Raw genomic sequence first — 72,089 nt, 5'->3', positions numbered from 1 at the left:
TTAAAACATTAAAACCAATCAAGAAGAAATATTGTATATATCAGGAACCAAGAAATGTAAACAAACACATACATGGGAAGGTACACCCATGCAAGGTGAGGTGAACAATGGGGATGATAAAAACGGCCCACCCCATGAAGAAGATACAGTAGCTACTAACACTGAAATTCAGAAAACGGTTAGAGAAAAGAGATATAAATCTTAACCAGCCCACCTTAACGACTACATCATCGATCTCCCATCATCCATAGACCAAGCTTTACCCATCTCAAACCAAGATTCCTCCATGATACACTCGATTGCTAATTTTATTTCTTATAAAAAGTTCACGCCAATTCTCATAAAGCACTATTACCGGCCATCAGTTCAAATAATTAGCCCAAAAATTGAAACCAAGTTGTGGAGGATGCAAACAGGAGAGAAGCCATTAAGAAGGAGATTGGGCCCTTTAACAAAACAGCACATGGGCCCTTAAAGAATTGCTAGCATGGAAGCATACCATCGGATCGAAATGGGTATAGAAAATAAAATACAAAACAATCGGGGAAATCTATATATAGATTTAAGGCCCCACACCCGGGTGTCCTACGTTGGCGTTGGATTACTCATTAACCCAGTTCTGAAATCAGAGTTAATTAAAACTTTCGTTGAATACATATAACTTAATAATCCATTACATAATCTTAGTTAAGATAACCATTCATCTTTTAAATTCAAACATCTCAAAATATTAAAAATAACTTCTTTCTTCAGATGCCAGCTTCTTTATTCTTCTACCATGCTTGCTCTTTAAGCTAGCTACTTCAAGTTTTTTGCCTGTGTGCATATTAAAAGTCAGCTACGCTAAGTGAGTTCTAGTTTAACAAGCCACGGGTTATTCTTACACATTTAAACATACACGTTCGTACCCAAGGATACTATTCTTGCATGCAACCTATACTTACATTCTTGCTTCTTACTTATTCTTACATTTATTATTTCGTTCTTGTTCATGCATTAGAAGGGTCTATCTCCCTAACAATTTGTAAGGCCCCGAACCCGGTGACCTTACTTTAGCGTCGGATTTACTCATAAACACAGTTCTTCAAATCAGAGTTTATTAAAACTTTTCGCGGAATATAAAACATCAATCATTTGTTACAAAACATTAAATCTTTTCTTTGATACCATAACACAAAACTTTATATTTAAAACATCTTTACTTCTTTCTTCAGATGCCAGCCGTTCAATCCATGCCGTGTGTCAACCTCATGCTAACTCTATAATCAGCTCACCTGCGTGCATACTAAAAGTCAGCTATGCTGAGTGAGTTCTAGTTAATCAGGCAACATACAATACATACACGTATCTTACATACATATCTTATCCTTGTATAAATATCAATAAGAGGACGTCACATAATATCTATTAAAGAACTATTACTCTTACCCTACTGTTTATATTCTCCATAGGAGGACACTCTATATATATGTATTCTCCATAAAAGGAACACTATACCTTCCATAAAAGGAACACTATGCTTTCCATCAAAGGAACACTAAGCTTTCCATCAAAGGAACACTGGGCTTTCCATTAAAGGAACACTAGACCTTCCATAAAAGGAACACTATACTTTATTATTTAATATCCATGTAAGGAGCTAGTTACTTCCCTTGACGATACGTGCAATATCCGAAGATCGTTCGCGTACCGTCAAGCAATCATTCATATCGATCACATATACCATACACGGCATACACATAAAATTATATCCTTTCGTTCATACTTCCTTACTTTCTTTTGTATTATCTTACTTTCATATCTTACGTTATAAAGAGCATTACGCCCTACATTCCTCGAGTATTACTAGGGCTCGATACCCTCTTCGTAACCATACAACCATACGTATCATTTCTTGCTTCTACTATCTCTATCATATTCATACACATAAACCTACATAACATACTTACCTTATTCTTAACGCTGCAACCTGACCGTACGTGCAATATCCGAAGATCGTTCACGTACCATCAAGCAATCAATTATATATTTCACATTATCCATATAAGGCATACACTTATCTCTTAGGATAAGTGTATTAACAAACATATTGAGTATGCACACAGCCCCGAAAACGTAACACATAAATGGGGCTAGAACTCACCTGAACACGGTTACGTTCTCCGTTGATCGTAATCCCTTTCTTCAGTTGTGCACGGCTGACTGTATAACAAGTATACATATCAATTTAACTATCACTACTTATAACATCTTTCTAGTCTTAATTACTACCCACAACGAACGGGGGTCCGGGGGGCAGCGCCCCTGGCAGCGGGGTCTAGGGGCGGCAGCCCCTAGCGGGGTCCAAGGGGCATAGCCCCTGGCTGGGGTTAAGCTGCCAGGTCAGCTTGGAAAAATTTTATTTTCGATAACTGCCTTAACACATTTTCCATTAGGTTTTTAATTTATTTTCTAAACGAACTTCACTTCAGGCGAAGTTAAACCTCGGGCGAACTTGGCTTCAGGCGAAGTTAAACCTTAGGCGAACTTGGCTTCAGGCGAAGTTATCCTTAGGCGAACTTGGCTTCAGGCGAAGTTATCCTTAGGCGAACTTGGCTTCAGGCGAAGTTATCCTTAGGCGAACTTGGCCGTAGGCGAAGTTATCCTTAGGCGAAGTTACGCTTGAAGGCGAAGTTCATCAGGCGAACTTAATCTTGCAGGCGAAGTTATCGCGCTGCAGATCTGTTTGCCCATAAATCCTTCGTTTCTTAGCCAAATAACTCGATTTTGGTACCCACGGAATCGTATGATCGGCGCCTACAAATCCCAACCATCAAATCGGCCTAAAATCGACGTTTTAGTGGTCCGATTTGGGCAGTTTGGGTTTCGGGTCTGGTTAACCCATCCAATCCTAACCATTTTCAGTAATATTAGCTTTGTTGGATTTGTTCTTACCTTACCAACTCAGATCTATCAACAAAATCTCGGGTCTCGGCTTCGAATCTTGATCGGTTAGAATGTGTGTGTTTTGAGTGTGTGAAGAAATAGATGTAAATGAAGATATTTTGGGGTGTTAGGGTATTTATATCCCTGAGATCCCATGGACCTAAGGCCCATTCTCATTTAACCCATCCTAATTAATCCAAGTCCACAACCCACATCCATTACCCAACACTAGCCCGACCCATACCAACTCCTATTCTATTATTTATTTCCTGATAACCCGGGTAAACTTTCTCTCTATTATTAAGTAATATAATTAATATTACTTGGAAATTTCGGGATGTTACACAATTTCACAGATATTATAAGGGTCTACCACCCCAACTCTTGCACCGATATCATAGAGTCGGCCACTCTAACTCTTTCACAGATATTAGAAGGGTGTGCCGCCCTAACTCTTGCAAAGATATTATAAGGGCCTACCACCCTAACTCGCATGGATATTATAAGAGTTTGTCACACTATCTCTTACATACTACTCTTTATATAACTCTTATAATCATATATGTATAGGCACAATAAACACATATGATGAATTCTTACAATATACAATTATATTTAAATAACGTATATAACTTCTTTTCTTACAAGTATGCACACAGCCCCAAAACATTTCAATGATTGGGGCTAGAAACTCACCTGGATCCTTAAACGTTCTGAATTAACTGTAATCCCTTTCTTTAACTTAGCACGGCTAACTGTTTAACATATACATGAGTTAATTACCCATATAACTGACTAACTGAACTAACCAAGTTAGTGAACTAAACTAACTTGATTAACGGAATTAACAAGTTATGAAAACTAAACTTGTTAGTTTTAAGTCTAACGGTCCTAACGGGGTTATGGGTACTAACTTGGTTTGTTAGATTTAACAGAGTTTACATAGTTACTTTAACCCACTTAACGGACTTAACTAATTTCTCACTAACTGAGCTAACAGGGTTAGTTAGCTTTTCTTATTTGTGTGCTAAGCCCATTCTGCATCTCGCATCCCCATCTTACATTCCCAGGTACATCTTGCAAGTGACCGCAAGATACAACTTGCAAGTGTGAATGCAAGATACATCTTGCAAGTGTCAACGCAAGATACAATTTGCAAGTGTGAACGCAAGATACATCTTGCAAATGTCCTGTATATAGCTTGCAAATGGCCTTTATCTTGCAAATTTTCTTTATTTTTCAAATTGCCTCTATCTTGAAAATGGCCTTTATCTTGCAAATGGACTCTATCTTGCAAATGACATTTATCTTGCAAATGACTTTTATCTTGCGAATTGCTTCTATCTAGCAAATTCCATTTGTTTAAACGAACTTGTTTTATCTACCGGATCTTATCCAAATTTTCTTAAAGCTCGGGATTTTATTAAACATTTCATGTTTATCTATCGCCATACAAAATTCCATGTCAAATCCGAACCGAACGGACTAGCCCATTTATTATCAAGTTCATTACTTTATCATTACCCGTGACCCAATCTATCATCCTATCAATTCTCATGCAAATCCGTACACGAAAAGTAAACCTTTTTTAGCTAAAAAAAATACATTTCTGAGGTCGGTTCAGGTTAGATCTTGGCACACGTTTGATCTTGATCTTTCACATAAATACATAACACACGAACATTAAATGATTCTTGCTCGTTCCTCCTTAGTTCTAGATCCGACTAAGATGGAGAATGGAGAGAGAGAGAGAGAGAGAGAGAGTGTGTGTGTGTGTGTGTGTGTGTTTTCTTTAGGTGGAGGTGAAACGGTATGGAATGTGATCTAGGGTTTTAGTGAGGTTTAAGGTGCTTATAATATGCCAAGCCCATCACCACACTCAAGTCCATGTTTCTATTTCTAATCCCATCACTCAACTTATTATTATTTAAAATAAATAAATAATAACGCATAATAATAAAATCTTTTATTATTGTTTATCTAGGAAGACGGGTGTGACAAAAGAAGGCAAGATTGGTAGCAAATGGTTTCAAACAAATGGAAGGGATCTATTTTCATTGCTCATTTGCACCTGTGGCTAAACTCGTTACTGATCAAAACCTTCTAGCAGTGGTGACCAAATAAAGAAATTGGAGAATCAACAAATTAAACGTCAACAAAGCTTTCTTACACGAAGAGTTGGAGGAAGAATTTTACATGAGGATTCCACAAGGCTTTGAGAAAGGGAAAAAAAGGCGTGTCGACTTAAAACGTCTCTTTATGACCTATAACAGGCATTAAGAAATTGGTATAATGATCACCTCATCGTAGCAAGAAATCGATTTCAAGCGGGTCTCGAGCCGACCATCTCTACTCACATTTAAGACGAGAGCTCGTTTGTTGCATCTCTCATATACGTGCACAGCGACATTCTTGTGGATAATAATATGAAAAAAAAAGCCATTAAAGAGGCAGGGGCGTTCTTTGATGAGAAGTTTAGAATCAAAGATCTTCGCCCTCCGATATATTTGTGGGGCATAGCAGTCACACGTATCCGAGAAGGTATATTTCTAAATGAAATGAAAGTACATCATTGATATTCTGGAGGATAGCGGGACGATCATTTGTCATGTGAGTGTTTTCCTTATTGAACGGAACACAAGTTCGTACAAATGCAATTATATATCAAATACTCATGGGTAGACTCTTATACCTACATGCGACTAGACCAGACATCAACTACTCGATTAATGTTTTGAGTCAATTTGGGGGGGGGGGGCATTGGTGAACCACGTGGAAGAATATATGTGAGTGCTAAAATACCTATAAGCCACTATGGGCTAGGGCATACTTCTTCCAAAGGAACGTGGAACAAACTCGGTGGGTTATGCATACTTAGATTATCTCGGATGTCCCGATATGAATAGATCAAGAATTGGTATCTAGTGCACGTAGGAGGGGCACCGGTGTTATGGAAGCCGAAGATGCAGTCAGTTGTATCAAATTCCTTGACAGAGGTCGAATACCAGGAAATGGCATCCATGGTAATTAGTGAAACCCTTTGGTTACGATGGCTCCTGAAGAGTTAGATGTTGAACAAAATAATCCAACATAACTATTTTGTGATAACTTGGTTGTTAAACACATTGCCAACAATCCGGAATTCCATAAAAGACCAAAGCATGTATGATGGATTGATACTTTTTAAGAGAACAAGTTGAGTCAAAAGACATGGAGCCCTTACTTGTTGATTCCAAGTCTCAAATCGCACGTCGATTCATAAAGCCTTTGGGAGCTCGACAACTACAATATTTGGTAGACAAGTTGGATATTTGTAACTTTCACGCTCCAACTTGAAAGGAAATGCTTTTCAAGAATACCTTGGTCCAAGGTTTTTTTTAGGCTTGATTAAATTTCATTTTGTTTAGGCTTAACTTTAGGCTAGCCTTTCTCTTAATGTAGAAAACCCTGTATATTTGTAAATGGAATATAGAAAAATTATCATACCCTAAAATTTATATAATTAATAAGTAGGATAATGCATTTTCTAGGCCAAACGAACCGAACAGTCACTTTTATATGATTCGGCTCTGTATGGAAGTTTAGTGTCTTTCATTCAAAAAAGGACCAAGGAAACCGTGACGGTCCGGCCCAATCAACGAGCTTACAAACGACTCGAGTCATTTACATTCTAAACCAAATAAAATCACACCTCACTTTTTTATGGGTTGCACCAATATATTAAGTTAGTTATAACGTAGCTAGAAGTGACATAAATGGACAAAACACATATGTTGGTCCTAAAACGTAAAACACAAAAACGGATTTCCTAAAAGCTAAAGTTGGGCCCTTCACCTTCTAGGCAATAGAGTCTAATCACAATCCATTTCCAACATTATAAAACTCAAAGCTAATGAGTAATGATATAAAGTTTAAGTGTCACATTAACTCATATATAAAGTTACTTTAACCCGCTTAACGGATTTCTCACTAACTGAGCTAACGGGGTCAGTTATTTTTCTTATTTGCATGCTAAGCCCAATCTGCATCTTGCATCTGCATCTTGCATTCTCAGGTACATCTTGGAAGTGTGAACGCAGGGTACAACTTGCAAGTGTGAACGCAGGGTACATCTTGCAAGGATGAACGCAAGATACAACTTGCAAATGTGACCGCAACATACGTCTTGCAAATGTCCTTTATCTTGCAAATGAACTCTCTCTTGCAAATGGCATTTATCTGGCAAATTGTTTTTATCATGCAAATGACATTTATCTTGCAAATGGCCTTTATCTTGCAAATTGTCTTTATCTTGAAAATGACCTTTATCTTGCAAATAACCTTTATCTTGAAAATTGCCTCTATCTTGCAAATTCCATTTGTTTAAATGAACTTATTTTATCTACCGAATCTTATCCAAATTTTCATAAAGGTCGGGATTTTATTAAACATTTCATTTTTATCCATCGCCATACAAAATTCTATGTCAAATCCGACTTCGTTTACCTGTCCTTTTTACGAACCGAATACTACTCGTTTTACCCTAACCGAACCGTCTAACCCATTTATTATCAAGTTCATTACTTTATCATTATCCGTGACCCGATCTATCATCCTATCAATTTTCATGTAAATCTGTACACGAAAAGTAAACCATTTTAGCTAAAACATACATTCCTAAGGTCGGTTCAGATTTGATTCGAGGTCGGTTCAAATTTGGATCTTGGCACACGTTTGATCTTGATCTTTCATATAAATACACGACACACGAACATTAAATGATTCTTGCGCGGGTCGGTTCTAGATTCGACTTAGATGGAGAATGGTGAGTGTGTTTTGAGTGTGTTTTCTTTATGAGGAGGTGAAATGGATGGAATGAGATCTAGGGTTTTAATGAGATATAAAGTGATTATATATGTCAAGCCCATTGACCTCAAACCCATTACCACCCTTAAGCCCATGTTTTTATTTCTAAGCCCATCACTTAACTTACTATTATTTAAAACAAACAAATAAATAATACATAATAATAATAATAATATAATCTTTTATTATTTATCTTGGAAGATGGATGCTACAATAGAAGACAAGATTGGTAGCAAAGTGGTTCAAACAAATGGAATGGATCGATTTTCATGACTCATTTGCACCTGTGGCTAAACTTGATTTTCATGACTCATTTGCACCTGTGGCTAAACTTGTTGCTGATCGAACCCTTATAACAGTGGCGAACAAATAAAGAAATTGGAGAGTCAACCAATTAGACGTCAACAACGCTTTCTTACACGAAGAGTTGGACGAAGAAGACTACATGAGGATTCCACAAGGCTTTGAGAAAGGGAAAAAAAGTGTGTCGACTTAAAACGTTTCTTTACGACCTATAACAGGCATTAAGAAATTGGTATAATAAAATCACCTCATCGTAGAAACAAATCAATTTCAAGCGGGTCTCGAGTTGACCACTCTCTGCTTATATTTAAGATGAGAGCTCGTTTGTTGCATCTCTCATATACGTGCACAATGTCATTCTTATGGGTAATGATATAGGGAAAAAAAAGAGATTAAAGAGACAAGGGCGTTCCTTGATGAGAAGTTCAGCATCAAAGATCTTCGCCCTCTGATATATTTGTGGGGCATAGCAGTTACACGTATCGAGAAGGTATATTTCTAAATCAATGAAAATGCTTGTTGATATTCTGGAGGATAGCAGGACGATGGGTTGTCACGTGAGTGTTTTCCTTATGAAACTGAACACAAAACTTGGAAAGGATGACGAGGAAGTTCGTACAAATGCAATTATATATTGGAGACTCACCGGTATACTCTTATACCTACATGCGACTAGACTAGACATCAACTACTCGATTAATGTTTTGAGTCAATTTGTGGGGGACCCACTGGTGAACCACGTGGAAGAATCGATGAGAGTGCTAAGATACCTATAAGCCACTATGGGCTAGGGCATACTTCTTCCAAAGGAACGTGGAACAAACTTGATGGGTTATGCATACTTTAATTTGCTTGGATGTCCCGATATGAATAGAACAAAAATTGGTATCTAGTGCTCCTAGGAGGGGCACCGGTGTTATGGAAGCCAAAGAAGTAGTCAGCTGTATCAAATTCCTTGGCAGAGGCCAAATACCAGGAAATTGCATCCATGGTAATTAGTGAAACCCTTTGGTTACGATGGTTCTTGAATGAGTTAGATGTTGAACAAAATAATCCATCACAACTATTTTGTGATAACTTGGTTGCTAAAACACATGGCCAACAATCTGGTATTCCATGAAATAACAAAGCACGTATGATGGATTGATACTTTGTAAGAGAACGATTTTTTAAGCCAAGTCTCAAATCGCACGCCTATTCATAAAGCATTTGGGAGCTCGACAACCACAATATTTGGTAGACAAGTTGGGCATTTTTAACTTTCACTCTCCAACTTGAAAGGAAATGTTTTAGAAGAATTCCTTGGTCCAAGGTTTTTTTAGGCTTGATTGAATTGACTTTCGTTTAGGCTTAACTTTAGGCTAGCCCTTCTCTTAATGTATAAAACCATGTATATTTGTAAATGGAATATAGAAAAATTACCATACCCTAAAATTTATATAATTAATAAGTAGGATAATGCATTTTCTAGGCCAAACGAACCGAACAGTCACTTTTATACCATCTGAATTCCAAAAGGACCAAGGGAACCGTGTCTGGCCCACCCATTCAACAAGCTTACGAACGACTCGAGTTATTTACGTTCTAAACCATATACAAAATAACACTTCACTTCTTTCTAGGTTGCACCAATATATTTAGTTAGTCATGAGGCTGAGGGGTGTGGAGCGCTAGAAAGGGCGCAAGAGGCCAGCCGCTCGCGTCCCGGGGCGCGAGCACCACACCACCGAGGCGCGAGAGGGGCGCGAGAGGGGCGCGAGCGCGGAAAAAGAGGCGGGCGCAAGGGGGTTCGCGGGACCTGTGTGGCGTTTAGGGCATGGGGAATGGTGAAAAGAGCCGTTGGAGACCTTAAATGAGCCGTTGGCTCTTTATTTTTTAAAAAAAAAAATTTTTTTTTTTTTACTCCTATATATTACCCATTTTATACAACACTTAACACAACTTCAAAAAAAAACCAAACTTACCCATTTCTTAACACAACATTTTAAAAATAATGTCGTCGTACTCGTCTGATTCCGACTCCTCCGAAGAGGATGATTTGCTTCTTCATGTAGGGGGAGTTTTGACCGCAACCGTGGTCAATCTCTTGCAAAATCAAGCCCATCAACCCCGACTCCCGAGGGTTAGAGCACCACCTCGTGATCGTGATCGATCGGGTGCTAACGATACTTTGATGAGGCATTATTTTAGCCCTCAACCGGTATACGCGGAGTCGGATTTTCGAACTCGTTTTCGAATGAGCAGGCAATTGTTCACACGTATAGCGAGTGAATTAGAGGCACGGAATCCCTTTTTCCAACAAAGGGAGGATGCTAGGGGTCTTCCCGGTTTTACCCCTCTTCAAAAATGCACGGCTGCTATCCGTCAATTAGCGTACGGCATCTCGTCGGACGCTTTGGATGAGTATTTACAGATGTCGAAAAGGGTTGCACGTGAATCCCTTCATTTTTTCTGCCAAGGTAAAAAACATTCATTTTACTTTTTATTAAATATTTATTACATTTTGTAATATATATTGTACGTAGGAGTCATATCGACTTACGCTCGGAGATATCTGCGTAAACCTACAACGTATGACATCCAACGCATATATGAGGTGCACGCAGAAAACCATGGTTTTCCTGGGATGCTAGGTAGCATCGATTGTACGCATGTTGGATGGGCTATGTGTCCAACGGCCTGGCGAGGTCAGTTCCACCGTGGTGATCATGAAGGGCCGACCCTCATACTTGAGGCGGCGGTGTCACAGGATCTTTGGTTTTGGCATGCTTTTTTTGGTGTTGCTGGGTCAAATAACGACCTTAATGTTATCGATCAGTCACATTTGATCAACGACCTTATCGACGGGGTTGAACCACCTCAATCTTTTATTGCAAATGAAGAACTCTTCAAGTACGGGTACTATCTGGTCGATGGTATTTACAACGAATGGGCTGTGTTAGTTCAAGCTTTTACAGATCCAGTCGCCGACAAACGGAAGTATTTTACGAAGAAGCAAGAGTCTGCTAGAAAAGATATTGAAAGAGCTTTTGGAGCTATAAAAAAACAATATTATGTTCTGGCGAACCCGATACGTTATTGGACTCGGGAGAGGATAATGGACGTCGTCTACACGTGTCTTATCCTACACAACATGACGTTAGAAGACGATGGCAAAGCTATATGCCAAAACTACCAAGGTGACATTCCGCCACAACCGTCCACAATCAGTGATCAACAAAAACTTCATAACATAGCAAATATCAAGAGCCGTGAGATACACGGGGATCTTCGACATGAGTTGGTTGAACATTTGTGGGCGAGGCGACCAGATGATCTTGTATTAGATTAGTTTTATTATTAAATATTATTGTTTGTTTAATTTTTAGTATGTTTTTTTTTATTATGAATTTTCAAAAAAATGTGTGTTTTTTTAAATAATTTTTGAGTTTTTTTAATAATACGTTTTTTTAATACATTTATAAAAAAATAAAAAAAAAAAACCGCTCGCGCCCCCTCTCGCGCCCCTCCACACCATGTCCCGGGGCGCGAGCACCACTACCAACACCCATCTTATCAAGTTTATCTCTCTGCCACACATCACAATATTATTGGCTGGCGCCCCCACTCGCGCCCCCTCTCGCGCCCCCCACACCCCTCAGCCTGATGTAGCTATAAGTGACACAAATGGACAAAACATATAAGTTGGTCCTAGGTAATAGAGTCTAATCACACGAAAACAGATTTCCTAAAAGCTAAAGCTAGGCCCTTCACCTTCTAGGCAATAGAGTCTAATCACAATCCATTTTCAACTTTATAAAACTCAAAGCTAATGATATAAAGTTAAGGGAAAACTTTCAAAATAGCCCCTTTTAGTGAGAGAAGTCTCAAAATAGTCATTTTTTTCTCAAAATCTTTTATAATTTGGACTGTTAAGACACATTGGGAAAAGATAAAAATAAAGACGAGATTTCGAAATAAAGTCAGGTAAAAGACGAGATTTGGAGAAATAATGTCGGTAAAGTTCAAATTATTTGTAATCTTGGAGAAAAAGTTCAAAGTTTTCAAAAACTTTTTGACTCAAAAAAATCGTCTTAGGGAACTGTTTTTTTATGTTTCCTACCTTTCACGTCCAAAATTTAAAATTCTTGGAAAATTATATTTGTTATAATTATACCCCTCAACCACCATCACCACTTGAACCACCACCACCATCACCGACGCTGTCGGCCCCACCCCATCACCACCACCGTCACTACCACCATAGCCGCCTCCACCACCGCTGCACCATAGCCGCTGCACCAAATTTTTCCAAATCTATTAAGCACTAGCACTGCTTAATGTGTGACCAATCTGCTTCACGTCCAGTGATAAAGTCTCCACTTAGAACACGGAGCTGTTTAAGATCCCGGACCTGGTCCGCTTGAACCTCAAGCTATAAGAGTCTTAGCAACTTGTCATTGGCGTCTTTGAGCTTCATTGAGTGGAAGAACCGCTTCATTAGATTCCACTTGATTTTCGAACACTTTCTGTCGAAGCATGAAATGAATCTGACTTGATCCATGACGATGTTTCCACGGATTTTCGAGATGAACGAACCACGTCTTGATCTTCTTCTCCGGTTGCTTGAGACCTGCAATGGTTTTTCGGGGGTGTGGAGGTGACTGCTAAGAAATCTCAAAGATCTCTTGTTTACAGACACAAAAAAGTGGTGGTGGCTCTTATTGAGCATGACCCTTTAATAAGGAGGTGGAGATCTCCTTATATAGAGAGCCTCATGGCCACCATCATGGTACCCTAATGGGCCTAGCCCAGTTAGGGTTACCTCCACAAAACCCCCTCAGCCCAATAACATTGTATTAGTCCATATAATAAAATAAGCCAAACATAATAAATTTAGGGTCGTAAAACCGGGTTTAGTACCATAACCCTACAAGCCCCCCAAGTCCAGCGTTGCTCCTGGGCACGCAAGCGTCTAGGTGGAGCGCTGGACTTTATGAGGTGTGTTAGGCCATGAGGCGGTTTTTTCCCTTTTCTTCGGCCTTGTCTTTATTGTCTTTGAGTTTTGGGAGGTTTTCTTCATGATGGTGACATGTTGTGGTCTTTATGATAATGATGGTGCCCTGGCATGAATAAGATATAGCACGCATCATAACAATAGTGGCGCGAGGCCTGATAAAAGGTAGAGCGCGCATCTCGATAATAATGTAACATAACTTGCGCGCGAGGCAGCTTACGAGTTATGAGAATAATAAAGCCTGCGCGCGAGGCGACTTACGGATCTATGAGAATAATAAAGCCTGCGCGCGAGGCGACTTACGAGTTATAAGAATAATAAAGCTTGCGCGTGAGGCGACTTACGAGCTATAAGAATAATGAAGCTTGCGCGAGTTGCGGCTTACGATCTATAATAATAATAAAGCTTGCGCGCGAGGCGACTTATGAGCTATAAGAATAATAAAGCTTGCGCGAGTTGCGGCTTACGAGCTATAATAATAATAAAGCTTGCGCGCGAGGCGACTTATGAGCTATAAGAATAATAAAGCTTGCGCGTGAGGCGACTTACGAGCTATAAGAATAATGAAGCTTGTGCGCGAGGCGACTTAAGAGCTATAAGAATAATAAAGCTTGCGCGTGAGGCGACTTACGAGCTATAAGAATAATGAAGCTTGCGCGAGTTGCGGCTTACGAGCTATAATAATAATAAAGCCTGCGCGTGAGGCGACTTACGAGCTATAAGAATAATAAAGCTTGCGCGCGAGGCGACTTACGAGCTATAAGAATAATAAAGCTTGCGCGTGAGGCGACTTACGAGCTATAAGAATAATAAAGCTTGCGCGTGAGGCGACTTACGAGCTATAAGAATAATAAAGCTTGCGCGTGAGGCGACTTACGAGCTATAAGAATAATGAAGCTTGCGCGTGAGGCGGCTTACGAGCTATAATAATAATAAAGCCTGCGCGTGAGGCGACTTACGAGCTATAAGAATAATAAAGCTTGCGCGCGAGGCGACTTATGAGCTATAAGAATAATAAAGCTTGCGCGTGAGGCGACTTACGAGCTATAAGAATAATGAAGCTTGCGCGCGAGGCGACTTATGAGCTATAAGAGTAATGAAGCTTGCGCGAGTTGCGGCTTACGAGCTATAATAATAATGATAATGACTGGCCCACAAGGGCCTCTTCTACGCAGGATGACTATCCCAGCTTGTCTTCAAAATAATAATGGAGGCACAAACGGCCATAGTAATAATGTTATGGGTGCTTGTGCGACTCGTAGCTGAACATTGGCGCGTGGCCGTTTGGGATATTGTTAGGCTCCCTCCCTAAGATTCGGATGTCTTCCATCGCGATAATGCAGTGGTGGTATACCACGATAGTCCCCTAGTTCATTGCTGCTAAATGAGGTTGTCCTTATCCTAATTTGGGATTAGACTATTCTCATTTGCTGTGTCGCTTGCGCATAGGCTTTGGCTTTGTGTTATGCGCCACGCGCAGATGTTGCATGCGCGTGCGCGTAGACTTTATGTCCCGCGCCACGCGCAGATGTTGCATGCGCGTGCGCGTAGACTTTGTGTCAAGCGCCATGCGCAGATGTTGCGTGCGCGTGCGCGTAGACTGTGTGTCATGCGTAGATGTTTCATGCGCTTGCGCATAGGCTTTGGTTTTGTCATGCGCCACGCGCAGATGTTGCATGCGCATGCGCGTAGACTTTATGTCCCGCGCCACGCGCAGATGTTGCATGCGCGTGCTCGTAGACTTTGTGTCAGGCGCCATGCGCAGATGTTGCGTGCACTGATGTGATGTGTGAGCATGTGATGCGTAAGCACATGTAATATGCGTGAGCATATGTGGTGCGTGAGCATATGTGGTGCATGAGCATGTGATATGCGACTGCGCTCAAGCATCATGGTGGTGCGCATGTTGAACGGAGCGGAGCCGCGTTAGGTCTTGTATTCGGCGCGAAGCCGTATGGGTTTATGAGGATTCCCAACCTTTAAGTTTGGCGCTTGGCCTGATGGGTTTATGAGGATTCCCAACCTTTAAGTTTGGCGCGTGGCCTGATGGGTTTATGAGGATTCCCAACCTTTAAGTATGGCGCGTAGCCATATGGGATATTATGAGGATTCCCAACCTTTAAGTATGGCGTGTAGCCATATGGGATATTATGAGGATTCCCAACCTTTAAGTATGGCGTGTAGCCATATGGGATATTATGAGGATTCCCAACCTTTAAGTATGGCGTGTAGCCACATGGGATATTATGAGGATTCCCAACCTTTAAGTTTGGCGCGTGGCCTGATGCGCGCATGCACGGCGATGGAGTGGTGACTCGCGAGCGCGCGTGCGTGGCGGAGGTCTCTTGCGCAAAACCCACATGGTGGTTTTCGCGGTGGTTTCCACGGGCGCTCACGCATGTCGGCGGAATGGTAACCCGCTGGCGAGCATGCGTGGTGGCAGTCTTCTGCGCAAAACCCACATGGTGGAGGTCTTTTGCGCGAAATCCACATGGTGGTTCCCGCGGCGGCACATGCATGGCTGCGGAGTGAGAATCCGCGGGAGCGCGTACATGGCAGCGGAAGTCTGGTAATTTTTGGATCTGCAATTTAAGAGTTAGATCTGCAATTTTAAACCTAAAATCCAGGTCTGTAATCTAGATCTAGATCTGTAAATCAGATCTAGATAGATCTGAAGCTCGGAGCGGATTTAAAACCATCACAGATCCGGAGACTTGATCATTCGAATCAGGCAGTTTCTTTTTGCACAGATCTGGAAGCCTCCTTTGGATCTATGGATCTTTTTGAGCTTTAATAGAACAAGCCTTGAAGCCTTTTTCTGTAAACTTCCAGATCTGGGTTCTTCCTGGAAGAGATCTGACAGCCGAGAGGAAGATCGAAGGGTAGTTCGTTGCCGTCCCATGGATGGCCACAATGTCGAAGCATGAAATGAATCTGACCTGATCCATGACGATGTTTCCACGGATTTTCGAGATGAACGAACCACGTCTTGATCTTCTTCTCCGGTTGCTTGAGACCTGCAATGGTTTTTCGGGGGTGTGGAGGTGACTGCTAAGAAATCTCAAAGATCTCTTGTTTACAGACACAAAAAGTGGTGGTGGCTCTTATTGAGCATGACCCTTTAATAAGGAGGTGGAGATCTCCTTATATAGAGAGCCTCATGGCCACCATCATGGTACCCTAATGGGCCTAGCCCAGTTAGGGTTACCTCCACAAAACCCCCTCAGCCCAATAACATTGTATTAGTCCATATAATAAAATAAGCCAAACATAATAAATTTAGGGTCGTAAAACCGGGTTTAGTACCATACCCCTACACTTTCGAACAAGTTTGTCGGCGTTTTTAATTGGTTCGGTGAACATGTCGGATGGTTGATCCAGTATCTGATTCAGCTTCTCAACGTCGTGGATGACATGGGTTATTTTGTGTAAGGTGCAGCGGTGGTGGCGGCGGCTATGGTGGTAGTGACGGTGGTGGTGATGGTGGTTGAGGGGTATAATTGTAACAAATATAATTTTCCAAGAATTTAAAATTTTGGACGAGAAAGGTAGGAAACATAAAAAAAACAGTCTCTTAAGACGGTTTTTTTGAGTAAAAATTTTTTTGAAAAGTTTGAACTTTTCCTCCAAAATTACAAATAATTTGGACTTTACCGATATTATTTCCCCAAATCTCGTTTTTTACCTGACTTTCTTTCGAAATCTCATCTTTAGTTTTATCTCGTCTTTAAAACTGGTTTGGTAGATCTTAAGGGGAACCAGTCCTGAAACTGGCGGTTTGGGTCAGGTTGGGAACCGGTTTGGGTGAAACCGGTTTTAAACCCAAACCGGTTCGATTTGGTTTGCCTAAAACCGGTCGCAAACCGGTTTTTTTGTACACCTCTACAATATACTGTTTTGGTTAGATTGGCCCAGTTTTACATATAATAGATGCCAATGGATCATATCTTTTGGCCCAATATAATATATGCATACAACATAGTTGCATAAACGAAATTTTACCATTTTTTTCTGTCTAAACAAATCCAATTAACCAACAGAAACTTGTCCAATTATTGAATAAAAGAAAAAAAAATGTAGATTGTTCTTGAACATTATTTTTTTTTTTCACATGAATCAATAGTTAGTGTTAAATATCTTAAACAGTAATACAAAGGCATCTTGTCATTCTTTAGTTAAAATAAATATAATTTTTATTCTTATTCATGTGGTTTGTTTGTTTGGTTGGTTCTATCTATAATTCAATGTTTTTTCTTGATAACCTGTTACCAGTAAATTCCCGGGACTGCCAACACCCTATTAACCAATAGGATAAGGTAAAACGAGGCTTGTGCTAGGAACCTAGCCTTTGGGGAGGTTAAAGGCATAAAACCAACGAACGAGATAAAGTGTAACTTGTGCTTGGATGTAGCATTCAAAGAGGTTAAAGATAGAAGCTAGTGAAAGAAGGATTTAAATCTGAACCTACATTTTTTGTTTCCTATTATATATTCACATTTACTTTGACAATATTACAACAATTCGTTATTAGTACAAACGAGGTTCACCCGCAAGCATTTTCTTTGGAAAGAATATAAATACATGTCAGTGTGTATGCATTTAAAACAGACTTAGATGAATTCCAACTCTTTGCGAGTGAGCTACATACGCTCAGTAACAAACTGGATGTGGCAAAATGAATGGTTGAACACTTTAGATAACATATATTACATAGTGTTTTGAGTTAAAACAACTTGATTTTTGTCATGTCAAGATGAACTGAATTAGCTTGCATGACCCACATATCTCTTTTATAACTATGACTTTCTTTTAATCGTTCTTTCTAATGAAAGAGATTCCAAAAAGAATAGGCATGAAAGCTATATTATTGCTAATTGTCATATTTTAACAACTATCCTCATAAGCATTGATTTAAGGTAGGTTATCCTTTTAATAATTTATTATAAACACTTTTTGGATAATAAAAATTACTTAAAGCATTGATTTAAGGTAGGTTATCCTTTTAATAATTAATTCGAGTCTCCTGATGAATAAATATGTAGATTTAGAAGTAAGATTAGCCGGTATGTGAATTAGCCTTTCAATTCTTTGGTCGAACTACAAGGAAATGGAAAGCGAATTTGTATTTCTTTTTGGATTTTGATTAAAAGAAAATTCAAACTAGACTTAAAAATAAGTTAACATTTACTATTGGGTTTAATAACCATCATTTTACCTCATTTTAACTTATTTTTATCACTATGACAATCATCAATATCATATTATCATGCTACACACCATGTCGATTGTCACATACGCGAAAATTAAAAAAGAAAATTTTGAACAACTAATTTTTCCATCTATTATACCCATATTTCTCAAGTGAGACTAGAATATGTTCATTTCCATGTATGTATAACCACTAGCTTCATCTATATTTTAGAAAAAAAACAACAAAAAATTGATTTTTTATGTAGTTCTAGCTCTATTATTAAATGACTCAATTATGAATGAGTTTCAATTTAGGCTGACTACTTTTTAAGTTCAATTCAATTTTTTTAAAAGGGTGGTCATAAGTAGTTTAAAAGCTACTCTACTAGTTTACTCGTGACAAAATAAAACTACTTTTCTTTAGTTTTTTGGGTTCAGTATATGCGTAGCGCAAAAGAGAGGTGGTCATTCAAGGTATCCTAAAATCTATTAATTCCGTAATATCATGTCATTCACACCATATACTATCTTAAACCACTTGAAAAATAGGCAGCACTCCTCTCAACAACTCAATACTAATAGAGCAAGAAAAAAAATAAGGAAATCAACAATCATAGCATAGAAAAGATAACCAAAATGATATAGAAATGACTGTTTTATCCTTAGTTTTTATTTTCTTTACTTAATGAATTTCGTTTGATTAGAGCAAGATTCCTTAAAAGCATCTATCTTTTTTAAAATATCATGAACAGTTCCTGTAGGCCGACAACTCTCTCTCTCTCTCTCCCCTTAAACAATAGAGGGTGGTGTACCCCAATGGGGGTACTCTACCCGATTCATGGTAGCCGAGTGCACCCCTCTCCCCCTTGTACTAAGTTTCTGACATGGCATGAAATAAATTCTTCTTTTTATTTTTATTTTTTTTGGTTTTTGAACGGCAATTTTTTTAATTAGATGATTTAAACCCGTTAACCGTTTCATAAGACCGCCCCAAGGCTCCAACACGAGATGTCTTTTGCAACTGATCGATGTGGCATGCAAGGTGGCACCACCCTTATCACATGCAGCGCCAGATTGCATATCCAGCGTGCGGTAGTTCTTGATCACAAACACCTACATGCGGGCTTTTTTTTTGTTTTCATGAATAATATAAATAAATATAAAAAAAAGGTTTGAATGTGAGAAGGATTATGATAATGTTATGGGGAAAGACGTGTTTGAATAAAAAACTGATGTGACATGTTGATTAAGACTCTATACAATAAGAATGAGTTGTAGCATTATACAATCATAATTCATGTGTGAAGGATTATGATACTGTTATTGGTAAAGACGTGTTTGTATAAATAGCTGATATGGCATATTGATTAAGACTGCATACAATAAGAATGAGTTGTAGCATTATACAATCATCAATCATGTGTGAAGGATTATGATAATGTTATTAGTAAAGACGTGTTTGTATAAAAAAACTGATATAATACGCTAATTAACAGTGCATATGATAAGAATGAGTTGTAACGTTATACAAGCATCATTCCTATGTGGCATACATCATGTATACAAAACACATAAGTAGGATCTAAAACGTAAAACACGAACACAGCTTTCTTAAAAGCTAAGGTTAGCCTCTCACATTCTAGCCAATAGAATATATAAATAAGATAGTTTTCCAACTCAGAATCCATCTCCAATGTTATAAAACAACTTTAATGTAGGACCCCTCTTGACTCAAATATTATAGAGTTTAAATTATTATCTTTCTATATTTCGGGTTTGGATTAAATACAAATTAAACTAGCGTGTTAATTGTACGAAATATATATAAAATAATGTAATTATAGTTTAGTGTAATTACAATATGATATAATTACACTATTTGATTCGCACAGTTAACAAACTTTTTTTATTTTGTACGTTAACTTTCACCATTTCGCAACATATCATTTTGTTATATCTTTTGTCGTCTAATGAAATTCCCATTTTGTTAGAGTGGTAAAGTGGTTTTGGTGTAGAGCAGGAGGTCAAGGGTTCAATCCTTCTAGAGTATAACATTTAGTCATTAACAAAAAGTCGTTGAATGAAAATTTAACTAATATGGAAACATTTATAACGCTGTAAAGATGAAATTTATTATGGATGGGAAAAAGAGCCTCGACTTGATGGAAAACCAAAACATTCAATAAAGGTATGGGAACGAAAATGAGATTGATTTTAAATAGTGTTTTGTATTATTGAATGGGAGATGGAATGAAATGAATCATTACAAGGGAATGAATAAAACATAATTGGTTGTCATGTGTTAATAGAATTGATTATTCCTTAAGGAATGAAACTCGTTCCATTTATAAGATTTTCATTCCTTTAAGGAGGGGATGCTTTTTTTTCATTCCTTCAAGGAATGAAATAATAATATTAATAATAATAATAATCATTATTATTGTTATTATATCAATGTCATATTATAATTATTTATATTATAATTATTGTTATATTATCATTATTATACTATATTATTATATTATTATTGTTCATAATTTGTTGAATGAGTATTTCACAAAGTGCATGCGTGATTCAACGTTTTTACAATTATTTTTATTTGATTAAGTAATCTCGCTGTAATGTGCGGGTCTTAAAAACTAGTTATTATGTATATTTATATTATTATTTATATTATTTATTACTTATTATTATTTAATAATGATATTATTAATTAGGAAATAATTATAATAATAATATTATTAGTAGTAAATAATAATAATATAATAATAATATTAGTAGTAAATAATAATAAGTAAATAATAATAATATTATTATTTACTATTTATTACTACTACTAATAATAATAATAATAATAATAATAATAATAATAAAGTGAAGAATCATTTCATTCCTATATGTAACCAAACATGACAATGAAATGGTAATGATCAATTTCATTCATTTGTCCATTCCACTACCACATCCATTCCATTCATTCTTTCATTCCAGTACCACAAATCAAACAGACCCTTAAAGTTATCACGGGTTTGAGACGAGTGGGTATTAGGTGAGTAATATGTAACAGGTGCATGATAAGTATGAGACTAGGTGTGAAACATGATTTTATAATCAGGTATAAGACTGAAATTATCTAAAAACATGTCTCAAATACCATGAACTAAGAATATATATTTAACCCGGGCCATTCTAATTAGTGGGCCAACTCGCTTTGTATCATTGTAACTGTTTTTCGGTCCCAGAAATACCTCTTGTATTCATTTTATTTTTACAAACTTGCTTAATCGGATTATTTATAAGTCAAATAACTTGTTTTGTATACAGTAGTTGTTTCCGTAATTTTCAAAACCAGACGGGATATCAAACCAACCGGTCCAATTCGGTCGTGAAAGCGTTGGTTATTTTAAAAACAATGAGCAAATAACCTATTTTGGTAAAACAATAAACATTTTCACATTTTTTCATGTACCATTTATGTGTCATTTTCCTGCCCGGTAAATTGGTTTAGTTGGGCTGGGCCAATATCAATTATGCATGCCCATATATCATTACTTTTAGCCCAATACTTTAGTTTGCCTACCTTGACCTAGAGGTGTACAAAACCGGTTATTTTTTGTCAAACCGAATTAGTTTGGTCAAATCATGGAAAAAAAGCGGTTCGGTTTGAAAACCAGTTTAGGAGCATGAAAGGTCGAACTGGTCCAAATCGATTTGGTTTGGTTTAGAAAGAGATTAATCGGTTTGAAACCGTCGGTTTTTTCTCAAACCGGTCCGGTTTTAAAACCGATTTGGTAATTCGAAAGGGGAACCGGTGACAGAACCGGTGGGCTGGATCGGTTTGGGACCCGGTTTAGTTGTAATCAGTTTTTTTGTCAAAACGGTTCGAGTAGGTTTGCAGTGAACCGGTTTCAAAATCGTAACTTTTTCTATATATAACCAACACAAACGTTTCAAATTATTGAAAAAAGTAATTAAAAAAAGGAATGAAGAAGAAAACATATGGTGCCAACTAGGGTGGCAGTTCCTGACACGATCCTAATCCGACACGAAAAAATACAGGTTTTTGGTTGGCTGACACGATCCGTTTTCTTAAGCAGGTCAACCCCAACCTGACCCGTTTAAAGAGCAGGTCAACCCGAACCCGACCCGTTAAAAAACGGATTGACCTGTTAACCTGCTTAATAGTTCTAAAGAAGTAAATATTTTAATTTTAGAGATAAGAGTTGCAAATTTTTAAAGTTAAATACTTTGATTTCTAATTTTTCATATATCTATTCACCTCTTAAAGTAAAACTAATTTCTTTTCAAACTACTTTTATCTACTCCTCACTTCCAACATTTTTACTTTATTAGTACTAAATGTTGATTTTATAATTATTATCATTCGTTTGTTCTTGTCTTGAGTTAATTAAATATGTAAACCAAGTTCATAAATACAATTAAACATATCAAAAATTACTAACATCTTTTATATGAATAAGAATAATTAATTGTTTAAATTGTTACTAAGTCCCTATGCATTATTCATATTCATAAATAAACGTAAAGTGGGTTTACCCGAAACACAACCCGAACACTACACGGATTTAAATGGGTTGGCACGACCCGACACGAATATATATATGGGCTCGGTTAGGGTTGAAGAATCTCAATATGCCAACCTGTCAACCTGAAATCTATCAACCCGACACGATTGACACCTGATGGGCGACCCGTAGGAAAGCAACTAAGTGATATAAAAGATATAATTACTCTTACGGGATTAAGTTAATTCCATGGAATTAGTTGACTACGGTTGCTCGTGTGTTTCCAGGTTTAAGGAGCTAGAGAGCGGTGTTACGAGAACACGGGCGAAAACGTTGAAGGAAACAGAGCTGGAACGCAAGAGATACGAAGAAATCAAGTCGCGGAAATGAGCTCCACCGTGGCCCACGGTCTGAACCGTGGGCCACGGTCCACCTGGTGCAAAAACTCCAGAGTCCACCGTACCGTGGAGAAGAAGGAAACCGTGGAGGCGACCGTGGCCCACGGTCTACACCGTGGCCCACGGTCGTGCTGGTAGACCTGTTGACTTTTGGTCAACCGTGGACCACGGTTAACACCATGGCCCATGGTCCTGGGCGGAGACAAAGTTGCATGTATTTTAATAGGCCGTTTGGGAGTGTCTTTTGGACTACTTTTTCACCTTGGCCGGCCTAGAGGCGATTTTGGAGAACAAAAACATTATTTTGGGTCTTGTATTGATTTGTTTAATCTCTTGGATTGTGAGAAACAAGTTACTTGATGCAAAGATGATCTCCCGAACCATGAGTGGCTAGTTACTTCGGTATTTCTCTCGGGATGTAAGGTTATTTGCAAAACACTTTTGTTTCTTGTTCTTGAACTTGGATTGATTATCTAAATGCTATGTTAGTATGATCTTGTGCTTGTGTGATTGTTTGTAGCTTGTCCATATTGTTTCCATCTAGCTTTTAGCCATATGTTCTTGGCGTCGTTGGCAATCGAGATTGAGTGAAAAGAACTAGGGAGAATAGTATTGATTGATTGATTAAGTAGCAACCTCGCATTCTAGAAATCCGAGTACTTAGTGCTTGATTAATCACAACAATTGCATACACACAAAACCGAGATGTTATGGTTTATCCATTGAGCGTTAACAAAAGTGTTGAATAATAACCCGAACCCCGAGAGGAATACTTGTTTAATTATTCGTTTACAACTTTCATTTAGTTTAATTTAGTATTAAAAATCAGATCAAAACCAACTTGGAAATTACTTTGTGTCATTTACATTAATCTTAGTTTAATCGTTAAGCTACTTGGTTAACACATTTTCCACAAACTCTTCGTGTTCGATACCCACTTACTGCTATCTAATTTAGTTGTATTTGGTTTAAGTTTGCGTGAGCCTTCGACCTCACGTCAACACCCCTCGTGCCAACTAGAGGTGCAAGATGAGCGTGCAATGTAGATCGAATTATGTATTAATATTGCTCGAGCTTAAGATGGGTCGTTCATTTTTAGTAGATCACTTAACCTGCAAGCAAGTTAATGATAATTAACCTAAATCAAATTATGTAAGAGGTTGTATGCATTGAAAATAGACTTTTGACAGAGTAATCAGTTTGATCCATTTGAGATAAAACACTAACATATATTTGACCCATTAATTGGTAAACATGTTAGGATAATAATTGCTTAGGTAACATTATCAATATCTCATGCAAAAGGTATGACGTTTTATTAACTAGACTAGCATTAAGTAGCGAATCCAAAAATTTTGGTCATAATGGACCGGGTTGGGTCCGGTCAAGTAAAGACAACTCTATTAAATAGTAAATATTGATTTTTTGAGGGGCTTTAAAACAAAATTACATGAGCTTGCAAGTGTAACGTCTTACACGAATCACAAGTGATACGATCATACAATGGGTTCATATGGAATACCCGATCTCAAATAGCAATGCGTGTTTAAGTAATAATTTCAAGATGGTTAATCTCTTGTGAAGTCTTCAATCATTAGCATATATAGGCGGATTCAAAGTGATGGATGGTGGGCCAGACCCACTATCCAACCTTAATTCATAGTGTCCAGTCCTAATTTGTAGTGTAATAAATGGTCCAATATTCTTGTTTTAGTCTGAACTAGGATAGAGTTCGTGTGATTCACGGGTGGTTAAATAAATACAACAAAAATATTAAATTTAATAATATGTATTATAACATACCTTATGGATTCATAGATAAACAAAATTTTGCAATTTATAAATCTCTAAAACTTCTTTGAATACAACATTGGATAGTAACATGTGTTACACACCGATAGGAAATATTTAAAACGCCATATATATGTATATATAATAAATTTAATGAAATGCAAATGTCATATTTATAATAAAAACAATAATTTTACATGAATTATAAGACATTACATTGTTATTTAATTCAAATTCAAAAACATACAAAGATTAACAGAGATAAATGAAAAATTAAAATATCTTTATAACTAAAAATAACATTGGCATAAATGTTTAATAATTTACTAGTATTAATTATAAGTGAATTAACAAAATATCATTTATAAGTCAAGAAACCTAACACAATTACCACTTCAGTGGAGTTGGTAAGTATCTTTTGTTTGAAACATGAGGTCTTGGGTCCCAGACTTGTATAACATAATAATTTATTTTTCAAAATTTTACAAGGCCTCGCTATCATATGAAGTATTTGAGGAGAAATTGGGTCATTGTTCTAACATGAAAACCGGATAATTGGTTATAACATAACTAAATGGGTCCGTGTCCCATATTGTGTTTAGAAGAGGAGATGATTAAACAGGAAACTACCTACATGGTATCTACGTAACATCCTATGTGAATGCCCTAGAATGATATCGTGGGGAAAACATATTGCTTTAATAGTATAGTTAGATTAGATGTCCACCCTTCAAAACTTATCAAAACGGCATGATTTATTAGTTAAGTTGTATAATTAAACATATTGACTATAACTATGGATAACTTTATTTCGTTCATGTTATATCTTAACTATGCTTAATGAGTCATGTTAACAATCCTGTAAACTTATTAAACTGCATACATTTAATAATGTTAAATGTGCTGTGTTGTGCAAGCCGCTTAGTAAACAAGCATGTGTTAATGTTTAAGAAGAAGACATTTTTAGTTTAGCGTGTCATACGCAGATTCAACAGTCACATTATCATTTAACACTACACGACATGTTTTACCAGCGGTCTCTAACGAAATAAGAACTTTGAATAATATTTTAACTAACTGCATCAAGAGAAGCTAGAAGGACTTCCCCTGGAACCATGCTAAAAAAGGCCTTTCCGACTTGTGACCGAACCATTGGACCCATGACCAAGCTAGCCAATTCCTATACCGACACCATTCAGCGTCACTTTACTCATGCTTTCGGTCATCTTTGAGAGTTTTCTAACTCTAGATATACACACGCATGTTAAAATGACCAAATAACATGCCAATTATAGAAGAACAAACATTGTAGCATGTTGATGTTAAATTCATGAGACCCACCAATACCTTGTAGCATGCAAAATGGGAATTGCACACAGACGGAATCTACCTAATCAGATGCCGGAACATCGGCAATAATTAAAAGTAGATTGTAAATTGCTTCAAAAATTGATAGTTAAGTTAACTTCGTTTCAGTTTTTATGTGTCTAACTCCATAGTTTCTATTGCAAATCAAGGTTCATGGTAGTTTGGATCAAGGGCGTCTCTGAGAATTGCTAAAATTTTTTGGACCAAAGGCAAAAAAAAAAAATTTGGGCCTTAAACAACTAAATTTTTAAATGGGCTTACTCAGTTACGATTTGAAGTGTGTAAAAAAAGTTGTGTCTAAAAATAGGCCTAAAAGAGTTGAGTAATTAGATTTAAACATTTAAAATAGATATCTTTTACATAAAAAGATATAACGAACATATCAAGGAGTTGAGTCCCTCATTCTAGTCTTCTTTTCTCGTTGTGGTTTTCATTTGTTGGTTTAGGCTTCCATTCATTCGTTTGATAAGTGTCGCTTTGTTTACACTAAACTGAGCTAGCACGACTGGTGGGTGTTTGTTTTCACTGAACGTGGATATTAGTGACTCGTGAAATGATTAAGGGGATGAGTCCTTCATTCTAGTCTGGTTTTACTCGTTGTGGTTTCCATTTGTTCGTTTGGGCTTCCATTTGTTCATTTTAATACTGTCGCTTTTGTTTTCAGTGAATTGGGCTAGCAACGACTATTGGACTTTTGTTTTCACTGAATGGGGCTATCAAGGGTTCATGAAATGATTAAGGAGACGAATCCTATATTCAAGTCTTCTTTTACTAGTCGTGGTTTTCATTTGTTCGTTTGAGCTGCCATTTGTTCGTTTGAAAAGTGTAGCTTCTTTTTTCACTAAGCGGGGCTAGAAGCGACTTATGGACTTTTGTTTTCACTGAGCAGGACTATCAGGGAGTCGTGGGATAATCAAGGGGGAGTCACTCATTCTAGTCTTCTTTTGCTCGTTGTGGTTTCCATCTGTTCTTTTAGGCTTCCATTTGTTTGTTTGAAAAATGTCACTCCTGTTTTCACTAAACTGGCTAGCAGCAACTGGTGGACTTTTGTTTTAACTGAACGGCGCTATCAGGGACTCGGGACTCTTGGTATAATCAACGAGGTGAGTCCCTCATTTTAGCCTTCTTATACTCATTGTGGTTTTTATTTATGCATCCGAGCTTCCATTTGTTCCTTTGAAAAGTGTCACTATTGTTTTCACGTAACAGGGCTAGCAGTGGCTCATGAGTTTTTGTTTTCACCGAATGCTATCAGGTTTTTGTTTTCACTGAATGCTATCAGGGACTCATGGGATGATTAAAGAGGTGAGTCCCCCATTCTAGTCTTATTTTACTCATTATGGTTTCCATGTTTTTTCTTCGGGTTTCCATTTGTTCGTTTGATAAGTGTCATTTCTGTTTTCACTGAATCAGGTTAGCAACCGCTGATGGGCTTTTGTTTACACTGAACAGGGCTATCTAGGACTCGTGGGATGATTAAGGAGGTGAGTCTCTCATTCTAGCCATCTTTTTTACTCGTTGTGGTTTCCATTTGTTCGTTTGGGCTTCCATTTGTTCATTTGAAAAGTCTCATTTCGCTTTCACTGAGTCGGGTTAGCCGCGACTAGTGGACTTTTGTTTACACTAAACAGGGCTATCAGGGATTCATGGGATGATTAAGGAGGTGAGTCCCACATTATACTCTTTTTTACTGGCTTTGGTTTCCATATGTTCATTTAGACTTCCATTTGTTCGTTTGAAAAAATTTGCTTATGTTTTCACTGAAAGGGGCTAGCAACGACTTGTGGGCTTTTGTTTTCACTGAGCGGGGCTGTCAGGGACTCATGGAATGATTAAGGAGCCGAGTCTCGCATTCTAGTCTTTTTTTACTCATCGTGGTTTCCGTTTGTTCTTTTGGGTTTTTATTTGTTCGTTTGAAAAGTGTCACTTCTGTTTTCACTAAACTGGGCTAACAACAACTAGCGGACTTTTGTTTTCACTCAACGGGGCTATCAAAGATTCATGGTAGGTGAGTCCCGCGTTCTAGTCTCTTTTTGTTCATTGTGGTTTCCATTTATTCATTTGAGCTTCAATTTGTTCCTTTGGAAAGTGTCACTTCTATTTTCACTTAACCGGATTAGCAATGACTTATGAGCTTTTGTTTTCACTGAATGAGACTATCAGGGACACTTGAGATAATTAAGGATGTAAGTCCCTCATTTTAGTCTTGTTTTATTCGTCGTGGTTTTCATTTGTTCGTTTGGGTTATCATTTGTTCGTTTGAAAAGTGTCGCTTTTATTTTCACTGAATGGGGCTAATAGCGACTGATGGGCTTTTCTTTTCACTGAATGGGGCAATGTAAGACTCGTGTGATAATTAAGGAGATGAATCCCTCATTCTAGTCTTCTTTTACTCGTTTTGGTTTCCATCTGGTCATTTTGGGTTTCATTTGTTCGTTTAAAAAGTGTCGCTTCTGTTTTCATTGAACTGGCTAGCTGGGACTGGTGGGCTTTTGTTTTCACTAAACGGGGCTATCAGGACTCATGGGATGATTAAGAAGGTGAGTCCCTCATTCTAGTCTTCTTTTACTCATTGTGGTTTCCATTTGTTCGTTTGGGCTTCCATTTGTTCGTTTGGAAAGTTTTGCTTCTTTTTTCATTGAACGGGGCTAGCACTGACTAGTGGACTTTGTTTTCACTAAACGGAGATATCAGGGACCGGTGAGATAATCAAGGATTGCTGTCTCTAAGAATCATTAAAAAATTTTAGGCTAAAGGCGAAAAAAAATAGGCCTTAAGTAAAAGGGTTTGTTTGTTAGGCTTAAACAATTAAATTTTTAAATAAGCTTACTTGGTTATGATTTCGTTAACGAACCGTATGGTAACCTGGCAATCTCATAATATGTTTAGTAGCCTGAATCTACATCAACTATTATCCCATAATCTGTTTACATTGTAATCTCCTAATAATAAAGCACAAGCCAAATCTTTATAAGTTTCTTTTGTTGCACATTTTGTTTAAGGATTATTGGCAACACATGCAACTAAACAAAATAAATACGAAATATGGGCATCCAAAAAGCTTGAGCCGGCCCTGCCTTTAGGGATGTTAAAGGCATTAAACAAATCGAGGTAAAATGCAGCTTGTGCCGGGACACTAGGAGATGGGCATTTAAAAAAGTTAAAGAAAAAGAACTAGTGAAAGTTGGATTCGAACCTAAAAACATGTCTTGATTATTTATATATGAGCCGTTTTAACCATAATTTTTAGGTTAAGTTAAAACATTTACATTAAATCATACCAATACCGGGTTTTTTTAGAGTCCCGCTAATAAAGTTACTCGTGTTTAGCAATATATAAACTATAATAACAAGAATAACATTTAACGAATTTTAGCGACATTCCTTCTAACTCCATTGGAGGTGGCGGATGCAGGAGTCATTGCCTTTCTAATCTTGACGACATTCCAAGCAGTGCCGGCAACATGCCCTGCAGTTGCAAGCACGTCGCCTGTTGCTTCCCCGGCACTCTCACCAAACCTGTTTTACACACAGTAAATACCCGACAATGATGTAAACTATCGTGGCAAATTGTATTTTTAAATGTTTTTAATAAAATAAATACAAAAGGTATTAAGTGGGTGTAAACATGTCGAGACGAGCTTGTGAGTTGTGAGTATTTTTTCAATCTCGAGTTTGGCTTGTTCGTTATTTCTCAAGTATTTAGTTATTTTGTTTACAAACATTTATAATTATTTTTTAATATATTTATAGTTATGATTTTTTATATAACATACCATGTAGTACTTTTTATTTTCACAAGAAGTTTAGATATAGTAATAATTATTAATTAATCATATAAGTTTGATAAATTAAAAACTATATATATATATATATATATATATATATATATATATATACATATATATGGGCTCGAGTTCATTAAACTTCGTTGATTCAACCATTAGTGAGTCCCGTTAGAGAGCCTCGTTGCCCCACTCTGGTCAGACTATGTTGTCTTAACCGGGCCCACGCTGGCTTCAAAGTCTGACTTGGGCGTTCCCCCGGGAAACCATATACCGGCTACCACTTGACAGTCGTTATGCCGTCACAAGAGCAGAACTCTCTGGCATAACACACGGTGAGACGAAACCCTAGTGGGCTCGTAATTATATAAATTTTGTAAATTAAAAAGCATATGTGTAAATAAAGTTGAGCTGGCCCAAGCTTGCTAAATCTCAGGTCTATTCAACCGTTAGTGAGTTGATCTAAAGTAGCTCACGAACGGCCCTACGCTGCCCGTTTACGACCTTAGTTTTAATATTTACCTTTCAGAGACCATCCTAGTTGCAGCACCAGAAGTGGCAGTTAAGGCTTGTTTTTGAGCAGCCTCAGCTGCATCCATCACTTTATCTGGATATTAACAAGTACATAACTAGTTAATATGAAAGCGAATCTATTAGCTCGCGTCTCATTTTATCGATACATAGTCAAACTAAAACACCGAGCTAGAAATAATAATAATAAAATAAATAACTAATGAGTTAAACACCATTAACGTATTGGTATAGGTGTTAGGGTCTGTTTCGTAGCCTCTTAATGATTCCATTAAAAGACAATATTTGAATCAGTCAGAGGTAGAGTGTGTTTGGTTACACCTCTTAATGGCTCAAGAAGCCTCGATTGAGTTTCGAAAACATGCTGAATGATTCAGAGGCTACCTCAGACTTGATTGCCAAACAGCCCCTTAGACAACATATTTAAGTGTTCACAAATATTAAAAACAAATGGACAAGGCAAAGAATGAAGGGTTGGCCCAAGCCGGCCCAGTGTATTGGGCATGTCTCAAAAGTTTATTCAGCTTGACCCAAACTCGTTTTAACAAGGTTACCCAACCGGCCAACCCTCAAGCTCTTACTTTGCCATCTATACGAGTTTCTTGATACACTATAAAAGTGTATAAATAGGTCGAATGACACGATTTAAAAATGCCTAAACGTGTTCAACCCAGTTAACTCATTTAACAAGTCAACACGTTACGTTTATAACTCATTTATCAAAACCACGTAGTTTTTGGTTGTTTAAGTTAAACAGTTAAATATATGGACCGTAATTTATGGGTAACATTTTTTTTTATTTCGTGTTAATTAATTATGCCTTTTTATTTCTTAACCATGTTTAGTAAATCGTATCAATAAAGTTAAACGTATTATTCAACCACTTATATCTAATATTGTTAAACGTGATGTGTAGTGTCATTTATACATGTTATTAAACTGGTTAGATTTGATCATGTTATATGCGTCAGGTCATGGAACCAGCTTATTAAACATGTATGTGTTAGTATTTAAAAAAACTAATAGTCATATGACCCGTTTAACACAATACGACACGTTTTACTTGTTATACTTAAAAGTTCGAAAATAATAATAATACTTACTAACTGCATCAAGAGAAGCTAGAAGCACCTCCCCTGGAACCATGCTAAAAAAGGCCTTTCCGGCTTGTGACCGAACCATTGGACCCATGACTGAAGAAACACTAATCGACCCCGGGCAGATTACGGATAATCTGGGGGTTAAATAGATGTTTCCCACGAGGGTCAGATCCAGTAAAGAAGGATGTTCTTCAGATGACCTGCAAAACAAACACCGTGAGCTCGTCACTGAGAAGGGGGGGTTCCTCCTTGTGACCACCCTCCGGCGTGAGAATCAGACTAGATTGCTCTGAATATAAGTGTATATTGAGAGAAATAGCTAGTGAAGGTAAAATACCAGATGATGATACCGTTCCAAGGTGTTGGAGTATTTATAGCCGAAGGTAGGTTTCCAAGCAGGTACAGCCAGCTGTATAATATTCCTGTTCTACCAACTATGGGCTACGCACGTGCCATGCTGGTTGGTGGGTAGGCAGCGGCTGATAGTGACAAGGCCGGCTGTGTACTGTTCCCTTTCCACCAACTGCAGGCCATGTGCGTGCCACGACAAGGGTTGGTGAGTAGGCAGCGGTTAATAGTGACAAACAGTACTAGAGCATGCTCCTCCTCGTACTGTTGTCGGTGAGCTGTCACCCTGTGATTGGTTCATGGGCTGCTTTGGTCAGATCTTGTCTATTTTGTCCATACCTTGGCAGGTATAGTACAAAAGATCTTCCAGAAGCATACGGACTGGCTCATTTGGGCGGGAGTATTCCCGCCTTGCTCATTCCTTCAGGTGACACTGAATTATTGAGTGCCTTGTGCGTGTAGCCTTGCTATTAGTGCAGGTAGCCTTCCCTGATGGCTTGTATCCGCAGCTGCGGGGACAGGCGGGGTACTTCACCATTGGGAAGCTTTCCCTGCGGGGACAGCTGGCGTACTGCGCATAAGGTCTTCATCTCTGAGCATGGTGGGTCCTACGGAACCAATTGGTCCTTGCGCAGACGTCCCTCTTCAAGGTGAGTCTTGCGGGTCCAACTGGGCTCTGCTGGGACCTACCTCTTCAAGTCCCCCCAGTCCAATGTTCTTCTCATGAATTGTTAATAAGTGAGGTGAACTTTGGACTTAAGCAAGGGGTTTTGAAAAGGATTTAGTTTTAAGGTTGTCCGTGGGGATTCTTCCCGCGGTTTCCCTAATGCCACGTGCAGAAATTCCCGACTTTTCTGCTTGATCTTTGGGCATGATGCGGGTAGGTGTGTAACCTCCTCGCAAGTCAGGAGCGTTGAGTTTCACTTGTAGATTCTTCACGAGGTTTTGGTAGTTTTAAACATAGTGATCAATTATGTTAAAGAACCAATTCCTTCCTGGAGCTTTAAACAATCTGGTTCTCAACGTTCCCACTATGCGTGGATGTTATTTCCCTTTCCGCAAGCATGGCCCAGAAGATCCTTCTTGGTTTCGATTCCCTGCGAGTGCTAAGTATGTGAAGGGTTTCACCTTGACACTGTACCCACACTCGTCTTATAGTTAACTTACTTCCAAGGTATTCTTGGCGTCCATTCCCTGCGGGTGCTAAGTATGTGAAGGGTTTTGCCTTGACACTGTACTTGCACCTGTCTTATAGTTACTTGGTTGCCAAGGTAAGGGGTATTTTCCCGCTTATTTTTGAATCTTTTTGAAATTCGAAGAGTTGGTGAAAGGATAAGAACAGTCCAAACTGTTGAAACGTCGTCCGACGGTTTCTCCTGACAGTGTCAGGACGTGCAGGAAGTTATGGCGACGTGACAGTATACGGTCATTCCAGGCGCTTTTTCAGGCGCGTGGGCGCGATTTTTCGGGCGCGTGGCCGCGAAATTAATGGCACGCGTCCTTTCAACAGCTGTTGCCAGCTTGCTCTTTGCCACGTGTCATAGTTACATTGCACCTGCGATTTCTCTCTCTTCCGCATTAAATTCATCGCATTAATTGCGATGAGTATATAAAGGGCGAGAGGGTGCACCTTAGTCCTCACTTTCACTTCTCTCTTCATCTTCTTAAAACGATTTCCGGCGAATACTCACTATTCCGTCGAGCATTCTTCTGAAATCGTTGTTCTGTACATCCAAAACATGTCTTCTTCCCGTGATTTTGAGGCCACTGCCGAGGAGGCTGAGTTGTTCGTCGAGAATCTGACGTCGACGTCCGAAAAGGACGACAAGAGCACTGCCGGCGAGTGCCAGTGCGCTCTTCCTACTGACCTCTACCAGTACATCGTCCGAAAGTTCATGCTCGAGCCTTTCGAGCCTGAGTTTCCGGAGCCTCATCAGACGGTGTACGATGCCCCCAAGGGCAAGATAGGGGTGTACGCTGCATTCTTCGTCTATGGGAATCTGAGGTTCCCATTGACGAAGTTTGTGTACCATGTTCTGGAGAGACATGGTGTACACTTGACGAAGGTACACCCAATGGCGATCGCAAAGATCCGCCATTTCGAGTGGGTGTGCCTCATTATGGGTGTAGAGCCCCATGTCGACCGCCTGATGACCTTCTACTCCTGGAGGTGCATCCAAGGGTGGTACACCCTGGTCAACCGGATCAAGGGTCTGAAGATTTGCGCCACCGAGCGCAGTCTTCGGTCGTGGAAGCGGGAGTTTTTCTTTATCTCCGCTCGCGTCGTCCCCCTTGCGATGACGTTTAAGAATGGGAGAGCACTCCCCTCCCTTCATGCCCTCAACCACCAGGAGGCGGAGTGGTTCGCCAAGATCTCCCGGATCCAGACTCCGGTGTACCGCTTTGCGGAGTCCGGGATGGTGATGCTTGGGATGAGCCGGGTGTGGAAGAAGGCGTCCCAGATTCCCATCGTCCTCGAATACGGTTTGAACTCTGTCCCTTATGGTATGCTCTGTCTTCTTTGTTGATATAGGTTTTTCTTCTAACTGTTTCTCTTTTTGTTTCAGAGGGAAACGACTTGCAGTCTCTCCTGCAGCCGCGGGAGAGTGATGGTCCAGCTCGGATGGGTACTCGTGCTCTGGATGAGAACGAGTTGCTTATCCTTGAGCAGACGGCGGATCGGTTCGTGGAGGTCTACCCGCCATGCCACGAGATCCTGAGCGCCAGGCGGCCAGGTAAAGAACTTTTTAACCCTCGCCCTGTCAATGCTGAAACCTCTACGGGAATTCCTCTAATTTTATCGTCTTCTGATGAGGAATCCGCATATGGTTCTTTATTGGCGAGGAAGAAGAAGGCTGCCGGCGGGAAGGGGAAGGCGAAGGTTGCCTCCGCTGCCAATCCGGTGAATCGGTCCGAGTCGAAGACCGAGAGTGAAGAGGTGGCGGGGAACCCCGGTGGTGTTAAGACCACTGCTCCGGAGGTTGAAACGGCTGTCACCTCCGAGCAGCCCAGGACGACGATGGTAACCGGTACGAAGAGGCCGGCTCCATCGGGTTCGTCCCCGCCTGTTCGCTCCTTCAGGCTCAAAAAGACCCGTAAGTGTTCATAATTTTAACTTCTTATCTTTCCGCTATTATACTTATTTATCTTGTCTTCGTGCAGGCGTGGATGCTAAGGCATTCCAAAGTGGAGCGGGAGGGAGCAGCTCTGGACCCATGAAGGTAGGTTTGGTCAACCTACCCGAGGCGATGACCCAGGCGGCTACGCCTGCTTGCAGTACCGGTTCGGTTGCTCATCCCGTTGAGCCAACTGTTCCAGCTGTAACCTTATCCCCGCCGGCTGTCAGTGCCATTTTCACCGAATCCATCACTGAGCCGGCGGTGATATCTCTTGCGGGTTCTTCCGCAGCCGCGGCCACGGTTGTGAGTTCACCTCCGTTGGTTTCGGCCGCGGCAGCCTCCACCACGTCTCCTCCGGCGCCTGCGACTACGGCCGGTTCTTCAGGTATGTTTGGGGTTGGGGCGTCTAGCCAATCCTTGCCTCCTTCCCGTCTCCTTGACCTTTTGGATGGTATCTCTTAGGTTCAGGTGATGGGTTTGGTGGCTATCGGCCTGTTGTCGACCCTACAGGTGCGTAGGGTTATTTTGGCCTATATCCCTTTCATCATTTCTTTTCCTTAACTGTTTTTTGTTTTATTGCAGTTCGTGATTCCAACGAGGTGTACGCTCCTCGGTGGAGGATCCGCCGGGGAACGACTCTCCGGACTGCTGAAGACTGCGTTGAATGGGCGCGTCACGCCGCCCGAAGCGGTGCGCTGGGGGAGGCCATGGCCAGCTACTAGGAGGGTAGGCTGTCCAACGAGCTTCGAATCCTTCTCGCCCGGATGCAGCCGCGCGTCGAGCTACTTTGTCGTGAAAACGACAAGTTGAAGACGGCGCGTAGCCTTGAAGTGGCTCAGGCGCGGGCCATCCGGGAAGAGAATGCGAAGCTTGCCGCCGTTGCCGCGGAAAAGGAGAAGGCCTTCAAGGCCCTTGAGGTTGACGTTCAGGCTCGTCTGGAGACCCGTTCCAAGGCTGCCCAAGCTGTTAACGAACAGCTTCGGTTGGCTAAGGAAACTGCAAGGAACACAACCGAGAGGGCCACCAAGGCTGAAGCTGCTGCTGAGCCTCTACGCATCGAGAATGAGGAACTTAAAGCCAAATTAGAGAGGCTCCAGCAGGCTCATGATGCCTTGGCCATGGAAGATGCCAAGAAGCTCCAAGAGATCTTGGACCAGAGGGGGGTGCTTGACCATACTGAGCGTAAGCTAAAGGGCGTCGAAGAGGCTGCAGCCAAAGATGTGTTGCTTGCCAACCTCACAAATAACGAAGCCGAACGAGCCCGTAATGAAGCTCAAGCTGCCCTCCAGGAGGCTCTGGTTGCCAAGGAATGGCTTCTTCGAGAAGCGTTGTCGCAGGTATGCGCAGCTTCCTAACTTCTAACTTTACGTTTTTCCTTACTCTTGAGTTTGACAAACTTCTGTTTTGTAGGTTGTGCATCGGGTGTTCACGAACACGTCATATGACGATGCGATGAGCGCAGCCCTCAACGCTTCTCATGAGGATGGGGAAAAGGCTGGCTTCCTGCTTGGTCTATGGTTTGTTGAACAAGGCATCCCGCCTTCCAACTTCCCTCTTTACAATGTGGATACTAAAGCTGCGTATGACCAAGCAGTGAATCAGTATGCTGCCTTCCCGCATCCGGTGGTGGAGAAGGTGAACGAGATTGCTGCTGCTGATGATGGGCTAGCTATCCTTAAAGCTTTCCTTGAACCGCCACACTCTACTGATGGTGCGGGTCCAAGTGGAAGTGGTCCTGAAGCTTGATCCTTAAGATCCCTTTCCACCATTAGAGTAGATTTTTATTTTTGTATAGCTTCTTTTGTATGCGGGTATGTACCCAGCAATCTTTGTAATATTTGAATTTCGATGGAATAAAGATTATTTGCTAATGCCTTGCCTTGTTTATTTCACGCATATTTTGATTTAACTTAGCAATTTCTTTAGTACTTAGATAAGTTAAATTTTCAACGTGGCATGTAATAAGTTAAAAGTTTTGCTTCCTTTTTCGTGATTGTGCAGATAAGACCGTCACTTGCACTTAGGATGGCCAAACTTTACCTATATCTGACCTGCGTTGAAGTTTTCCTCATCTTTTTCCTTTGAAATTTTCTAAGTGTTTTGAATAAGTTAACCTTTTGTTGCGCGGTTGCCAATAGGTCAATGTTCAGTTTCCTTTATCATGATTGTGCGGGTAGGACCGTCACTTTCATTTATTGGGATGACTAAACTTTACCTATAGCTGACCTGCGTGAAGGTTTTCCTTAGAAATTTTTACCGTTTTGTGTTTATGCGGATTTTGCCGCCTTCCACACGCAACGACTTACTTCTTCCCATATTTATGCGGTGAACACCGGCACATCAGCGTGGGAAGTTCATACGTATAAAGGTAAGGCTATCAACACAATGTGAAAGGAGAATCATTTCCATTAGAAGTGGCTCTAGGCCTTTTCTTTACAAGTTTGGAATTGGTCTACATGTAACATTTGCGTAATTGAGCTCCGTTCCATGTTCTTGGGATAGGAGTGCCATCGAGCCTTTCGAGCCGGTATGCGCCTTTTCCCAAAACTTCTTTGATAATGTATGGTCATTCCCAGACCGGTGCCAGTTTTCCTGGGCGCTCCTGGTTTGAAGCCTCGTTGTTACGCAATATGTAGTCTCCTACATTGAAGTTGCAGAGTTTTACCCGCGTGTTGTAGTACTTTTGCATTTGTCGCTTGTAGTTTTCTTCACGCGCTGCGGCTAAGTCTCTGCGTTCCTCGGTTAGCATAAGGTCTAACCGTCTTTCTGCATCATTGTCTTCTGGCTGAATCAAGACCCTTGGTGAGGGTAAACCAATTTCGACTGGGACCATGGCTTCAGTGCCATAAGTGAGGCTGAACGGGGTTTCTCCTGTACAGGCCTTTTTCAGCGTTCTGTTTGCCCAAATGACGTGTGGAACTTCGTCTACCCAGCCGGATCTGTGTTCCAGGAGTCTTTTCTTTATGCCTTCGACGATGCTTTTATTTGCTCTTTCCACCTCACCATTACCTTGCGGGTGTGCCACTGAGGTAAAGGTGTGGGTGATTTGAAGTTCTTCTAGCCATTTTTATAGCTTCTTGTCAGCAAAGTTGGTGCCGTTATCACTCACCAAAGTCTGTGGAAGTCCAAAACGACAAATAATAAATTCCCAAATAAATTTTTTAATATGTTTTGCGGTTGTTTGGGCTAAGGGTTTTGCTTCTATCCACTTGGTGAAGTAGTCGATGGCTACTACTAGGAACTGGACGTTTCCTGCTGCTGTAGGAAATGGGCCTGTCACATCGATGGCCCACTTCTGAAATGGCCATGAAGAGGTGACTGGAACAAGTTCATTCTTCGGGCGATGCGTGTTGGGTGCGTAGAGCTGGCAAGACCTACACTTTCTGATGTATGCCAGCGCATCCATATGCATCCCCAGCCAAAAGTATCCCGCATTGTTTAGTTTAGCTACAACAGCGCGTGGACCTGCGTGTACTCCACAGATGCCTTCGTGTACTTCCCTTAGGAGGTAGTCAGCATCCTGGTTGTCCATGCATCTTAAGAGTGGGCCAAGAAAGTTACGTCTGTAAAGGATGTCATCAATGAGCTGATAGTTTAATGCTTTACAACGTATTTTTCTTGCCTGTGTTTTTGACTCTGGTAGTATACCCGCTGCAAGGTATTTTATTATTGGTGTCATCCACGTTTCTGTGCTGGTTTGGATGACACAAATTTCCTTGTGCGGGACTGATGGTGCTTCGAGGAGTTCAATGCGGATGTCCTTTCCCAAATGGGTGAAGGCTAATGATGCAAGCTTGCTTAACGCATCCGCGGATTTTTTTTCGCTACGCTTGACGTGTATGACTTTACAATCATTAAAATCGCGCATAAGGGTTTTTGCTTGTGCGAGGTACAGGGCCATTGTGTCGTTCACGGCCGTGTACGTTCCATTTATCTAATTGGCTACTAACATGGAATCTACATGGGCTTCCAAGTTTTTCACTCCCATTTTACGCGCAATTCTCAGCCCTGCCAAGAATGCTTCGTACTCGGCTTCGTTATTCGTACTTGGAAAGTCCAGTCGAATAGCGTAAGAGTATTCTTGGCCTGCTGGGTTGGTTAATTTCAACCATGCGCCTGAACCCTCGTTGCTGGCTGCTCCATCAGTGTAGAGTCGCCAGACATCATTGATCTCCTGTGCAGGGGAGGGTTGAGCCTCCTCCTGGCACTCTTTCTCCCGCGAAGCGGGGACTTCAGCAATAAAGTCGACCAGGACCTGGCCTTTCATAGCTGGTCTTGGCTTGTACTTTATCGCATATTCCCCCAACTCAATTGCCCATTTGGCTAGACGTCCCGATAATTCGGGTTTGCCTAAAACGTTTGCTAGTTTGAAGTTGGTGAGAATGGTGATTGGGTGACCCTGGAAATATCGTCTCAGTCTGCGTGAAGCTTGTACAAGTGCTAAGACTAATTTTTCCAGGGTGGAGTACCGGGTTTCTACGTCTGTTAGGACACGGCTAACATAGTAGATTGGCATCTGGATGCCTTTCCGCTCTGCTAGCAGGACCGCTCCGGTTGCTCTATCTGTGGCGGAAAGGTATAGGATTAATTCCTCCCCCGCTTCTGGTGCTGTGAGCGTTGGGAGTTCAATCAAGCGTGACCGAATCTCCTGAAAAGCTGCTTCCGCTTCTGGTGTCCAGCGGAATTGCGTTTTCTTTAAACAGTTCCTCAATGTTGACACGAAAGGAAATGACTTATCCGCATGGTTTGCCAAAAAGCGGTTAAGTGCAACTAGTCGTCCATTCAGTGTCTGAGCTTGCTTGATGGTAGTAGGTGATTCCATTTTGATAATGGCTTCGACCTTTTCAGGGTTCGCTCTGAAGCCATCTTTAGTGACGATGACCCCTAAGAACTTCCCTTCTTCCATCCCAAAGGAACACTTGCTCGGGTTGAGCTTCATGTTTATCTTCCTGAGCGTGTTGAAAGTTTCTTCGATGTCTTTCAACATTGCTTCTGCGTCAGGGCTTTTGATGACCAAGTCATCCATGTAGACTTCCAAGTTCCTCCCAATTTGGGTAATGAACTCTTGTCCATCAGGCGTTGATATGTGGACCCGGCATTCTTAAGTCCGAATGGCATCATTTGATAACAAAATGTGCCATCGGGCGTCCGAAATGCGGTTTTGTCCTGATTATCTACAGCCATGTGGATTTGATGATACCCCTTATACGCATCCAGGAAGCATTTAAGGCGAAACGGTACTAACGAATCTACCTTAGTATCAATTTCGGGTAACGGATAACAATCTTTGGGGCATGCTTTGTTTAAGTCTTTGAAATCTATGTACATGCGCCATTGTTTGTTATTCTTCGGTTCCATAACGGGATTTGCAACCCATGTTTGATATCTGCTAACGCGTACGATGCCCGCGTCAAGGAGTTCCTTGACTTGGGTTCTACACGCGTTAGCTTGTTCCGCCCCCATTACTCTGCGCTTTTGTATGACTGGCGTAAAAGCCGGGTCACCCTTCAGCTTATGCTCTGCCTTACTTCGAGGTACACCAGTCATGTCAGCTGGTGTCCATGCGAAGATATCAGCGTTTTTCAGTAGTAAGCGTTTGAGTAAGGTGCGCGTGGGATCAATGACTGTTGGGCCAATGGTAACGGCCTGGTCCGGGTATTTGCCATTGAAGGCCGTTCTTCCGGTTCGGTGATGGTTGGTTTAGCCATCTTTGTTTTATGTTTAGATGAGACAGATGCGATGCATACCTGGGGAATGCCGGTGATCATCGCTACACCCTCAGTTGTTGGCCATCCCATCATGCCGTGGACTGAAGATACCACGGCGTTGAATCTTGCCATCCCGTCTCTCCCAAAGAGAATGTCGTATGTGTGGTGTGGCTTCCTCATTACGACAAAGTCCACATCTTCTGTGCGGGAGTGTTTCCCGTCCGAGAGAGTGACGGGGAAAGATAGGATACCCAGGGGGGTGTTTGTACTGCCGTCGAACCCTTCCATCGAGGCGCAGACCGTTTCCAGGCGTTCCTTGTCTTCGTCATCTAGCTTGTCAAAGAACTGCCTGTACATCACCGTTGACGAGGCGCCGTTGTCAGCAAGAGTGGGTGAAGTGATGTAGTGCCCCAGCTGGCTTTTGATGACGATAGGGCCTTCTTTGCTGGGTCCTCCTGGCACTCGCGGGAAGCGCACTTCAGCTTCCTTCCACGCGCATGGTTCTGTCGCTCGTCTTTTTCTTCCTGTGATGTTAGTATGAACCATGTGGATGCTGATGTCAACGGGCTTTCGTCCATTGCCTTTGTACCGTTTCTCATTCCTCCCTCCATTCTTGATTGATGCCACAAGGTGTGCAAGTCTTCCATCCTTGACGAATGTTTCAACTATATCCTTCAAGGATGTACACTCCTCTGTACTGTGACCCTTTGTCCCGTGGAAGTCACAGAATTTGCTCTGATCCGCATTAGGTCGTTGCCAGATCATTGGAGCTTTTGGCCATGGGAGTTTTTCGGTGGCAAATATCTCCGTGACGCTTTTGGTGAGTGGCGTCCACTGGTGCTTTCGGCTTGAATGGTGCGTGTTATCCCTTCCGCCAACAAGAGGGCGAGAGCTGGATGAGGTGTCAAAGTTTACCCTTTGCCAAATACCTAGCTTCCTCTTTTTGTTCTGCCGAGCGATCCGAACATTGTTTTCTCTGGTCCTCTGCGTGTAGAGATGTGTACTTTGGGGAAGGTCCCTACCCAGTTGATTCTCTGTCTCGGCAAAGCGCTTGGCCGCCGTCATGATGGCATCCCATGTGGATGGCATGTCGTCCTTACCCGTCAACGTGCGGATAAGCTCTGGGTATTCGGCACCCTGGATGAAAGCGGCGCGAACAAGATCTTCACTTATGTCGCCCAGACTCAGCTTTTTGGAGTTGAAGCGAGTGATGAAGTCTAGTAAAGATTCATCCTCCTCTCTGACGCAGTTGAGGATCGTCCACTGTTCTTCAGTATATTTCCTCTGTTGACTGAAGTGTTGGCTGAACTTGTGCTGAAAGTCCGCCCAATCATAGATGTGGTGGACTGGTAAACGATCTAACCACGCCCTGGCCGCTCCAACCAGCGTCATCTGGAACATATAACACACGTGGGTTCCGTCCAGCTGCTGACGGTTGCCCCGCTATGAATCTGTTCAAGTGATCATCAGGGTCGGACATACCATCATAGGTGCCGATGTTGGACATCTGTTTGGCACTTTTCGGGGCGATTGCTTCCGCAATGTCCCTTGCAAACTTGGACTTTCCCGCATTTGCAGCAGTTGGTCTAAAGGTTTTGGAGAAGTCACGTGGATTTCCTCCCGCGTTCCTTGGTTTGAAGGTTTCTCCAAAATTCCTTTTTGGTTGGAAGTCCGTTTCCTTACGCTTCCCTTTCGCCCTGTGACGAGGGTTTGCGTCGGTGTCGTATTCCTCCCGATCATCGTCCGAGTACTCGCACTCACTGTTCATGTTGAGCTGTTGTCGAGTACTTCCGAATTCGTCAGCCTGTTGGAGTGAACGTAAACGTTCATCCAACTCAGCTTGGAACTCTTTCTGACGTGCTTCGGCCCACGCCTTAACTTGATCGAGTGTTTGGCGAGGGAGCGTCGTCTGTTTATCCAACTGGGCATCAGTGAACCCCAGTGAAATATTGTTTACTGCACTTGCCCCGGCTTGGGTAACCGGGGTAGTGTTCGTAAAATTTGTATAACCGCCGGTGTTCCTCTCAGTGGCTGGGGTTGTGGTTACCGGGGTTTCCTGGTCACTTACTGGCCTTGGGACCGGAGTAACGTTAACCATTTCTTCAGAAATTTTGAAAAAACTGAGAATTAGTTCTAGCTTTTATGCATGGATGGCGCCAATGAAGAAACACTAATCGACCCCGGGCAGATTACGGATAATCTGGGGGTTAAATAGATGTTTCCCACGAGGGTCAGGTCCGGTAAAGAAGGATGTTCTTCAGATGACCTGCAAAACAAACACCGTGAGCTCGTCACTGAGAAGGGGGGGGTTCCTCCTTGTGACCACCCTCCGGCGTGAGAATCAGACTAGATTGCTCTGAATATAAGTGTATATTGAGAGAAATAGCTAGTGAAGGTAAAATACCAGATGATGATACCGTTCCAAGGTGTTGGAGTATTTATAGCCGAAGGTAGGTTTCCAAGCAGGTACAGCCAGCTGTATAATATTCCTGTTCTACCAACTATGGGCTACGCCCGTGCCATGCTGGTTGGTGGGTAGGCAGCGGCTGATAGTGACAAGGCCGGCTGTGTACTGTTCTATTTCCACCAACTGCAGGCTATGTGCATGCCACGACAAGGGTTGGTGAGTAGGCAGCGGTTAATAGTGACAAACAGTACTAGAGCATGCTCCTCCTCGTACTGTTGTCGGTGAGCTGTCACCCTGTGATTGGTTCATGGGCTGCTTTGGTCAGATCTTGTCTATTTTGTCCATACCTTAGCAGGTATAGTACAAAAGATCTTCCAGAAGCATACGGACTGGCTCATTTGGGCGGGAGTATTCCCGCCTTGCTCATTCCTTCAGGTGACACTGAATTATTGAGTGCCTTGTGCGTGTAGCCTTGCTATTAGTGCGGGTAGCCTTCCCTGATGGCTTGTATCCGCAGCTGCGGGGACAGGCGGGGTACTTCACCATTGGGAAGCTTTCCCTGCGGGGACAGCTGGCGTACTGCGCGTAAGGTCTTCATCTCTGAGCATGGTGGGTCCTGCGGAACCAGTTGGTCCTTTCGCAGACGTCCCTCTTCAAGGTGAGTCTTGCGGGTCCAACTGGGCTCTGCTGGGACCTACCTCTTCAATGACCGACCCAGTTGCTATACCAACACCATTCAACATCGCTTTACTCATGCTTTCGGTCATCTTCGAAAGCTTTCTTACACTAGAAATAAACCCGCACGTAATTTAAATGACCAAATAATATATACCAATATACAAGAACAAACATAAAAAAGTAAAAAATAATAATAAAAACCGCGGTTTATGGCACCTTTTTAAGCTTTTATTGATCCCATTCTCCTTTCTTGAACCATTGATTTTGTTGTTCTCATTACTAGTGGTTCTTGAGATGCCATTCTTTTCATCCATTGCTTGGTTTAAGATCATATTACCTCCCTTTTGCACCTGTTTTCGGTCCGTTAATATTAAGAAGATCTAATGATCAGACAAGGCCGGCCATGAGCGAAGGCAAAGTGGTCGACGGACCTAAGCCCGACTACCTTGTAGGCCCGAAATTTTTAAAAAATATATGTATTTTTAATGTTTTAATCCAATTCCTCAACTCATTTAAGTCTATTTTTATAAACAAAAACTTTTTACACAACTCAAATCATAACGATGTAAGCCCATTACTAAAATTTAATTGTTTAAACCAAAAAAAAAAGACACCTTTTTACTTAAGGCCTAACCCAAAAAAAATTAATGATTCTCGGGGACGACCTTGTGATCAGATATTAAAATCGGCTACTCAATACTTCCAATATCAAGTTTTGATCACCTTACTTCACAGGTTATGCATGGATTCTACTATGTCTATTCATAGCCTGTAAAATTTATTATAGTGTTGTGTTATACCCATGCATAACAAAACTTTAATTAATTTGCATGTCCTAACCCTACCTGACCCGTTTTGGTTCATACTAGGTATATGGTCTTAAATTATAGTTTAAATTGATTTGTTAAATGATTAGATCATTATGTTAGTTACGTTATATATAAATAAGTGGTGTCAACTCACAATGAGACAGGTATTGATAGTTTCAGACTTTCAGTCTCATATCTTATTGTAAAATTGTGTTCCATAACTGGAACGTTGCCCAATAGGTATGTGTCGGTTTCACGCCTAGCCTTAACCGAACAAATTAACAAAGCTGTTTTTTTTTGTTGTCCCACATTTTTGGGTAAGTAAACTTTTGAAGAAAATTTTTGCTTTAGTGGTTAATCAAACTGAATTAACTGCCAATAACAGATCGGTTAGGTTTTTCATATAACACTTCAATAACCGAGCCGATCCATGCTCACCCTTACCATGTTATCACCTCTACGTATGTCGTGTTTGAAACCAATAATATCGATACGAAAACAAACCTTGTTTGTATATGCGTTACTACATATAAAGATCCCTTTTAACAATCTGGCCAGTTCCTTCAGCAATAGCCTTTGTAATAACATTATTATAAGCTTCAATCTTAGGAGCAAATTCCTTCCAATCAATATCGGTTTTTCTCAAAGACAACGAAATCGAAAAACACGAATGTTCTCTCAAGAACCGATCCAACGACTTGAAATCCCCGTAACGGGTATCTGAAAACGTGACACCGTAACTTAACGGATCGTCATCTTTATCGATGGTCAAAGAGAACAGGTAGTGAAGCGGATCAAGCTTCACTACCGGTTCATCTTTAGTTAACGGCCATTGAAGGTCATCATTAATTTTGATTATGGTTGCTAGTAACGCATCATCGTCGGATAGTTGGATGATCTTGAAGTCTCCCGTGGCGAGTTCTATGGCTTCCCCTTCATCCATTAGATGGACTTTACAACTAGGAATCGATAGAACGGTTTCATGTTTCGCGGTTCGTGGTTGTGGGTAGTTGTTGGTTGTCGTTGATGGCGGCATTGGTGGCGGGGATCGGGGAGGGGAGAGCGTTTTCGGTTTCTTAACTCCACAACAACTCATGTTGTTGTAAGGTTTGCTTGTGGTCCTAATGGTAATGGTGATGTTGAAGGGGAATACTGGAATGTGTTTGTAAGAAGAATTGTAGGGTGTGAAAGGGTAAAATGGTAATTTAGACAAGAGGGAATTAAGGCTTTATTTGATGCTTTTTGACATGAAGCTTTATCATATTCTTGACTTTGGCATATTTGGCTTTCGGCGGAGGGAAGGTGAGTTTAAAATATTACATTTTCGTCGATTAAACACCGCCGTTTATTACAACAGTACAAATCTATAATACCTATCGAACACCAAAAGTGAGACCGAAGATATGGGCATGATTGTGACAAATGTATTTTAGATCATGTTCGGTGGAGGGAAGATGAGTTTAAAATATTTAATTTTCGTCGATTAAACATCACGTTTGTTATAACAGTACAAATCTATAATACTGATCGAAGATCAAAAGTGAGACCGAAGATATAGGCATGTTTGCGACAAATGTATTTTAGATCATGTGTTCAATTACCAGTTTGCCCTTTGCGAAATCAAAGAAAGTGAAAACTTTAAACAAGATTTCTTTGGCATCAAAGTATCAAACCGATATTATTCTCTCATTGTGGTTCGAAAAGGATCAGATTCTTGACTCCATACATGACCTAAAAGTCATGAACTAAAAGAGAATAATTCTAATCCTTTTGTAAAAGAAAAACAAGCGTAACGTTGTAATCGGGGCATCGAGCTCGGGCTGTAAACTCAGGGCCGGTCGTTCAACGGTTCAAAGCGGGCAACTTTTATCTGCTAGTCAAGAAATGCCAAGTTGGGTCGGGTCAACCCAACAATACTAAATTTGTTCATTGTAAACGATTACAATAACTATATTAGTTAACCTTATGATACTATGAACTATATTATTTAACCATATGATACATATAAACGGGCCAGAACGTGGCCCGGTACAACTAAAAGAAAGAATAAATACTGAAAATATCTGGCACTTGTCGAATCGAAAAATGGGTCATACAATCTGTTCAAAACGCAACAGTAGTTCCTTTAAATTACACAACAATCAAATTTACAGCTTACAAAACCGAAAACCAGACATAAATGTGACTACAGCTAACGCTGAAGAATCAATCAATTGAATTGAAATTTTTTTTTTAATTGACATGAAAGAATGGCTACTTAATGAACCGAATCAAACCATAAATCGGGATGGATGGATGAATTACATTACCTGGTTATATTTTTGGACCGAAAACCAGATAATATTTTGACGACAAGCAATTTGAGAAAGATCAGGTTCGTTTTCTACACATCATATTTCTTTGGTTGTCTCCAGTTGGCTAAACTTCTTGATAACGAACCGAGAATCGAGATTTTGCTTTGGGCTTTTCGACCGTATAGACGCTTGGCTGCCAAATCTGAAAACTTCTTACCCTTCTCCATTGTTCGGTCAATCTGATGATAAAAAAATATTTTAATTGTAAATTAAAGAATAATCGAGATTGAAAGCCGACCAGGTAATGGTCATAAGTCCAATAGAGGACCCGCTTGTTCAGAAGAGTTTGACCCGTTGACTTGTTTCGTTTTCAGAATTCTTTTTAAATACAAGCAGGTCAACAGGTTAGCTATATAAGAATATTTATATAATTATATTTACCTATCTAACTAATTTTTAGTTTGTGTATAAAGGCTTGCATATAGAGAGATCGTTAAAAATCAATGGGAGTATAGCTTATTGCACCTTAAAATTATAGAAATGTAGCGTTTCTTATCTACTTAATCTCGTTTCAGTTTTGTAATTCTTTAATAAATATTAAAATGAAAAGAAGTCAACAGGTCAAATGGAGTAAAGATAAATTAATAAAAACAAGTTTAACCACCAAATGGGGTCATATGGGTATTACGTACTAGATTAAGACTAAGAGACGATTAAGTTAATCGGGCCACATTGTTTATTCCGGTTAGGGCTGGTTTTTTCAAGTTTTGGACCAGCCCGGAAGACCAGGATTTCTCATCAGCTTAGACCAAGAACTATACCACCGGGTCAACAGTTCGTTCGATCTAGATCGGTTTATGCGCACCCTTAATCTATGGCACTATGCTATGAACATTTTGAAGTTTTCAAAAAATGAAAAAAAAAATAGTAAAGACGGTTGGTTTATATGAATGTGACTATTTCAATAAAACTATTACTAAATTATAAATTTATAATAAATCTCACCTTGTGTATTTTCCCATTCCTTAAATGGTACCGGATACCAGACCAGTTTATAGACTGAGAAAAATGTGAACGGACCGCTGAAATCGGGTATAAGAAGTTATCCACCACCATTGCAACAAAGACCTGCTCATAACCAGTTTGAATGTATCAATTCAAGTTTGACCTTTTTTACGGTGAAAAATTATCCACCGTAATAACAAATAAATTTCAAAACGTGTTTTCATGAATATTATCTTAACAATGGCATCAGCATGTTAATAAGTTAAAGGTGGTGTTTTTTCAAACTGGGTCCAATTGGTCCATTATCCAACCTGAGCCCAACTGGCCCATTACCTGGCCCGCTCATGAGTTGTGAAAACTTACCAGGCCCCAATTGTAAGCACTAAGTGAGAGTGGAGATGCCTCAGGAGACAACATGTTGCATAACCGAACTTCGATTCTTGTTAAATTCCACATTGAAAGAAGTTCAATGGCAGTGCATATCACAAGACATCCAACAAGTCTCAACCCTAATAAAAAAAATCAACAACATAAAATGTAAATGTGTGCGACTCTTTTCATATGATTTATTCATACGAAATATGGACAAATGTAGAATGGTTTGAGTTTTATCTCCAACTAGTCAAATGGTCAAACTAGAAAACGGCTTCAAGAGAAACGAGCCAAATGGGAAGAAATACGTTCAAAATGTTACGTAAACTCAAATAATGATACATAAGGCGGAAAAGAGAGAGAGAGAGTGAGAGAGAGAGCTTACCATTAGGATTGAGAACATCTTCGGCTACATTATACTTGAAATGAAATCTTAATGCTGCTGCAATATGAAACGTAGCCATAACAAATGGGGATACAAATCCCCAAGAAAGATAGCAGTGCACAGAAAATAAACATCGGTTCATTATCCAGTTTATATATGTGGTGTAAGACTCCAAGACAAACGTTTGTTTCCTCAAATAATTCCAGTACCTACACAACATTATAAGACAAAAAATTTAGTAACTTTAGGTTGTTGGTCTTAAATTACTGTTCCCAAATGTGGTAATTTCAACCCATTTACCTCTAATAACATGTAAAGCCAGTAAAAATGAAAAATCAGATAAAAAAGGAAGCGGTATAAAAGAGTCAAAAGTCGCCCAAGTGTTTTCTTAATGCATAACATATCTTGAATCATTTTATTCAAAGAACAAAATATAATTGAAATAATATTATTTTTGTAATCACATTTGGCACACTAGTTACACTTATAACAAATTATATTTTTTGTCGTAAAGTTATATAGCAAAATTAATTTCGTCCTTAAACTAAAGAATTAACAAAATCGTCCTTTATGTATGTATCTTGTCACAGTTTAAATCCTTACCACTAATGGACGTTAGCTTTTCTGTTCAGTCATTTGTACTGCACATGACGGTATTGCGGTCATTTTACTTATTTACTTAAAATATATTTCATTAATATTTTTATTTAATGAAATTTTTAAGTAAATTAGTAAAATAATCAAATTGTATTCATGTGCAATGTACATGGCAAAACTTAACGGAACAAATTAACGCTTGATAATGAAAAGAGCGTAAACTGTGACAAAATATATAAATATAAAAGATGAGTGCTGTTATTTCGTTAGTTTTAAGGACAAAAAGTGAAATTTGCTATATAATTAAGGACGAAAAGTGTAATTCACTCATATACTTATTCACAGCAATACTAAGAATAAAAAGTTTTTCTAGTCAACCAAGCCTGACCCGCTTCAAAAATCTGCCCTTTTTGACCCAGCCCACCCGACCATCCCATTTTGCCACATAGACTATCTACAATCGTTCAACTTTGTATGTTCAGACCGTGAAAATGTAAGATCACTGGCAAGAGGATGAGGGAAAACTGCAACAGGAGGTGATGTGATGAGCCTCTTGTGAGCACCTGAAAAAAGGAAACAAATTAGAGCAGCAGAGAGTAGGTTCTTCCTTAAAATACAAATATAATAAAAAATTAGTAAAAATATTTTTTTTTCTTGAAGACATTAAATATGCCATAAACGGTGGTGCATGTTCATGTTCTTTATTTAACTTTAACCGAACAAACAATCGAATACGAACAATTAAACAGAGTTTTCTTAGTGGTGTTCGCTCATTAAGAAAATAAATGTGTTCATGTTCGTTTGCTAACAGTATAAACGAACGGTTCATGAACGTAACGAACATAAGGAACAAAGCATCACTGAACAGGGATGAACAAACATAAATGAGCATAATTGAGCGAACGGCAACTAATAATGAAAGAGAGCATCAATTTCTTGAGCCTAAAAATAGTAGAGATCTATACTATATTGTATATGGGTAATATTTTATCGTCATAAAACAATACCACATTATAAGATTTAAATGAATATATACACAAGCAAACTTAAAACAAACATAAACTAAGGAACACAAACAAACGTTCATGAACATAAGTGAACGAAAAAAAAACTTGTTAATGTTCATTCCTTTAAATAAATGAACAAAAAAATGATGTTCACTGAATATGCTCGTTTTGTTTACAGGCCTATCTGTAATGTTATACCGTTCAAGAAATGCATAAAACAGAGCCACAACATAACACAAATTTTGCTCAAAAATCTTGGTGACAAAATAATCCATAACAAGAGAAGCAATCAATAAACAAAAATTTAAATAAAAAAATAAAAATTGAAAAAAAAAACAAGATTACCAGATATAGCTGCGAGAGTCATATCATCAGAGTAACCACCATCAGAAAGTTGTGTTACAACACCATGTTTGTCAGTTCTGAAATCATCTGCATGCATCTGCAAATAAGAAAAAAATTACCATAGATGAATAAATAAACAGAGTTTTAATTACATGTTATAACGAGATAAGGTTTCTTGCCATCATGCAGCCTCCCCAAAGAAAAAACGTTCTTCCACCGGTTGCAAATCCCATTGAGCACGGCTGTAAAGAGAACACTGTCACTTACTCGTATCAACAAAAAGATAACTGAACACAAATGGTGAAGTTCAAAAACAAGCGGGTCAAATGAGCCGGATAACAGGTCAAAATGACTAATATTTCTGTCAACATGTCAAAGGGAGTCGAGATTAAAAACAACACACTTTTTGCCCCACGAAATATTTTTATAGATAATTAGTGCATTGGATATGATAAAAGCTATATTGCGTCAATAATAATCTATTTTCTGGTGAGATTAATGGAAAGTTTTATGTATTACAAATACACTTTGAGCTCATTTGACCTTTTTCCTTTGTACCCATTAGATATTAAACATAATCCCAATTGAGCGTTAATAAGTAGATGGATCAATATTGCCATTTTCTAGTAATTGCAAACACATGGCGTAAGAAAGAGCAATATTCCTTTAATATATTTTACCATGTGATATTCATAAATGCAGTAACTTCCCAAGCTTCCAGAAGGTAAATCAAGCTGATAACCAGTTTGAATGAATATCTGCATAATTTAAAGGAACGCAATTAAGACTAGTAGAACTTTGTACACAGAAGACAGAAAATATACAAACTTAAGAACTGAGTACCATCTATCAGTAGATGGGAGGAATGTGCATCAGCATGATTATACCTCGGGGTTCTTTATCATCTCTGCAGTCAGGGCTCCAATTGACCCGGGATGCAGTCTGACGTCGTCATCCAGAAACAATACATATTTGCTGTCTTTATGCATTTTCTCCACACCAACCTGCAATTCAAACCATAGTACAAAATAAGTTGAAAACTGTATTAGGAAAACAGTTCATACTTATGTTAGTCATAGAGTGTGTGTGTGTGTTTCATGCTGATGTGGCAAGAGGTCCAAAATCTTGAAGCAATTCATATCTTTTATTCTAGCCTCAAAAGTTTATAGATAACAAATTTACATACCCATTAACTAACCTATAAAAAGTTTACAATAGAGAATATAGATTAATTAAAACAAATATGATTGTGTTGGTGTGGGGTGGAGTAGCAAGTCAATTTTATAAACCTTTAAAAGGGTCATCAGCAACTAATACTCTGATAGTATTACAGCATTGACCTTTTATGTTGCGTTGACTTTATTGTTGACTTTGAGTTGGTTGTTACTCTGTTTTCCTAAGTTAGAAGTATTTATTAGCTTTTATATGGAGAGGATTGTCTCTCCCATCTAACTTGGCAAAATTACCTTACAAAAATATACTCGTTCTCTCTATTTCACTCACTACAACTAACCTTGATGGTTTTTAAATAGCATGGTTCATGCAAGCAGTCTAGCCTTAAGCAACTTCAAAATTAGGAAATGTTGCAAAGATTAAAGAAAAAAAAAATGAATCCAAAGAGAATTTAGAGCATACCAACTGATTATGAATTTTTTGACTACATGTTGTGGATGGGCCCGCTACAATTAATCTTGCATCAACATCATCCTGCATCCAAGTAAGGAAGAGAATATAAACCGCGCTAGAACTCGTAATTAATTTAAATTGAATATACATTCAATGCAAAGTTGTTTAGAAAATGGAAGTTAAACTCGACCGAGAATCCCATAACTTTATTTCTTAACGGGTAAAACAAATTTGAAGTAAGAAAAATAAGAACATGCTAGTTCTCCAAAATATTTAATACCTTAAAATCTAGAAGTAAACGAGAGACAGCATGATAAGCGGGGTCTTCAGTACTATCCACAACAAATAGAAACTCCAGTGGACCACCATAAAGAGAAGTTAACTGCATGCAGTAATGCAAATTATTAAATGTCAAAAGTATAATAAACAATCGTACATAATAAAATTATGAAAATATGACAAACTTGTAAGTTGCAAGTAAACAATACCAAAAAAATAATCAAAATTGACCTTTATAAATAAAATTAAGATACAACATTAGCAATATTTTATGATAATTTTCTATAGATAAAGGATGAGCTTAATGGAAATTTTGCAGAAACAAAACGTGGCATTTATGTCTAGACATACCTGTTAATGGATATCAGTTAGCATATTATAAACAGATATTAGAACAGAGAATTGGGAGAAATAGACTTATATTTCACACCCTGAACTATAGCATAGATTACATATTTATACTAGATGAAAACTAATATAATACTATACAAGTTGCAACATTATTGGGGGCACTTGCAGAAATAACTTGCTGCTATACTCTATTATCAAAACCTGCAGAGATAACTTGCTACTACACTCTATATCCAAATTAGTCAATTCTTTTTTATATTATATTCTCCAACACTCCCCCTCAAGCTGAGGCATATATGTTAATCATGCCCAGCTTGTTACAAATATAGTTGATTTTGCTTCCGGGTAAGGCTTTGGTGAATACGTTATCTCCACTCCGTATGTGGGGGGTTTTAATTGTTCCATCAAGTTTTTCTCGAGTAAAGTGACAATCACTTTCTATATGCTTGGTTCTTTCATGGAACACTGGATTGTTTGCAATATGAATTGCTGCTTGATTATCGCCCCAAGGTTCATTGGTTGTGCTTGCTTAAACCCAATTTCGCTGAGAAGATTCCGAACCCAGACTAGTTCACAAGTAGTCTGCGCCATAGCTCTATATTCTGATTCTGCACTTGAACGAGATACAACACTTTGTTTCTTGCTTTTCCACGACACTAGATTACCTCCCACAAGAACACAATAGCCGGTGGTAGAGCGCCTGCTTGTTGGGTCACCATTATAATCAGCATCAGTAAATCCTTCTATTGTATGATGACCATTGTTTTGATATAAGATTCCACGACCTGGAGTGCCCTTCAGATATCTAAGAATGTGACACACAGCTTCCCAATGTGAGGTTCTAGGGAACGACATGAACTGGCTAACCACACTTACAGGAAAAGCAATATCTGGCCTAGTAATAGTAAGATAGTTCAACTTGCCAATGATTCTTCTATACTTCTCGGGATTTGCCAGAATATCGCCTTCATCTGCTTTCAACTTTGCATTTGGTATCATTGGCGCATCACAAGTCTTTGCTTCAATCGTTCCAGATTCTTTTAATACATCTAAGCAATATTTTCACTGATTTAAACATATTCCCTTACTGCAACGAGAGACTTCGATCCCTAGAAAGTATTTTAGTGTTCCTAGATCTTTTGTTTGAAACCGTGTTCCAAGGAACCCTTTCAATTTCTTTATACCGATTTCATCATTCCCAGTGATTACTATATCATCTACGTATACCACTAGAAGAATACACCCCGATTTTGAAGATTTAAATAACACTGAGTGGTCATATGAACTTCTCTTTAACCCAAATTCAGTAACCACGGTACTGAACTTTCCAAACCATGCACGCGGAGATTGTTTTAGTCCATACAGAGATTTCTTTAATCTACACACTTTGCCTGACTCCCCTTGAGCAACAAACCCAGGTGGTTGCTCAATATAGACTTCTTCCTTTAAATCTCCGTGTAAGAATGCATTTTTAACGTCAAGCTGATATAATCTCCAGTCATATGTTGCAGCTAAAGAGATGAACAAACGGACAGATGATAGCTTGGCTACAGGAGAAAAAGTTTCTGAATAATCCAAACCATATGTTTGAGCATAGCCTTTTGCTACTAACCGAGCTTTTAATCGTGCGAGAGAACCATCGGGATTAACTTTAACAGTATATACCCATTTGCAGCCAATTGCCCTTTTGTTGACTAGTAAATTTACAAGGGACCAGGTATCATTCCCTTCGAGGGCTTCCATTTCTTCAATCATAGCTTTACGTCAACCAGGGTGATCAAGTGCTTCACTTACAGTTTTGGGAGTCGAAATGGAATCGACTGTTGCCACGAATGCCTGGGAGGGTTGAGATAATTTGTCATATGAGACAAATGAAGCAATGGGGTACGTACATGCACGCTTACCTTTTCGAAGGGCAATTGGAAGAGCAGTATCAGGTTCGATTTCAAAAGATTCATTTGGTAAATCTGTTGGCGAATCAGTTGGTTTGGGATCAGAATCAGATATTGATTTGTTTCGCCTTTGATATACTTGAATAACAGGTTGGTTGGGTTTGGAAGGCTGTTGTAAGACAGCTGGCTGCTCGACACTTTGGGAATGGACAGACTCGAATGTTTGGGGCTGAACAGATGTTGGTTGGACAAACTCAGGTGTTTGAGACTGAGCAGATTCTGATTGGGCAGACTTGGATGTTTGGGAGTGAGCAGACTCTGGTTGGGCAGGACTATTAATTGGTTGAGATGGTGGCAACACAGTTTGAGGATAGGATAGAAAATTGTCATCAATGAGAATAGCATCTTCCTTGGATGGATGACTATGTGGTATGGTAAAGAAAGGAACATTTTCATGAAACGTTACATCCCGAGATACTAGGTATCGCTGAAGAGCAGGAGAAAAGCATTTGTAACCTTTTTGTAAACGACTATAGCCAACAAAGACACATCTAAGGGATTTTGGATCTAATTTGGTGAGATATGGACGGGTATCCCGAACATAACAAGTGCTTCCGAATATCTTAGGAGGAACGAGATACAAAGGTTTTGTAGGAAACAGGGCAGAGTATGGAATATCCTCATTGAGAACGACTGATGGCATGCGATTTATAAGAAAGCATGTCGTGGAGACAGCATCTGCCCAAAATGATTTTGGAACATTCATTTGAAATAACAGAGCTCTAGTTACTTCAAGGAGGTGTCTGTTTTTACGTTCAGCCACTCCGTTTTGGGCAGGTGTATCGACACATGAGGTTTCATGAAGTATCCCATTTCGCAAGAAATAAGATTGAAATGGTTCCGATAGATATTCTTTAGCATTGTCGCTTCGTAATGTACGAATTGATGCATTAAACTGTGTTTTAACTTCAGCATGTAAGTTGCAAAAATGGAAAAATACTTCAGAGTGATATTTCATAACATATATCCCGGTTACACGAGAATAGTCAACAAACGTTACAAAATACTTGAAACCTAGTTTAGAAGTAATAGGACAAGGACCCCAAACATCAGAATGGACCAACTCGAAAGAGGACGTAGCCCGCTTATTGACTCGAGGACTTAGAGGTACACGTTGGTGTTTAGCAAACTGACATGACTCACATTGCAAAGATGACAAACTAGAAAACTGGGGACATAATGTCTTCAGACTTTGGATAGAGGGATGACCTAACCGACAGTGTGCTTGTAATGGTGATGAGCTTGGACAAGCTAGAGAGTAGGGTGTCTGTGTTTCAAGTATATACAGGCCATCTGATTCCCTTCCTTTACCAATTATCCGTTTTGTCGACAGATCCTAAAAAATACAAAAACCAAGATAAAATAAAGCACTACAATTCAGGTCACGAGTGATTTACTGACCGATAGTAAATTGAATGGGAAATTGGGTAAATTTAAAACTGATGACAGATGAATTGAGGGAGTAATATTTGCACTTCCTGAACCGAGAACTTTTGGAGTTGTTCCATCAGCAAATGGTGACGTGAGATGATTGTGAATGATTATGAAAATTTGAAAGGAGTTTGTGATTACCAGTCATGTGTAGTCATGTGTTCAGAAGCTCCAGAATCAATGACCCATTTGAAAGTAGTAGTAGATTTACCTGCCTCAGCAAATGTGGCAGTTGGATTTGTTGGGCGGAGTCATGTTGGGCTGATAGACAACTTGCTCATCTTCTGAGTTGCCTTCATTATTGTTTGCTGCTAGATGAGCGGAAGAGTTTCTCGCGTTTCGAGCTAGTCTTTTCTTACAATTGTACTTGGTATGCCCAAACTCATGACAGTAATTGCATTCAACATTTCCATTGCTGTTTGCGGGAGTATAATCTCTTTGACCAGGGTTATAATTGTTGTAACCACCACGTGAGTTACTTTGATAGCTGCCTCGTGGACTACTGTGATAACCACCTCTTGAGCTCCCACGAAATCCTCCTCTGAATCCTCCTCGGCTGACCAGTGCACTGTTATGAGCTGATGGATTTGGAGGTGGAATGCTTTCATGACTTAGCATTCGAGCAAATGTCTCTTGGAGAGATGGAATTGTTGATGCATTTAGAAGCTGAGATCGAATAGCATCAAATTCTTGTCATAAACTGGTCAGAAAACTCATCACCGCTATTTGTTCTCGTTGGGCTTGCATTACACGTACATCAGTGCTGAGGGGTAAAAGTGTGTTTAGTTCCTCATATGTTTTCTTGAATCCCATCACATACGCCATTAGGGATTGATCAAGTTGCTCCCCCCTATGGAAGGACTTGCAAACATTGTATATTCTAGACATATTGCTTTGTCTAGAATATAGAAATTCCAAGTAGTCCATAGTTCTTTGACATATTCACAATGATTGATGAGTGACAGAACAGACACATCAATAGAGTTCCTGATTTGCAGGAACAACCGAGCGTCATTTTGCAACCATTGGTCTTGAGTTTCATCTGTTGGAGGATCAGAGGTGAGATGAGAGGCTTTCCCGATGCTACGCAGATAGAGACAAATGGTCTTGCTCCATTCAAAGAAATTGGTGCCATCGAGTTTGTTGTCAGTTAGCTGAGTTGGTAGAGATGACACATCTGCAAGATTGGGAACAACAGAACTAGTGATCTTTTCAGAGTCATCTTTAGTTTTACTAGAGTCAAACATATTTTTGACCAGAAATCTGAATTCAAATGTTAATCAGAAAATAGAAATAAATGAGCATCTGGAAATAAACAAGAATCTGTTAGCTGAGAGGTCTGACGCGTCCTCACACACCGACGAGTATGGCGACGGTGGTGGTGGCGTGTGGATTGTTTTCTGGCGGTGACATTTTCAAGAGCTGCAATTCAGAGGTAGGTGAAGGTGATAGTGGAGGTGAGATGAACCGATGACTTGTGAAAACAGGATTTTATGTTTTATCTTGAATACGAGCTGGCTGGTTAAGAACAGATTGATTCAGATGGCTGTGGCTCTGATACCATGTTAATGGATATCAGTTAGCATATTATAAACAGATATTAGAACAGAGAATTGGGAGAAATAGACTTATATTTCACACCCTGAACTATAGCATAGATTACATATTTATACTAGATGAAAACTAATATAATACTATACAAGTTGCAACATTATTGGGGGCACTTGCAAAGATAACTTGCTGCTATACTCTATTATCAAATTAGTCAATTCTTTTTTATATTATATTCTCCAACAATACCAAAATTATAAAATATTACATTTGTTTTGAGACATTTCAATACTTGCATGTAATCCACAGAACAAAATTTGATCTTACTATACTTTATATATGTGGAACATGCACTTACAAAAAACCATTGGGAAGAAAAGCATTCATCTTAATGTTAAAATATGTAGAGAACTTGCATTTTTATGTAAAACAATTACATTTGTGTGTTTTGTATGGTACCTGGGTTCTCCAGTTGTGCAGATTGTGTTCTCCAAAACCTTTCAAGGGCATTATAACCGTGACACCTGGCAGTTTGGCCTGGGTTGAATGTTCAAGGTCATGAATATCATGACTAAGAAATGCAAAGGGGTTGCCATCTTTCATACATTTTTTCATCTGTCTAATTTCTCGGTTTCTGCAATCAATAGAATGAAGTTTTGTTAACTTTCAAATTATGTTTCACCAAAATAGTAAAAATATAGTTGCAGAAGTCGCTAGACGTTGCCAAGTCGGTCGATTGAGGAGCTGCGAGTACTCGACCTAGTTGGGGAGTACTCGGGAATTACTTGTCGGGTACTCAGCGTCTAGGTGCAACTTTTGCAACCACAAAAATACACAGAAAAAGGTTTGGTAGCAGATGCTAGATAAATGAAAAATATTAGGTTATAGTTATCAATTTGATACTTCACATAGGCTGCACCAGCCCATCCAGCAGCCAGAAGCAAGCATATTACACATCCCTGCAGCATGAATATGTTTGTAGAAAAGTTTCTTTCAAAATTCAACATTAACCAAAAGTGTCATAAAATTCAGTCATCAAACCCAAAAACGATCCAGGCCTTAGCTTAATCATTCTTACAGATGTGATTAAGGGTGCTTCTACAGTGTATAATTATGAGTGCATTTTCTAACATGGCATTTAGGTTGACTTTAACAAATCCGTAAGCAATTAACAAAATAGCCTACTTTCAGCCATAGCATTCTAAACATTTTCTCAGATTGGTATATACTTAAATCTTGCACAACTGTTTTACCAATTAAAGATAGAAGGTCAAGCTAGATTGTAGAACCTAGGAAATATTCAAAATAGGTTTTTGCATTGTTGCAGGCCAAGCACTAAACAAACAACTTCATTGTTGCACACTTGCACATCACAACTATCCACTAAATCCCTAAGCCTAATAAAAATGATTGTGCAGCTGTAAATATACAAAGTCATGAATGGACACTTGCACACATTGCAACTATCCACCAGAACCCTACGTCAAATAAAATTGTTGTACGGCTGTTAATATACAAAGTCATGAATGCACACTTGCGCATTACAAGTTTACAACAATCTACTAATACCTATGTCTAACAAAATTCATGTGCATCTGCTAACATACAAAGTCATTAATCAAACTCTACTCTAAACAAAAATACACAGAAAAAGGTTTGGTAGCAGATGCTAGATAAATGAAAAATATTAGGTTATAGTTATCAATTTGATACCTCACATAGGCTGCACCAGCCCATCCAGCAGCCAGAAGCAAGCATATTACACATCCCTGCAGCATGAATATGTTTGTAGAAAAGTTTCTTTCAAAATTCAACATTAACCAAAAGTGTCATAAAATTCAGTCATCAAACCCAAAAACGATCCAGGCCTTAGCTTAATCATTCTTACAGATGTGATTAAGGGTGCTTCTGTAAGGTTCGGAGTCACACACAAACACGAATACAATAGTAAAACCGAAAGAATAAACGAAAGAGACACAAGGATTTAAGTGGTTCGGTCACGGTGTATGACCTACGTCCACTGTCGATAACTGGGGTTTTCTTATTATTGAGTGATACAAACTTACAAGTACAGGAGAGAATATATAGACTAGACAATTAGGGTTTAACCCTTTAACTAAACTGGGCCTGATTAGAGCTTTTGGGCTAGGCCAAAACTCAAACAGCTTAATCTCCTAATTCTGTCTATTCGTCTAAACCGGACCCGACCCATGATGGATCGGAGACCACAACATAACAATCTCCCACTTGGGCTTCGAGACATCTTCTCTAAACCACCACTTGGATGCGTCAAACATTTCAACCTGCTCCCATTTGGAGACGTAAAATGTCTTCACCTGCATTGCCTTGTACATGTAAAATAAAACCCATCTGGTTTTGCACCTCCTAGTTACCCTTCGCCTTCTCAACATTATTCCTGAAGGCCTGCTGAAGCTCTGCACAGCTTCAGCTTATCCAGTATCACCGGCTTGGTGAACATATCTGCTGGATTCTTAGCACCTGAGATATTTTTCAAACTGAAAACACCATCACTGATCAAATCTCTGACAAAGTGATATCTCCTCCCGATGTGCTAAGTCTTCGAATGATAGACTGGATTCTTCGCAAGTTTCACTGCACTCTCATTGTCACAATATAAGAACTCTGCCTGTTTCTTTCCCAACTCTTCAAGAAAAGTTCTCAACCATACTAATTCTTTACTTGCTTCGGCTGCTGCCATATATTCTGTCTCAGTGGTTGATAAAGCAACACTTTTCTGAAGTCTGGACATCCAACATACTGCTGTTCCCCCAACTATGAAAACATAACCAGTAGTGCTTTTAAACGTCTTCTTACATCCACCCAGATCAGCATCTGAATAACCCCTGAGAATTGTATCCTTCCCCTTAAAACATAACCCCAAACTGGAAGTACCCTTTAAGTATCTGAGTAACCATTTCACCGCTTCCCAATGTTCCTTTCCCGGATCCGACATAAAACGACTAACTACCCCGACAGCATGAGCAATGTCTGGCCGTGTACAAACCATGGCGTACATGAGACTGCCAACAGCAGATGCATACGGAACTTTAGCCATCTCTGTTCTTTCTTCCTCTGTTCTGGGAGACTGGTCTTTGGTAAGTTTGAAATGACTTCCCAAAGATGTGTTTCTCAGTTTAGTCTTCTCATCATTCATCCTGAATCTTTCTAACACTTTCCCTATGTATTTCTCTTGGGATAGTGTTATGGAGCCATCTTTCTTTCTGGATATACTCATCCCCAAAATCTGTTTTGGCTGGACCAAGATCTTTCATCTCAAATTCATCAGACAACTGTTTCTTCAACTTGCGAATCTCCTTCATATCAGATCCTGCAATTAACATATCATCTACATAAAGAAGTAGAATGATATATGAGCCTTTAAACTTCTTTAAGTAGCAGCAATGGTCGGCCTCGCATTTCTTGTACCCAGTTCTCACCATAAAATCATCAAACTTTAGGTACCATTGCCTAGGTGCCTGCTTCAGACCATACAAGCTTTTCTTCAATTTGCAGACCCATTTTTCTTTCCCGGCAACCTGAAATCCCTCAGGTTGTGCCATATAGATCTCCTCGTCAAGATCATCATGTAAAAATGCTGTCTTAACATCTAATTGCTCTAGATGTAAATTTTCTGCAGCAACAATACTTAAGATCAATCTGATGGTGGTCATCTTCACAACTGGAGAGAATATTTCATTATAATCAATTCCCTTCTTTTGCTGGAAACCCTTGACCACTAAACGAGCTTTGTATCGTTTAGACCCATCATGTTCTTCCTTGACTCTATAGACCCATTTATTCTGTAGAACTCTTTTATCTGGTGGAAACTTGGTTAAAACCCATGTCTGGTTTTTACTCAAAGAGTTCATCTCCTCCTTCATAGCATGCTCCCACTGGAGCGAATCTTTCAACTTAAGTGCTTCATAATAACTCTCTGGCTCACCATTTTCAGTTAAAAGGAGATAATTAACTAAAGGTTTGTAACGTACCGGCTGTTTAGAAACTCTGGTGGACCTCCTAACCCAGTGCTGAGGCGGGTCAGGTTCTTGTGGAGACTGTTCATCCTCAGACTCTGAACTCCCACTGTCAGAGACTCCCTCTGACTCTTCATTTCCACCAATATCATCATCTTCAAATTCAGGAACTGTGGTTTCTTCAGTTTCTGTCTCGGGTTCGGTAGCTGACTCAACTGTCTTTTTCTGAGCAACAATTTCATATTCAACCTTCTCTTTCTGAACCCTTGATTTTGAAGTGTTTCTATCTTTGTATAACTCAGCCTCATTAAAAGTTGCATGCTTGCTTCTGACAACTTTTCTGCTTTCTAAATCCCAAAGCCTGTAGCCCATTTCGTTTGACCCATATCCAATGAAAACATATTTTTTAGCTTTAGCATCAAGCTTGTCATTTTTCACTAGATCGTAAGCGCTACACCCAAAGACTTTCAAATGCTTATAATCTGCAGCTTTACCTTTCCACTCTTCTTCTGGTGTCTTGAAACCCAGCGGTACTGACAATCCCCGGTTAATTAAATAAGCTGCAGTGTTAACTGCATCTGCCCAGAACGTCTTTGGAAGCCCGGCATTAAGTCTCATACTTCTTGCCCTTTCATTTAACGTCCTATTCATTCGTTCTGCCACTCCATTTTGTTGAGGAGTGCCAGGGACTGTAAAGATCATCCGAATACCGTACTCTTCACAATAATCACGGAATTCTTTGCTAACGTATTCACCACCGTTATCCGACTTCAAGCATTTCACCTTCAAATCAGTTTCCAATTCAACAGCAGTTTTCCATTTCTTAAAAGTATCAAAAACATCAGATTTATTTTTAAGAAAGTAAACCCATACCTTGCGTGTTGAATCATCAATGAAGGTGACATAATAGTGTGATCCTCCCAAAGAAGAGACTGAAGTTGGTCCATAGACATCGGAGTGAATAAGCTCCAATTTCTGAGCTTTCGGTTGTTTTCCGGTCTTCACAAAAGATACTTTCTTCTTTTTACCGAAAACACATGGTTCACAAAATTCAGATTCAACCTTCTTCAGTTCTGGAATTTTTCCTCTAGCAACGAGCATTTTCATCCCTTTTTCACTCATGTGGCCGAGTCGTTGGTGCCACAAACTAGGCTGACTCGGTCCACTGGTCACTGCATTTACCCCATCAGCTGGAATTTCAACCATGTATAAAGTGCCCTTCTTTTTACCTCTGGCGATCACAAGATTCTCTTTCACAACTTTCCATTGACCCCCACCAAACATAACATCATATCCTTGGTCATCTAACTGCCCAATATAAATTAGCTTTCTTCTAAGGCTAGGAACGACCCGAACATCCTTTAGAGTCCATGAGGTGCCCAATGAAGTTTTTAGTTCAATATCCCCCATCCCCGTGATATCAACAGCATGATTATTAGCCAAACGAACTTTACCAAAATTACCTGTTCGGGGATTCTTCATCTTCTTCGTGCTATAAGTGGCATGAAAAGATGCACCAGAATCCATAATCCATGAATCTGTTGATTCTTCAACACAGCAGATAAGAGTCTCTTCTGAACCTTCTGAATCATCTGAACCGGTGGCCAGATTAACTTCCTTCTTAGATTCTTTCTTTTCTTTTGAAATTGAGGGGTTAGGGCATTGGTTTCTGAAATGCCCCATTTCTTTGCAATTCCAACACTCAATGTCTTTTCTGGGCTTTGACTGACTTCTTCTTCTAGACTTTGACCTACCCCTGCCATTACCTTTCTCTCTTCTCTTACCTCTCCCTTCGGTGCTCAATATAGAACTAGATGTCTCACCAGAATTCCTTCTTCTTATGTCCTCCCCTAAAATCAAATCCCGGACTCCTTCAAAAGTAAGCTTAATATTCCCAGAAGAACTACTAACTGCAGTAACAGTCCCTGACCAACTTTCGGGTAACGAGGATAACAAGAGTAACGCTTGAACTTCATCATCAAACTTGATATCAACAGAAGACAAACGAGAAATAATAGTGTTGAAGTCATTAACATGAGAGGTAACAGAAGCCCCTTCCTTCATTCTGGTGTTAACTAGCTGTCTAATCAGAAATACCTTGTTTGATGCAGAAGGCTTTTCATACATATTTGACAAGGCTTTCATAAGACCATACGTGGTAGTTTCATTTACAATATTGAATGCCACATTCTTAGCTAGTGAGAGTCTAATAACAGCTATGGCTTTTCTGTCAAGTACCTTCCACTCATCATCTTTCATACTTTCCGGTTTCCTCTCTTCTAGTGCTTCCATTAAGTCTTTCTGACATAGCAAATCCTCAATTTGCATTTTCCACCATCCAAAATCCTGACCATCAAACTTCTCAATCTTGATCTTTCAGTCCTCAGCCATTATCCAAACTGAGTTTTGATTACAGCAAACAACCAAACTACCCAAGGAATAAAAGGACTGGAAACTGATCAGAAAAAACGAACCAGCAGCTGCGGAACCCTAATCAGCGGCGGCGGAACTGTAGCAGCGGCGGCGGTACTGTAGCGGCGACGCGGTACTGTAGCGGCGGCGGCGGTACTGTAGCGGCGGCGGTACTGTAGCAGCGGCGGTGGAACTGTAGCAGCGGAGCGGCGGCGGCGGAACTGTGTGTATAATCGAGAACCAGGCTCTGATGCCAATTGTAAGGTTCAAAGTCACACACAAACACGAATACAATAGTAAAACCGAAAGAATAAACGAAAGAGACACAAGGATTTAAGTGGTTCGGTCACGGTGTATGACCTACGTCCACTGTCGATAACTGGGGTTTTCTTATTATTGAGTGATACAAACTTACAAGTACAGGAGAGAATATATAGACTAGACAATTAGGGTTTAACCCTTTAACTAAACTGGGCCTGATTAGAGCTTTTGGGCTAGGCCAAAACTCAAACAGCTTAATCTCCTAATTTTGCCTATTCGTCTAAACCGGACCCGACCCATGATGGATCGGAGACCACAACATAACAGCTTCTACAGTGTATAATTATGAGTGCATTTTCTAACATGGCATTTAGGTTGACTTTAACAAATCCGTAAGCAATTAACAAAATAGCCTACTTTCAGCCATAGCATTCTAAACATTTTCTCAGATTGGTATATACTTAAATCTTGCACAACTGTTTTACCAATTAAAGATAGAAGGTCAAGCTAGATTGTAGAACCTAGGAAATATTCAAAATAGGTTTTTGCATTGTTGCAGGCCAAGCACTAAACAAACAACTTCATTGTTGCACACTTGCACATCACAACTATCCACTAAATCCCTAAGCCTAATAAAAATGATTGTGCAGCTGTAAATATACAAAGTCATGAATGGACACTTGCACACATTGCAACTATCCACCAGAACCCTACGTCAAATAAAATTGTTGTACAGCTGTTAATATACAAAGTCATGAATGCACACTTGCGCATTACAAGTTTACAACAATCTACTAATACCTATGTCTAACAAAATTCATGTGCATCTGCTAACATACAAAGTCATTAATCAAACTCTACTCTAAAAAAAATTCCAAATTACTGACATATATGCACAATAAGGAAGGAAATTGCCAGGCAGTTATTATTTCTTTAAAAACAGCAAGAGAGAAAGAATAATTGTGACAAACACATCAACTTAGCTAAAAGTTTACTCCTGTGTTCAAGTAGACAACACAGATGTATCATTTCACTTTAATGACTGATAGACTAACTTTCAGAACCTAGATTCATAAATTGAACCACTCCAGACTCCAATATTCAACCACTGAATTAAACCCTATAACAAAAACCACAAAATACAAAAGCATGTGTGCTTAATAGTGCAAGCGCAGCAAATCTGAACCTTGCATGTGCTTTTTGGGCAGTTTGACCATTGCAAAACAAAGTGTTCTTAATTGTGCAAAACACTAAAACCTAAATTGCAATAAAGTTCATTCTTACATCAACTAAATTCAAGTTAAATTCAAGTTCCGTAAACTAACAAAGCACTTAACCATCACATCTCATCAACACACAAAAATTCATCATAAGCATTAACCCAATTCAACAAAACACTAAAGCTTAATTTCAATAAAGTTCATTCAAACATCAACTAACTCCGAGTTAAATCCAAGTTCATTAACCTTACACCACTCTCAGCCATCACATCTCATCTATCTACACATACAAACTCATCACAAGCATTACACGCAAGTGTAACCTAATTCAACTAAACACTAAAACTTAATTTCAATAAAGTTCATTCAAACAACAACTAATTTCCAATTAAATCCAAGTTTCGTAAACAAACACGGCACTTAACCATCAAATCGCATCGCATCTCATCAACGCACAAAAAATTCACCATAAGCAGTCTAATACTCTAATTCAACTAAACACTAAAACTACATTTCAATAAAGTTCATTCAAACAACAACTATTTTTGTCTTAAATCCACGTTCCATAATTGAACACTCCTCTTAACCATCACATCATCTCTCTATCTACACACAAAAATTCATCATAAGCATTAACCTAATTCAACTAAACACCAAAACTTCATTTCAACAAAGTTCACTCAAACATCAAGTCATCAACTAACTTCAACTTAAATACTCCGTAACCATCACATCGCATCTCACCTAAACACTAAAATTCAACAAAACACCAAAACCTAAATTGCAATAAAGCTCATTCACAAAACAAATAACTTCAAGTTAAATCCATGCTCCGTAACCGAACACGTCACTTTACCATCACATCACATCACATCTCATCTGTCTACACACAAAAATCCACCATAACAATTACACACAAAGTGTAACCTAACTCAACAAATTAATGACCAGATCCACTCTACAACTAAAACCTAACATAACATAACATTATCATCAACAGATCGTAAAACACAAGTAGAATGTGAAAAAACACGGCAAACGGAGTACACAGAGCTCAACTATCAGCGAACAACAACGCATCGATCGAATCTAACATAACTAAACTATTAAAACTGAGTCGAAATTCGTTGAAATTGGATACAATTGGAGGTGAATTGAAGGTTTAATAGCGTCACATTTGCAAAAAAACCACTACACAAATTCATCATAAGCATTACGCACAAGTATAACCTAATTCAACTAATCAATCACCAGATCCACACACTAATCAACTACAACTAAAACCTAAAATAGCATTATTATTATTATTATCAGAATCCGTACCTGAATGTGAAGAAACACGGCGAACGGAGTACACAAAGCTCTGCTAACGGCGAACAGCAACGCATCTATCGAATCTAACGCCGACGTGAATTCTAACATGACTAATAAACCCTAGGGCGAGTACACTATCGAAATTGGTTGAAATTGGAAGTGAATTGAAGGAATATTAGTTTAATTGAATTGTTGGTGTCACTTTCAGTTCTCAGATCGCCATGACCGAAGAAGAAGAAGAAAGGACAGTGATTAATGAAAGAGAGAGAAAGAAAGAAAGAAAGAAAGAAGGGGTTAAAATTAGTGAGACCGCGTAATTTATTTCAAAGGACCCGATGCTGCATGTGTCACACTATCAACAACAACACAAAGCTAGTCTGGCATTATTGTGGTCCCAAACTCCATATTAAATTCATTCTTTTTATTTTATGTTACGTGTTCAGGTTAACAGAGATAACCTCTCATACAACTTGGATTTATTGGTTATATTTGCATTTGGTAGCGGGTATTATCACCCGGAAATAATACCCAAGAAAGGAATTAAGAAAGGTGGCGGCAGTGTTGCCGTGGTACCCGGAGTACCAGAGGGCTGGCACCCGTTAGCACCCCCCACCACCTTAGTGGGGTATTATCTTAAGTTAGTAAGTTGTTTATCTTTTTGTGTTGGTATTTTGAATTTTATAATTGTATCTTTTTTTGTAATTTTTTCCTCCAACCCATGGTCACCTCAAAGGGAGGGCGAGGAGGATGATTGGCCTAAGCCTAGTCTTCCAAGAGGCCCATAATTATCTATCTCTCTCTCACTCACTCACTCTCTCTCTCTATATATATATATACGTGTGTGTGTTTTAAAATAAAAACTTTTAAAAAATGGCTCTTTTGTGCAACGGAATAGTGTTTGTCTTCCTTTCTATAGAAAAAAAATTTTCCTCTCTGTATTATGTGACCCATTTTAGCAACTTGTTTATTATTTTTTCAATTGATTGAATTGTCTGATTATTTATCATATAATTAAAGCATGAATTTACGGGCCATATTTTACTCGCCACAATATCTTGACTTCTTTCAAAAAAGCAATCCCGAACACTCCTAAATAGAAAGTGATTTGTTTTTGTGAAAAAATTAACTATTTTTCTAGAACAACAAATATACGACCATGCAATCCTACTCCGAAATTTAAACCATGTTTATCATGGCCATCATGGGCCTAGAACCCTTAACTCAAATCTACATCTCTATAAATTTTTAAAAAATACACTTTTCTTTTATTTATTTTTTTTTTACTTTTCAAAAACCTTCCATATCCAACTCTCTCATACTCGTAAACACTTATCATTTTTTTCTCTCATTCGCAAGTCACAACAAATTGTAGTGGTTTGGATACGAGCCTCTACATATAGAGGCGTACTTTAGTTTTCTATAAACTTTTCTCGGTTATTTTAGTTGTTTTCTTTATTTTCCTCTATATTATATAAGATTTATAGATATAATTATATAAAAGGCTCCAATATAAATGCTTATAAAGAAAAAAACAGCCACTATATATACATCTTGATATCCCTATGCTAAAAGCCTTTGTAAATAAAAAATTACAAAAAATAATTATACTTATTACTTCAGTATTTTAAGGTTGTCTTTTGAATGAAGTTATGAAACATTCAAATCCTATTTGAAGTAACATATGACGTCCAAACGTGTGAGCTTACGTGGCATGTGAGGATTCTTACGAAGATATGCTATTTGCAATATCCGAATCTTCCTTTTTATAGTTTTTTTTTTAATTCATAAGTAATAAACTATTAAAAATATAGCAACAAGAATATGTTGTATCTTCTTTAGGAATCTTTATACTCGGCCGGTTACTTTGATGATTGTTTTACACTTTCACCGTCTTATCGACTCACTGATAGTATGTGTTTTAAAATCATATGACATTATTCATTACTTAGCTAAACCTCTGCTGATCATGTTCTACCGGCCTATCGGTAAAAAATCAGACCCTTCACCGGTTTTGTCCATGTCATACAGGTCTGTCAGCAGGAAACCATATCCTTCACGGTTCTGTTCGTATGGGCTAACCCACTAACGGGTGAACCGACTTAACCTTTTTTTTTCATGAATTTGTTTGAACCAGGTCTTGTGAATATGGTCGACCCAAAGGAACTTGGTTTAAAATATTTCTTGACTCCTCGCCATCAACACGGACAATACGTCAATACAAACTAACTAGGTAATTAACAACTTATCTGCCATAATTTACATTATAATTTATTTATTTGATATGAGTATTTTAATATATTGTTGGTTTTATAATTGACATAAAAGTTGTATATTTTTGTGCTTTAAACCTTTTTTTACCTACGCTCAACATATTTAGGGGACACGGTGTGCTCTCGTAAGCTTTTCTCGAGAAAAGAATTTTAGGGTGGGGTTCTGTTGTGGCTCTTAAGATTCCTTAGCATCCTGATTTGCTCATATACTCTTGTAAACTTTTATCTCTATCAGTTACCGCTCCCACTTCTCTCGTGCCACTCCTAATCCCGCTACAAACCGTCTAATCTTATAGTATTTTGTTTTTTTTATATAATTTCTAGCTATTACTGTTGTTTATTATGTAATCAGGGATTTAAGATCGGCTTGACTAGTTAACAAGTAGAACATTAGGTTCAATAATGTGCCAGTTTTAAAAACTTTGATTATCAAGTAAATGAACTAAATAAGTAAATAGTCATATCTTTTTATTTGACTACATAAAATACATTTTAATATAACACGAAGTAGTAATAAAATCATGAACTGATAAAGAACTATGCATATCATATATTTTCATTTATTTTTCGATGGAATATTAAATGGGCTGGCAATAAGCTGGTTGGGGCCTACTGATGAAATAAATAAATTATCATATTATGTGCTTGGTTGAATAATCTGCAAATATTTGTATTTTTTTCCCTCGTTTTAGTCATGAATTAATAATTTATCCCATTACCGTTGAGAAGCATGATAGTGACTACCGACTGTTGGCAAGTACAGTTTTTTTTTTTTTTGAATGTTTAAGCTTTCCTCCTACTATTTACATAGTACCGTCAATGCCAGGAATCGAATCCTGGACCTCTCACCCAAAGGCCAAAGCCTTTACCATCCCACCAAAGTGGTGATGGCAAGCAAGTACAGTTAATTAGTTATGTTTTTGTTTTCCTAGTTGCAACTTGCATGTTCAAAGGTTGGTTTAACGAGCAATGGCAAAACCGTTTCAGAGAGTTTGATGGTTTTCATGCTTGGATTCTGTACAAATTTTAAACTGATTACTCACTTATAAAATTTTGCCATTAATAGTGGTAAATTGGCATTTTGAAGGTGGATATCTCGTGTGTAGCAAGCTACGAGAGCTAGCTCTAACCTCTGCGTCAAGTGACATTTTATGTTCACCTTTTGTTTTCTACACACACATGTGTGTGCGTGTTTCTTTTGTAAAAACTTTGTGTCCTTTGAGATTGTGGGCTTGCACGGTGGCTTACCTTACACATCGTCTAGGCCGGCCTTGCTTAGGTTGTTCACTATGGGCAACAAAAGGGGCAACATAGGGGGTAACAAAGCCCCAAACACCGGTGAGGTGCAACAGGGGGAGGGTTGGGTTGGGGCGATGTTGGGACACTACCTAAAAAAAGTAGAGTAACCTGCATGCTCTCTCTCTCTCTCACATACATACATATATACATACATACATACACACACACACATATATATATGTGTGTGTGTGTGTGTGTGTGTATGTGTATATATATATAATGGGGCAACAGATGGGTGACAAACCACAGTGAGACGTTATGAAAAGAGACTTCGAAGCCCCATTTCCTGCATGGCAATGACGTGGAGTGCCTATGTTGTCGCTCCATAGAGGATGGTCCTAATGACAAAACAAATCAATGTCCTAGTAACCAAAGAAGAACTCTCTAAGATATTAATCGGTGAAAATCAGAGAGACAAATAAACAATTAAAAATCACTAATGCTTATTTTCACCATTTGATGTTTGACCGATTATGAGATGAATAGTGAACCAATGTAACTTTAGATTCCGTTTTCAAATCGTTAATAGTATATGACCAACACAAATACAATTAACAATTTTATCAAAAGTTATTCGAACTCAAATAACTAAACCATAAAGATCGAGTGGTATAGGTGCAACGAGATCTCCACGCTGGGGTGAAGTTCTAGAGAGGAAGAAAAGGAGAGCGGTGGGGGAGTGACGCCCATACTCGTCTCTACGCACAGTTGAAGTTCCAGAGAGGAAGAAAAGGGAGCGGTGGGGGAGTGATGTCCATACTCGTGCGGTGGTGAAGTGATGCGGCATTGGTTGTGAGTATAGGGTTTGTCTAAGGTTACTTGTTGTGGTGAAACTTTAAATGTGAAGTTAAAACAACATATCACTATCACGTAGGCACTAAGCAGTTGGGCTTTAACTAACACTATTTAACACCGTGTTGTAGTTTAAAGCCTCGTTACCATGTTATAACCCCATCATTTCCCTGTTAAAACCTCGTTAACGCATTACCATTTTCTTGTTTGCCACATGGGCCTTAACACCCCGGTGTGGTGTTAAAGCTCGGTTACCACACCACATCAGTTTTTGAAGCGCCACAACTAGTGGTGTAAGGGTGATGGTTTATTAAAAAAAATAAGTTTTTTTAGGAAAATTTGTTTAATGCTTAGTCTATGTTAGGGACTCGTGTACTACAATAGTGGAATTATAGTAAAATGCGCATATGAATAGATGTTTATACATTTCAACAATGTATAAATTTTAGCATAATACCAAAGGATGATTTTACATAAATCTTATGTTTTTTAAAGAAAATTTAA

At 39.2% G+C, this 72,089-nt stretch overlaps 3 protein-coding genes and 1 long non-coding RNA gene across 4 annotated transcripts; all 4 read right to left on the bottom strand.

Moving 5' to 3' along the window:
- Positions 1–26,043: 26,043 nt before the first annotated feature.
- On the bottom strand, positions 26,044–44,375 carry LOC143597814 (uncharacterized). Its single transcript, XR_013146999.1, has 3 exons — positions 44,235–44,375; positions 44,055–44,126; positions 26,044–26,143 (listed from the first exon to the last, which is right to left on the bottom strand). It is a non-coding gene; the product is annotated as an uncharacterized LOC143597814 (long non-coding RNA).
- On the bottom strand, positions 29,668–31,849 carry LOC143597813 (senescence/dehydration-associated protein At3g51250-like). Its single transcript, XM_077076205.1, has 3 exons — positions 31,762–31,849; positions 30,650–30,734; positions 29,668–29,861 (listed from the first exon to the last, which is right to left on the bottom strand). Exons 1-3 carry the CDS (start codon positions 31,847–31,849, stop codon positions 29,705–29,707), a joined length of 330 nt encoding a protein of 109 aa, XP_076932320.1. The 3' UTR covers positions 29,668–29,704.
- A 975-nt stretch (positions 44,376–45,350) lies between the features above and the next one.
- LOC143597816 (senescence/dehydration-associated protein At4g35985, chloroplastic-like) lies at positions 45,351–45,923 on the bottom strand. The gene has a single exon (XM_077076208.1). It carries the CDS (start codon positions 45,921–45,923, stop codon positions 45,351–45,353), a length of 573 nt encoding a protein of 190 aa, XP_076932323.1.
- Positions 45,924–46,864: 941 nt separating this feature from the next.
- On the bottom strand, positions 46,865–67,332 carry LOC143597815 (uncharacterized). The gene is made up of 14 exons (XM_077076206.1): positions 67,234–67,332; positions 59,736–59,791; positions 58,482–58,656; positions 52,739–52,840; positions 52,468–52,539; positions 51,720–51,836; positions 51,513–51,590; positions 51,012–51,074; positions 50,833–50,929; positions 49,965–50,043; positions 48,884–49,092; positions 48,490–48,635; positions 48,127–48,249; positions 46,865–47,360 (listed from the first exon to the last, which is right to left on the bottom strand). Exons 1-14 carry the CDS (start codon positions 67,330–67,332, stop codon positions 47,211–47,213), a joined length of 1,566 nt encoding a protein of 521 aa, XP_076932321.1. The 3' UTR covers positions 46,865–47,210.
- Between the last annotated feature and the right edge of the window lie 4,757 nt (positions 67,333–72,089).

The sequence above is a fragment of the Bidens hawaiensis genome, unplaced genomic scaffold (genome assembly GCF_021521415.1).
Source record: "Bidens hawaiensis isolate Kalapana, Puna unplaced genomic scaffold, B.hawaiensis_p1.1 tig00049080_1, whole genome shotgun sequence".
NCBI lineage: Eukaryota > Viridiplantae > Streptophyta > Magnoliopsida > Asterales > Asteraceae > Bidens > Bidens hawaiensis.
Note: the sequence above shows the minus strand (reverse complement) of the source record. Positions and strands in the feature narration are given on the sequence as shown.

What these genes read in the sequence shown, in the direction of transcription:
- LOC143597813 (XM_077076205.1), bottom strand. Translation starts at nt 31,849, where the DNA reads ATGGGTCCAATGGTTCGGTCACAAGCCGGAAAGGCCTTTTTTAGCATG. An exon ending in AGCTTCTCTTGATGCAGTTA is followed by an intron (nt 30,735 to 31,761) that starts GTAAGTATTATT and finishes GTTAATATCCAG; the next exon opens with ATAAAGTGATGGATGCAGCT. An exon ending in ACTAGGATGGTCTCTGAAAG is followed by an intron (nt 29,862 to 30,649) that starts GTAAATATTAAA and finishes TGTGTAAAACAG; the next exon opens with GTTTGGTGAGAGTGCCGGGG.
- LOC143597816 (XM_077076208.1), bottom strand. Translation starts at nt 45,923, where the DNA reads ATGAGTTGTTGTGGAGTTAAGAAACCGAAAACGCTCTCCCCTCCCCGA.
- LOC143597815 (XM_077076206.1), bottom strand. Translation starts at nt 67,332, where the DNA reads ATGTTAGAATTCACGTCGGCGTTAGATTCGATAGATGCGTTGCTGTTC. An exon ending in GCATTTATGAATATCACATG is followed by an intron (nt 51,075 to 51,512) that starts GTAAAATATATT and finishes TTCTCTTTACAG; the next exon opens with CCGTGCTCAATGGGATTTGC. An exon ending in GGAATGGGAAAATACACAAG is followed by an intron (nt 47,361 to 48,126) that starts GTGAGATTTATT and finishes TTTTATCATCAG; the next exon opens with ATTGACCGAACAATGGAGAA.